Genomic DNA, 70,268 nt, shown 5'->3' with positions numbered 1-70,268 from the left:
GGGGCTCCCCATGGCGACGAGCTTGGTCTGATGAAGCCAATCCTCTGTAGTTCCTCTAGTTTGCTTCTTTAATTCTGTCAATTCAGAGGCTTGCCATCCTATAGGGTCTCTTGGCTATCGGAGATGTTCCGGGGGATAAGGTCTATGACGAACTCTATATCCCTATCTGGCGGCATTACCGGGAAGCTCTTCGGGAACACATCTGGGTATTCGTTTACTACCGGAACTCCTTCTAAAGGTTGGCTTCCGTGCTAAATACCATTGGATCAAACTTACTGTCTCGGGTTCGGCAGATTACTTGTACCCCTTCGTGGTTTGTTAGGTGTACCACTTTGTTGGTGCAGCCTATGAGACCATTGTGTCGGCTTAACCAATCCATCCCAAGGATCACGTCTATTCCCCAGGCTTAAGTACTACCAAATCTGCTTAGAAGTCTACCCCACTTAAGTTGATCCTTACCCGCGAACAACCTAATTGGCAATTGATGTCGCCTCCAGGCGTCCGGGTTAATAGGGGTGTTTTTAGTAGTACTGTAGGTATTTTGTGTTTCTCCACATAGCTCGAGGATATAAACGAGTGCGATGCTCCAGAATCGAATAATACTGTCGCCAGGGCTGAGTTGACTAAGTACTCACCGAGCACTACGCCCTGAGCTTCTTGAGCCTCCTGCGCGTCGATGTGGTTGACGCGGGCTCGTCCAAAGGATTGCTGCTTCAGCTGCTGGCTGCCGTCGTTGTTGCGGACGGGCACTCGGTTAGCACCAGTCAGGGCTGGTCTGGGCCCATTCACCGTGTTGGAGAAGGCCGACGTGGCCGGCTTATTCTTGGCGTAGGGGCAATTGGCGATGAAGTGCCCCGTCTCACGGCAGTTGAAACAGGCCCTGACATTGTTGTTGTCGGTGGTGGTCTGGCTTGCACTGCTTTGTGGGGCCCTCGAGGTATTCTGGCTTCTAGGCGGGGCCTGTGATCCTGTCACCTGGGACTGAGTTCTATACTGCATTGGGGCCTGAGTTCCTGGTGCAGTATAGCTGGAATTTCTCTGCTTCTGGAAACGGTCTTGTTGGCGAGCCTTACTTTCCAAGAACTTGCGTTTGTTGTCCTTTCTCTCTTCGGCCTTGGCCCTTTCCGTGAGGATGGCCTTGTTCATTAGGGTGTTGAAGTCCGGATAGATTTGGGGAGTGAGCAAGGTCCGTAGCTCCGGGCTTAACCCCTTCTTGAACATGTCTTGCTTTTTGTCGTCGTCGTTCACCTCTTCCGGCGCATATCGGGCCCAATTCTATGAACCGGTGGGTGTATTCTTCCACCGTCATATTCCCTTGTTGTAGTGCGCGGAATTCATCCGCCTTGCGCTTCATAGTGGCTGAAGGGATGTGGTAGCGGCGGAACTCCCTTACAAATTCTTCCCAGGTGATGGTGGAGGCATCTTCGGCTGCAGCACAATAGTTTTCCCACCAGGATAATGCCGTTCCGGTGAGCTGGTGGGCTGCCAGAAGGACTTTATCCCGGTCCTGGCATTCAAATGGTTCAAGCTTCCTCTGAATTACTCGCAACCAGTCGTCAGCATCCAACGGGTTGCAGGATCCGGCGAAGGTTGGTGGCTTGGTCCTTAGAAAGGCCGTCAGCTTGTCGTTCATATTCTGCCCTCGCGGCTGCCGGTTAATGAGGGCATTCGCCAGGGTTTCCAGTATGAGAGTTTGGCTATGGATGATCTGCGCCAGGTCTCCGAGGGGTGGGGGTGGCGGTAGTTGTTCTCCTTCTTGGCTTCCCCCTCGGTTCTGGCTTACTTCTTGTTCTCCTTGGGGAAGATCTTGTTCAACGGGATGTGCTCCGACACTAGCGGCTACGGGGTTCCGGCCGCGGGAGGCCCTCGCGACGTTCCGGGGGGTCACCTGTTGATTGGGTAAATCGGGTTACGATTACCTGATGTTTAAGTTGTTTAATTCGTATATAGGGCAGAATCTACCTTCCGCCGATATCTATATAATTAAGCAGCACACAACACATCAGCACACAACATCACAAGCAACAAGCACCAACTATTTTATTAAGCAGGGAGGATACAACTTAGGGGTACGATTAAGTCTCGTGCTACTCGGCCAGGGTCTTGCAAAAGGGCACGTCTTAAACAGGAAGGCTGGGAAGGCATCACTGGGATGGCGTCGGTCACTCTACTTGCGTGGTGTGTCTTCTTCCGGGGCGGACAGGGTGAGAGGTTCTCGTTCGCCGTCTTCTGGGTTCCCATCGGTCAGGGGTTGCATCGCAGCATCCCCTCCATCGGCGGCAGCAGAGCTTTCAGGGTTCTCGGGTGGGGCTCGCGTGCTTCCGAAGAGTGATCCCCACCCTATGACGGGTGTCCCCAGTAAAACGTGGTCCTCCCCTATTGCTGGGACTGGGGTTCCACTCTGGGTCCAATCTTGCATACGCCGGTCTCGGGCCTGCCTGAGGCTCTCTTGGGCGACAGCTTCGCTACTGGCCGCGGCTGCGGCTCTCGCCTCGGCATGGGCGGCTCGGATCTGCTGTATCCTCACCGCGAGCTCTGCTTGCTCGGCTCGGTGAGTCTGCTCCCTCAGAAGGTTGGCTTGCTCGTCAAAGAGTTGGTCCAGGGCGGCTAGGTAGGTAGCCACTTGGTACAGGGGGCCTTCTTCGTGGCGACGTCGCTCCAGGTTTCTCATGCGCGCTTCCCAGACTGGGGTTCTGATGGCCGGTGGGAAGAACTTTGCTGGTGTAGGGGCGAGGTGTTCTTCAAAAATCCGGCACAAGTAGCGGAGTGCTTTTCTGATGGCCAAGGGGTAGGTGTCTTGGTGTCTAAACCCTGTGGCGGTCGCCCGCCAGGGCTGGATGTCGGGGGTAGCGGTTGCTCCTGGCGATGACCAGGATCACCCTGCAGCGGAGGGTACCATGGTGTTCGTACTCTCGGCTGTAGTACCTTGGGCGCTCCGTAACGCCAAGGTCCTCCAGGGTGTTGATCAAGAGGCTGGGGAATCCAGGTGCAGCTTGGCTATCGCCCTGGGTCCATCCTTCCTCAGCCATCTGAAACAGAAGTAGGGTAAACAACATGGTACAGGTGCAAAAGCGAGTAGATGATGTTTATTATTACAACAAGGGTGGTACAGTTTTCATGGATACGTGGTCATTAGGGTAGGGTTTTTGCTAGGGGTGCTAATCCTATCATGGGGATTCTTCCTCAGTCCTGATAGAGCGCTTCTTTATTGGAAGGAACCGATCCATCTCATTTTCGGTCTGAGTACCCTTGTCCCAATGGGTCTCCATGGGTTCTTCTTCTTCTTCTTCGATCCATCCACCTATCCCGTTGCGGCTCTCGTATTCTTGCATCTGGGCTTGGAGGGCGGCTAAGGAATACTCGGCGTTTGCGGCTCTTGTCCGTTGTTCCTCCAGCTCCTGGGTTAACTTTTCAACCCCATGGATTAGCTTCTTCAGTTGTGCCGACTGTTCGCGGCAGAGAGCATCCAAGCCGGTAAGGTAGATGGATAGGTGGGAGACCGCATCTTCTAAATCTTCTTCTTCTCGTCCAAGTCCCCTCATCCGGGCAATCCAAGTGCGTCCACTTCTTTCAGCGGGTGGGAAAAATCCCATAGGAGTCCGCTGAAGGTGGTGCCTATAGAGCACACGCAGTCGGCGTAGAGCTTTACGGGCGGCCTTTCGGTAGGTGTCGGGGAATCGGAAGCCCTTTGTGGAGATGAACCAAGGGTCCACCTCAGGGTAGCGGGGGCTTCTCTCCACAAAAATCATCGTGTCGCACCGAAGGGTGCCACCGGAGATGTATTCTCGGTAGGCGTACTCCGGCGTTTCCATAACCCCGACGCGTTCCAGGCTGAGCAACAATAACTTAGGAAGGCCAGGCTCTGCGTAGCAGACTCCGTTGACCCATCCGTTGTCAGCCATCTGGAACAGGGTAAAAACCAGTGGTGAGTGTTCGTGCAGAAAAATATCGAAGTCAGAACAAGTCCTAGGGTCTAAAAAGGGGTTTCGCTCCTAGGGTCACGTCCTACGGCCAGCCTACGGCTCTGATACCACCTGAAGCGTCCCCCCATCAGGGAAGACTTAAAAGTGTCACTTTATCAGTCCCAGGAGGCTGATAACACTTTTATTACATCAGATGGTACATCACCGTACAACTCTACGCGGTAATGGCAGTGAAGCGCCACTATCGCGAGGATTACAACCAGAACCCACACAACTACACTAGCTACGAACAAAGGATCATCAGAGTCTTGCGCCATGCGGAGCTCCAACGGTGACCTCACCCATAGGCAAGACTGGGTGCAGGACGGGACCCTACTCGTCGTTCTCTGGGATGTAGTCGGGATCCTCCACTGTAAAGTAAGAACGGGGTGAGTACAAACGTACTCAGCAAGTCCAATCACACCCACGGGGGGGGTTATAACAGAATTAGATGCACAGGATAATCCAAGGATAAAGTTACGGTTCTTTTGCGGAAACACAATTATATGCAAGGGTTCGTTTTAAAAGCATTTTTCAAAACAAGTTTTCAAGTATCTAAGATTGCACAATGTCGATCCCCACAGATCCAAGTTTCAAGCCGCTACCGGACTCCCCGTCCGTCGTAGCACACAGCACCATTGCCGGATACTTTTTAAACAACTCACACCAGATCAACCTTTCCCAAGGGAAAACACTAGTTATGTGACCACACCGTAACCTGCCCAATACCGTGGGCACGGCTATTCGAATAGGTTTTAACTCTGCAGAGGTGTGCAACTTTACCCACAGGCGGGGTACCACAACACGAACACCTTAGTGCCGGTGCAGATCCCATCGAAGCCCTTACCCACCGTAGCTAAACCCGATTAGCCATCACGGGATCTATCAAGGGGTCATTCGACCTAACACCGAGGTTTAACCGGGGCATAAGTCACACAGAGCTTATCCCGTCTCCTTGATCACCCGTTGCTCCCAGCTCTCCTGATGGCTATCGGACTAACTAGTGGGGTTAGGCCAAGCCGTTGCCCATACAACGGTCAAGTGGTTCGCACTACAAGAAGCTAGGTGAGATGTCACATCAACTCGGTCCTTAGGGGTGACAAGATGGATATCTCCCATCCACGCTCAACCACACAGGTACGAGCACTCCAACGGCAATTCACACAGAAATGCCATCCATCTCATCTAACTCGCTTTTCAAAACCACATTTTATCCCTTCCCACACACACGCATTTTCTTTATAAATCAGGCAGTCAAAGTATGGTTATTTCACACAAGGGTGGCTATCCTACCGGGTTTCCAGCACGCAAAAACAATGCAATTTTAGAAAACAGGCCATTGGGTCGTGTTTATAAAAACTAGGACAGAAATATGCATCAAAGGGCGGAATTGAACTTGCCATCGTCAAATCCTTGCGGGAAGTCCTGGTCGAAGCACTGTCCTTCGGGTTCGGGGTCGCAGTACTGGTCCTCAGTTACTTGGTCGCGGTCGGGAACCTCGTCGTTCACTCCGTGTCCTATGACGCAAGCAAACAGACACACAATCAAGCGAAAGAACTAAAAGCTTTTACCGATAGGCTTGAATCGGAAATAATTTAGCTACGGTGGTCGGGGCAATATCTCTGGGTGGTTTCTTAATGGCATGGCTAGAACTATACTAGAAGGGGCGTGGTAAAGTTTCGGGTCGATCGGAGGTCGTTTCGCACATAAAATGACGCGCTAAAGGTGGTTTCAGGGCTCAAACGGGGGTCCAGGGGCTTATTCGTAACTATCAGAAAAGAGCAGGGATCTATTTGCGAATCTTAAAAAAATATTCTAGGCATGCTAAAAGGTTGTCAAGTATATCTAGATGTATGCATTGGAGGGTTTAAATTGAAATACAAAACAGGCGAGGTTTCTTTTGTAAAAAGGGAACGGATAGGGGAATGTTCATAGGGGGGGAGGGGGTTTTCGGGAAAAACCAGAAGGGGAGGGGGTTTTTGGGCAAAACTGCCCTTTCTTCCTCCTCCCTCCCGCACAGAACAGAGGAGGGGGAGGCAGGGCGCCGGCGCGGCCAAGTCCGGCCGGCCTAGGGCCCAATGCCGGCTCGGAGGTGGGGGAAAAGGGGAAGGGGAAGGAGGGGATTCGATTCCCCCACTCACCACGGGCTGGGGTGGAGCAGGGAGGTGTGCCCACGGGAGCGGCGGCGGCGGCGGAAGGCGGCCCGGCGCGGCGGCGGTGGAGGCTAGGAGGGGAGGGGCCAAGCGTGCGGTGGCGTTTGTGGGGAGCTAGGGGTGCTCCTCGGCCCCTTTTATAGGCGGCCGGGGTAGCGGAGGGGAGGTGGCCGGTGAGGGGGAGCCGGCGAGCGGTGCGGGGCGCCGTAATGGCGTCTGTCCGCGCGCTCTCGTCGTGGCGTGGCGTGCGGGGTGGGTACAGGAGGCGGCGGTGTGCTGCAGCAGCGGGCGGCGCGTTGGCAGCGGCGGGCGGCGCGGCGGGGCGTGGGCCAGAGCGGGGCGCGGGCACGGCGCGGCGCACGCCGTGGCGCGCGGCCACGCGGGGCACGCGAGCAGGCGGGGCGGGGCGTGCACGCGGCACTGCCAGGGTAGCGCGGGCGCGGCGCACAGGGCCGGCGCGTGGCCGAGCTGTGCTCGGGAGCAGGGGAAAGAGAAAACAGGAAGGAGGAAAGAAGAAGAGGAAAGGGAGGGAAAAGAAAAGAAGGAAAAGGGAAAGGGGAGGGAAAAGAAAAGAAAGGAAGAGAAATAGGGAGAAGAGAGGGAAAAGAGAAAGAGGGAGGGAGAGGTGCCGGCGCCGGTCGCGGCGGCGACCGCGGCCGGTCGGCCACGCGCGGGGAGGCGCGCAGTGCGAGGGGTCGCGTTGGCGTTGAACGCGGAGAGCTGTCGCGCGCGGTTGTCGTGACGCGGTGGCGAGAGTCGAGGCGATGTGCTTGGGGAAAAGCCGGGCGCTGTTCGCGGCGATGACCGCGCGCGGACGGCAGGCTTCCGAGCGGCGCGGGATGGGATGGCGATACGGTCAGGGGTTAGGGCCATGGTCTGGCGACGGGTGGTCTTTAGTCGAAACGTTCTAACGCGTGATTTGCTTTTGGTAAATTTTTAGGGCGTCACAGCTGCGGCCGGTTTCAGCTTGTGCCTCATGTCGCTTGCAGATCTAATGCAACAGAATCAGTTATATTATTACACAAGTCGAGCATAACAGGATGTTCATTATGCAAGAAAAGATGTATACTTACAGCGAAGACTTCTTCATGACAGCTTTCTTTACTCTCAGAGCCCGTGGCATCTTAAGCATGGTACTCATTGCTGGTGGTGGGGTCACACCAGCTGGTGGCACGGTACCCGCCACGGCGATGGTAACTGCTTCTGTCAAAGTAGTCGGTGGGTCTGTTTCCACCTCTTGGCGTTTGGGGTCGGGAGGAGAAGCAGACGGACTGCAAAAGGATAGTGTTAGCATGCAACAATACCGATATTTGACATTTCAACAAGGCAGCAAATTGATACCTAGAGGATTCGACTACATGCACTTTCCATTTGCGCACAACCCGATGACCCTGTGGGACCGAGGGTAGAGTTTCGGTCAACTCCACGGATTGTCCGGGGGAGTTGTTTCTTCTCGCCTCCCCTTCGGCTTCCCTTTCCGTCAGGGGGCTCCCGCTTTCTGTGGTTTCGCTGCCGGGCAGAACCTTGGCTGCTTGAGCTCTCTTCGCTTCGGTTGCGGCGCTGGGGAGAAGGTGGTTCGGTCGAGGGATGTCAGATTGTGGAGGGTAGCTCCGGTACAACGCTGTGTGTCCCTACAGAAGGTTTTCAGTTAGCAGTGGCAGAACAGCAGAACTTGTCTTCAACAAAAAGTAGTCGAATACTTACCAGTTTTGGAGGATTTTGTGCAGAAAACAGCTGCGGGATGTAGGGAACTGCATCCACGTCTAGCAGCACTCGCCTGACCCGGGTGAGTGCGGCATCATCAGTCAGTTCTTCTACGCACATCCGAGAGGGATCTTCAGTGCCTATGTACTCGAAACCTAAAGTGTGGCGTTGTTGGATTAGCTGGATCCGGCGCGTGAAGAAAGAAAATATTACGGATGCTCCGGTCACCCCTATTTCTTTGTGAGCTGCTATGATGGCTAGCAACTCATCGACTTGGTCCAGGTCTGCTCTAGGGAGCTCGGTGTTCCACTCTGGCCTCACGACAGGGGGTTTGCCGGATTTTAACGAAGCTGGGGGGTATGGTTTTCGATGTAGAACCAGTGGTTCTTCCATCCAGGAATGTTGGAGGGGATTTATAGGAAAGGTACCTATCGCCAGCTTGTTGTCTAAGTTGGATGCCGGCGCCTCCTACAACGGATAGATTTTTGGTTGTGGGTTGTGGTTTTACCCGGAAAAGAAAGCGGAAAAGATCTCAATGGGGTTCGATTCCAAGGAAAGCTTCATAGAAATGGATGAAGATGGCAATGTGGCAAATGAAATTCGGGTTGAGGTGATGGAGCTCAAGCCTGTAGAAATAAAGAAGGCCACGGAAAAAAGAGCAAGAGGGGAGGGCCAGACCCCGTTCGGCAAAATGGTAAAATGTGATGATTTGGTCTACATTTTCCATGGGGAAAGGTTCACTAAAAGACGGGCGCCAGTTGACAAGACTCCTGTCTTGGAGCAAACCCTCGGAAACAAGTTTTTTGAGATCGTTGTTGGAGCACTTACTGTGAGTCCACTCCCCAGACGGCGGCTGCGACTCCTTCTTCTTCCCATCCTTCTCAGATCTCTTGGCGTCATTTCTGGATCCGCTCGCCACGAGTTGGTCAGGGGCTGTGGAGAAAGGGGCAGGGAGATCTGGTTGGATTGGGGTTCTCCAAGGGGGTGACAGCGGAGTGCGGCTCTGATTGGGGAATTTGGAAATTTCTTGGCGGATTGCAGATTGGAAGCACAATTTTTACTTGGCGTTACCGCGGGGTTAAATAATCAGTGGCCAGATACAGTATTACTGTTTCAAAGCTGAAGAGTCGTTTCAGGGAATATTAGATGAGGGGTCATTTGGTGGATTGTTTAGATAAAATATTCGATTAATCATTTTTTCAGGGTTAATTGTCCCAAAAAAAGGGGGTTTTCGAATTCTGGATCTAACTTCCATAATTTGTACCATCACACCAGTTATTTATCATGGGGACATTTTTTTCACTGTATGCCACGACTTTTGGATCCTTATTTCCAAACCTGAGAGATTTGGATTCAAGTCTCGGGGCCGCGAGATACGTGGCATCGACTACTTATTTTTTTTAAATTTATTTGAAAAGTAAGTAAGGAAGATTCAAGACTAACATGACCCTCAGCCTGATTCTCCAATTCAACCTAAGGCTCGGAGGCTACTCCATATGGAGTGCGATTTTTCAATCGCACACCATATCAAAGAAGTAACTCGGGGTATGAGCACCTCATAGCTTCGATGCAGCCAAGAAAGTACTCGAAGAAGAACTTCAAGACAGAGCTTCAAAAGAAGCCGAAGACTACTTCAAAAGTACTCGAGAAGCCTGTAGTACTCAGCTACGAAGAGCTGGGGGCTTGTCAGACCCAGGGCTATGGGGCTGTGTACATAACGTAGTTTAAACAGGATTAAGAGATAAAGCCTGTCTTATCTCTTATTTATATTATTTTCTACTCGTTTGAGTAGGAGATAAAACTAGTCGGTACAGAAGAAAACTACTCGAGTTATTCCCGGGTACGATTCCTTGGCTAGTATTGGCTAGGATTCATGTAACCCTGACCTCCCAGATATATAAGGGGGGAGGGACCCATTCAAAACACAACATCAACACCCAAGGGAATACAAACCACCATACAGGACGTAGGGTATTATGCACCTCGCGGCCTGAACCTGTCTAAATCTTGTGTTCCTTGCACTTTCGAATTCTTGATCTCGGCGTCTCCTCACCTAAACTTACCACCTCGAGTATACCCCTCGGTGGGCAGCCGGTAAAACACCGACACTCAAGTAAAATTTGTTTAAGATTATGATTAACAAAACTAGTATGAAACTGTGATTTTTGGTAGAATAGGAAAACAGGGAGCTTCTGTAATGGCCGCTGAGTTACAACATCAATTATGAATGAATCAGACAGTCTTTAAAAAACTAAACACACACAAGCTCAAGTTCCTTTTTTTCTCTGCATATAAAACCACAACGAACAAAATACAAAATTAGGTCATATTCTGATGGAAAAATAAGAGTTTCAATTTTAAATTAATTTGAAGATAAATCATGACCATGATAAAAATTGCGTACAAAAAATGAACATATCTAAATATGCTCATAAAATAATTTAAGACATAACATTGCAGCAGCAACATCAACCCTAACCCGATTATACTAGGTATGAAAGACATAGTTAGGGACAGAAAACCGTATGTTTCTTGTCTGACCGGAATAACCGGGTAAAGAAGACGACGGTGACGATCAGCACCTCCGCGCGCTTGATGACGCCAAGTCGCGCCCCACTAACGAGGAGGAAGACGAGCCATGGCAACGAGGACGTAGAGGACGGCGATGTGGAAGCATTCGAGCAGTCGCGCAGAGCACTTCCCAAAAACCTTATTCGCTCTCTCCCGGTGCAGGATCGCTGAGGACGAGGTTCCGGAGACCTGCTCTCCCCATCGCCGGTGCAAGCCGACGAACGGGACGAAGTAGCGTACGCGGCGGCGCAGCAGGCAGGTTGAGGCATGCGTGTTGTGCGTCTTCTGTATTTTATTTTTCCGGCACCCGCGCGTACTTATAAGAAAGAACCGCTAGGGTTTTGGCATCCCAAAAAACAAGTCAGTTACGAGTCCTAAAATTCTACGCGTGAAATCCGTAACAGATTCGAAGTGGCAAAACAAATCTTCAAAAGGAAGCCGCGTGCCCGCAAGGATTGGACCGGATTTTGGCGGACCATTCACGCGCCCGCGCCCTTCGCCCGAGCCCGGCGAGGCGAGGCAAGCGAGCGCACGCGTGTTCTTCCTTCTTCCTCTCACCCACACTTGCAAGAGAATAGAGAGCATCCAACTATTTAAGTTGGGTTTCCTCCACCTCCGCTCGCAAGGTGGGACTAACTTGTTGCCATGCACCTTTGCACTAATGGGCCTTTGAGATTTTATTGGAATTATTTGGATTTACATGGTGGGTCTTTGCACTAATAGGCCCAAATATTCCAACAATCCCCCACTAGATCTCAAAGTCCCATTATGACTTTGCCTCAACCCACTGTTGTTTGATATACCGGTGTTTTAATGGAGGCTGTTAAGTCCCATTATTCTCCACATAATGGGATTGCCAAAGAGTAATCCCATTCTCTCCCTTGATCAGCCTACTGTTAAGAATAACATCAGCCTCACCAAGATCTTTCATATCAAAGTTTTGACACAAGAATGCCTTGACCTTGTAGATTACATCAAGACTAGTGCTAAAGATCAGTGTGTCATCGACATACAAAAATAATATAACTCCTCGACCCCCACCATAGCAGTAATACACACATCGATCAGCCTCATTGACACTAAAGCCTGCTGATATGAGTGTCAAGTTGAATTTCTCATGCCATTGCTTAGGTGCTTCCTTCAGGCCATACAAAGATTTATACAGCTTGCATACCTTGTCCTCATGACCTTCTACTACAAACCCATCAGGTTGTGTCATGTAGATTTCCTTTTCCAGCTCTTCGTTGAGGAAAGCTGTCTTAACATCCATCTGATGGATGAGAAGACCATGCGAGGCAGCCAGGGCGAGTAGAACACGAATAGTGGTCAATCTCGCAACAGGTAAGTAAGTATCAAAAAAATCTTCACCTTCTTTCTAGGTGTAACCCTTAGCCACAAGTCGAGCCTTGTACTTGTCAATAGTACCATCAGGCTTAAGCTTCTTCTTGAACACCCACTTGCAACCCACAGGTTTGCAACCATACGGTCTTTCGACCAGCTCCCAAGTTCCATTGGAGAGAATGGAGTCCATCTCGCTACGGATAGCTTTTTTCCAATCATCCCCATCAGGATATGAGAATGCCTCAGTGATTATTTTGGGAGAATCATCTATGAGATAAATAGTGAAATCATCACCAAAAGATTTTGCAGTCCTTTGCCTCTTGCTCCTCCTAGGAGCATCACTATGAATCTCCTCATGATTTGATTCAAGTGTGTATTTATCATGCTCAGAAAATTCAACAGATTCAGGAGTTATATTCAGTGTTTCATTCAGAGGTAATGAAGATATAGCATGCGAGTCTTTCATAGGAAAAATATTATCAAAGAAAGTAGCTTCACAAGACTAGAGCAGTGAATTTACATGCATATCAGGCACCTCAGATTTAACTACTAGAAATCTATAAGCAGTGCTATGATGTGCATAACCCAAAAATATACAATCCATAGTTTTAGGTCCCAACTTGCGCTTCTTGTTGATTGGCACATTCACCTTGGCCAAACAACCCCATGTGCGCAAGTAAGAGAGTGAAGGTCTTCTCCCAATCCACTCCTCGTAGGGAGTCTTTTCCTTATTCTTTATGGGAACTCTATTCAGGACATGACATGCGGTCAATATTGCCTCTCCCCACCATGCATTAGATAATCCAGCGGTGTCTAACATGGCGTTAACCAAGTCAGACAACGTGCGATTCTTCCATTTGGCAATCCCGTTTGATTGGGGTGAATAGGGAGGCGTCCTCTCATGAATAATGCCGTGTTCCACAAGGAATAAGTCAAAGTCCTTAGAAAAATATTCACATCCTCGATTGGACCTAAGTCGTTTGATCTTTTTCTCAAGTTGGGTTTCTACTTCAGTCTTATAGATTTTAAAGTAGCTAAGAGCCTCATCTTTCGTTTTCAACAAGTACACATAGCAAAATCTAGTTGCATCGTCAATCAAGGTCATGAAATATCTTTTTCCACCTTCTGTTAACACGCCATTCATCTCACAGATATCTGAATGGACGAGTTCTAGAGGTGCCAAATATCTCTATTCTGCCACCTTGTGAGGTTTTCGAGGTTGCTTAGATTGCACACAACTATGGCACTTAGAACCTTTGACAATGGAAAAATTCGGAATTAAACTCATAGTGGAAAGTCGAAACATAGAGCAAAAATTCAGATGACATAAATGCGAGTGCCAAACAGATGCATCGCTCTCATTTATACCATTAGAAATTAAGATCATGGACTTATTACAATAATCTAAAACTGAAAAACGGAACAAGCCTCCACACTCATAACTTTTACCGATAAATTGTCCACACTTAGACACGATAAATTTATTGAACTCAATCACTACATTAAAACCATCCCTACACAAAAGGGAGCCACTAACTAGATTCTTGCCGATAGTAGGGACATGCTGCACGTTCTTCAGCTGCACGATCTTTCCTGAAGTTAGCTTCAGATGGACCTGCCAACACCATGAACAGTAGCATGCGACCCATTGCCCATCATCACAGTAGAATCCTGAGCGGTCTGGTAAGAAGAAAATAAGATAGTATTAGAACACACATGAACATTTGCACCGGTATCAAGCCACCAACTAGTAGATTGAAATACTGAAAAAACCGAAGGTAAAGAATTATACCCGCTGGTTTTCGCTCCAGCCATGGTGACCGTGTTCGCAGTCTTCTGCTTAGGTGGAGGATTCCTTCCTTTGCGGTGTGGGCACTTCTTTGCCCAATGATTGGTAGATCCACACACAAAATAGCTTGACCTTCCTTGAACTTCTTCTTCTTGAACGTAGTGGTAGTCTGCGGCTTGGTCTTGTTTCCCTTGCCCTTGCCTTTGCCGTGAGACTTCTGCACCATGTTGGCACTAGTCTGGCCCTCAGCAGCCTTAGATCACCCATCCTTGGCCCGAGCTTTCTCCTCAACATCAAGGGATGCTATCAAATTAGACACTTGTATCTCTATCCTTTTGTGTTTGAGAGTAGTGGCGAAATCTCTCCATGAAGGAGGCAACTTGGCAATGATGCCACCAGCCACAAACTTGTCGGGTAGGTTGATCTTGAGGTGCTCAAGCTCCTTGGCCATGCACTGTATCTCATGAGCCTGCTCGACTATAGATTTCCCATCGGTCATCTTATAGTCATGGTACTTCTCCATGATGTACAGCTCAGCGCAGCATCTGTGCCGCCATAGACGGCCTCCAGGGCGTCCCACAACTTTAGCGTCTGTGTGATGGAGGTACACATCCTGTAGACGATCTACAAGTGTACCGATCACAGCACCCACAAAAGGTGTGTTGGCCTCGGTAAAGGCCTTCTCCAGCTCAGGGGTAAGAGTCCCCTCAGGTTTGCCCTTGGACACCCACAGCACGTTCATGGCAGAGAGCCACAGAATCACTCTCGTTTGCCATCTCTTAAAGTGCTCACCAGAGAACTTCTCGGGCCTCAGAGCATCAACAAATCCAGCCATGAAACTAAATCTCCTATGATAAGGTTTTTAGATTGATGGAAAAAAAATAAGAGTTTCAGTTTTAAATTAATCTGAAGATAAATCATGACCATGATGAAAATTGCATATAGAAAACGAACATATCTAAACATGCTCATGAAGTGATTTAAGATATAACTTTGCAGCAGCAAGATCAACCCTAACCAGATCATACTAGGTATGAAAGATATAGTTAGGGATAGAAAACCGTACGTTTCTTGCCTGACCGGAATAACCGGGTAAAGAAGACGACGGTGACGATCAGCACCTCCGCGCGCTTGACGACGCTGAGTCACGCCCCACTAACGAGGAGGAAGACGAGCCGTGGCGACGAGGACGTAGAAGACAGCGATGTGGAAGCATTCGAGCAGTTGCGCAGAGCGCTTCCCAGAAACCTTATTCGCTCTCTCCCGGTGCAGGATCGCTGAGGACGAGGTTCCGGAGACCTGCTCTCCCGATCGCCGGTGCACGCCGACGAACGGGACGAAATAGCGTACGCGGCAGCGCAGCAGGCAGGTTGAGGCGTGTTGTGCGTCTTCTACATTTTTGGGCACCCACGCGTATTTATAAGAAAGAACCGCTAGGGTTTTTGGCGCCCCAAAAACCAAGTTGGTTACGAGTCCCAAAATTCCGCGCATAAAATCCTCAATAGATTTGAAGTGGCAAAACAAATCTGCAAAAACCAAGTTTACGGATTTTATGCGCGGAATTTTAGAACTTGTAACTGACTTGGTTTTTGGGACGCCAAAAACTCTAGCGGTTCTTTCTTATAAATACGCGTGGGTGCCGAAAAAATAGAAGACGCACAACGCGCCTCAACCTGCCTGCTGCGCCGCCGCGTACGCTACTTCGTCCCGTTCATTGGCGTGCACCGGCGATCGGGAGAGCAGGTCCCCGGAACCTCGTCCTCAGCGATCCTGCACCAGGAGAGAGCGAATAAGGTTTTTGGGAAGTGCTCTGCGCGACTGCTCGAACGCTTCCACATCGCCGTCCTCTACGTCCTCGTCGCCACGGCTCGTCTTCCTCCTCGTCAGTGGAGCGCAACTCGGCGTCGTCAAGCGCACGGAGGTGCTGATCGTCGCCGTCGTCTTTTTTACATAGTTATTCCGGTCAGACAAGAAACGTACGGTTTTCTGTTCCAAACTATGTCTTTCATATCCAGTATGATCTGGTTAAAGTTGATCTTGCTGCTACAATATTATATCTTAAATCACTTGATGAGCATGTTTAGATATGTTCGTTTTCTGTACGCAATTTTTATCATATTATAATTTATCTTCAGATTAATTTAAAACTGAAACTCTTATTTTTTCCATCATGAACTATATATGTTTCTAAATGTCAAAATGTTACGTCTCTTGCGCAGCCAGTGGAATCGAAGGTACAGATCAACGCCTGGGTGGCCGAGGTGACCAGAGGCCTCATCAAAGAGATGGTGAACCCAAACCAGCAAAGCAAAGAAACTTTGAACGTCGTCATCAATGCCATCTACTTGAAGGGCAAGTGGCGCAATCCCTTCAGCAAGGGACACCATTGACCACGAGTTCAATCGCCTAGATGGAAGCACCATTGATGTGCCATTCATGCAGATCTGGTGCGACCAGCAAATCGCCTGCTACGACGGATTCAAGGTGCTCAAGCTGCCGTACAAGACGATGGACGTCGACAGGTCCTCACCGGATTTCGACTGGATGCAGCTGAAGAGTATCCCCAGGTTCTCCATGTGCGTCTTCCTCCCTGACGCCCACGACGGCCTGCAGAGCCTAATTGAGAAGATGACCTCATCGCCGAAGTTCCTGCACAACCACCTATCTTCGATGTTCGTCCCTGTCAATGAGTTTCGGCTGCCACGGTTCAAGCTGACCTTTGGCGGTAGCATCGCTGAAGACCTCAAGAGCTTGGGCCTCATTCTACCGTTCGACCCATTAACGGCGAGTGTGTCAGAAATCACGGAGGTTGATGACACGATTGATGGGCAAATTTACGTGAGTGATAGGGCTGTGAGGCAGCCGCCGCCACCGAGTCGGTTGACAACATGGGGTTCTCGTTGGACTATGAGAAGCCCAAGCAAGTGGACTTCATCGCCGACCACCCATCTGCATTCTTCATCATCGAGGAGACATCAGGCAGCGTCATATTTGCAGGGCATGTCCTCGACCCATCTAGGGAGTAAAGATGAGAAACTGCCAGCAGCAGTTAAGATGTCTTACAAATTCAAATAGAACGACAGATGCATATCTGAGATTTTAGTGGTAGTCTTTATAAATTGTCTCTGCCCCTTCTTAGCTTGATATTGAAGTTCGCCATAACCGTTTTGAGGTTCAGTGCTTGATATATATTTAATAATTGTAAAAGCATACCTTCTTCACATCCCAATTCACCAAATGCTTCTATGGACAGACTCATGAGATCCATACAAGCATTCTACTCCCCTTACAGCAATTGGATTGTCAGAAAGTAATAGTCGATGTTCTTAATTAAGATATGCTAAGTTTGCTCATAATTAAAATTTAAATATATTATTGTGTTCCGGGCCTCCATTATTGGCAGTATGGCACGCGCCTATCGAATGTCGACCGCCGAACCACCGAGATCTCAGGGGCCTGTATGCGACTCCACGCGAAAACTCGTGTCTCATGTCTCGCATTACGTTACCTCGCCCGAGCGCCGCCGCCAGCCGATAGCAATATCTCCCGCAGCCAAGAAGAGAGCGGCAGCCGCCGGCCATGGCGACGGGGAAGGGCGCGAGCGCCTGCCAGTCCACGCCACGACGGGGAAGGGCGCTTCGCGGAGCGGGGAGCCGCCGCGGCCGGTGGCGGCCGCAACCTCATCTTCTCGCCGCGCTCGCGCTGATGTCGGCCGGCGCCTCGGCGACACGCTCGGCTAGGTCCTCGCCGTGGCCGGCGCGCCGTCGCGGGAGGAGCCCACGGCGTTCGTCGCGCGCGCCGTGGTGGGGCGCGTCCTCGCCGACCGCTCGGGCGTCGGCGGGCCGCACGTCGCGTTCGCGTGCGGCGCGTGGACGGACCGCCGGCGCCCGCTGAAGCCTGCGGCTTACCGGGACACCGTCGTCGAGACCTTCAAGGGGAGCGCGTCAGCCGTCAACTTTGTTGATCAGGTCAGTATGTATGGCTCGTCCTGCTTTCATCTCAGCTCTGTGTTGAAAAAATTGCATAGATGGATAGCTGCAAGTTTTTTATCTCTGTCACTACAAACACCCGCGAGATTCACCTCCTATGTTGCTCCATCTCTGATGAGATCAGCTTCTCTAACTGGTCAGCATTAGGGATAGAGAATTTTGGGGCTTAGGATTAGGATCTGGGGAATTTGAGGCTTTAGAGAAAATGACATGGAGTAACGTAAGTCAAGAAATTTTCTTGGTGTTGATTAGAAATTTTATAGAGTTGTAAGTATAAGGCATAGAAAAATCTATTTTTGATGAGATATCAAAGTATCTACCTTTGTTCTATTAGCATCATTGCAAAAAATAAATCAGTTGCATAATGAGTTTGGGGGAAATTCAGGTAAAATAAAAAAAAGGCTAAAACATTAGCAGGGATAATAAAACGATGAGTTGTGTCGGATTGTTGCGTTATATTGATCTTCATTTATCTATTGATTTATTGTAAAATTTGTTTGTGTTTAATTTGGGCCCAAGTGGCACCGATGCAAAAACATTTATGGGTCAAACCAATTGGAGGTTTTGGTCTTGGGATACTGCTAACAACATGCATGGGAGCCATAAACTTAATGCGTCACAAACACAAGGATACATCCCTATAAAGAGTGATTTGGACAATCCATTCTTAACTCAATCATCACCTAAGTTACTTAAGCATAATCTTTATTAACTCCATATGCATAATTAGCTATGTGTTGGCTCTAATCAAACTTACTAGTCAATGTGGATTTTTACCTTTTTTACTGCCAAGATATATCCATTTGACATGTACAATTTCTGAAACTCCTGTGAGGAAATGGATCGGCATATTGTCCTATGGATTTCTATTTTTCAAATTCTCAAGCATGCAACCCGTTAGATTGGTTTGTCAGTTGAATCTTAATTTTCATCTTCATTTATAAGCTTGAGCTAAGAACTTAACATCTCAGCTTGAACAACATGCCGTTAACTAAGATATATCTATCAATTCCCTGAATCCATACTATGATTCTAAACATCAATATTTCTTCTTATGCACAGAAGTGGAATCAAGGAAGCAGATCAATGCGTGGGTAGCTGAGGCAACCAGGGGCCTCATCACTGAGATTGTCAACCCATACGAGCAATGCTCAATGATCACTGTGAACGTCGTTGTCAATGCCATCTACTTCAAGGGAGAGTGGAGCGACCCCTTCAAGAAGGAGAACACCATCGACGGTGAGTTCCGCCGCCTTGACTGTAGCTCAATCGATGTGTCCTTCATGCGGAGCTGGAGCCACCAGCAGATCGCCTGCCATGAAGGGTTCAAGGTGCTCAAGCTACCATACAAGGTGATGGACGAGGCCTTGCGGCCAGGGTTGAGCTGGAAGAAGTGGGATAAGATCCCCAAGTTCTGCATGTGCGTCTTCCTCCCCGATGCCAATGACGGCCCGTGGAGCCTTGTTGAGAGGATGGCATCCTCCCCAGAGTTCCTACATGTCCACCTACCTATGAAGTCTGTCCCAGTCGGCAAGTTCTGGCTTCCAAGGTTCAAGCTGTCCTTTGGGGGCAGCATCATCGACGACCTTAAGAGCTTGGACCTCATCCTGCCATTTGACCCATTCATGGCGAGCATGACCGAGATGGTTAAGGACGAAGCGACAGAAGGGGGAATGTACATCGACAATGTCATCCACACGGCAGTGATTGAGGTGAACGAGGAGGGCAGCGTGGCGGCAGCTAGCACGGAGTCAGATGACGACATGGGGTTCTCGTAATATGACGACTGTGTGCTGCCCAAGCCAGTGGATTTTGTTGCCGACCACCCATTTGCGTTTTTCATCATCGAGGATACGTCGGGTGCGATAGTATTCGCAGGGCATGTCCTTGATCCATCAACTGAGTAAGGATTTATTAGAAGATGTTTGGCAGAATACAACGAGATTCACAATGTCAGATCAAATGGATGCATGGTTTTATGTGGCCTATGAGATTCTAGTTGTAGTCTTCTGAGATTGTCTCTATCTCAGCACTCTATTGAAGTTGGTTCTTATGAAAACAAATTACCAAGGTTTACTGGCCAAACATGTTAGTATTAGAATTTGTAGCGTTTGTCAGGACCTTATAATGCAATCTATTTTTTAAAGAAACAAGTATTAGTATCCAGGAGTCTTAGCGATAAATCCAGGAGTCTTAGCGGTCACTGCTGCTGGAGGCACCTAGGAACCAGTGATACACTGCATAGTAAATTAGTAATCAAATCCTTGCGTTTGTTACTTACCATTCTAAACACTTGCGGGTTCAGGCAAGTGTCGGTTAATGCCAAACATGGCAAGAATTCCTGAAATTGTACCTATGTGAACCGTTTCTCTGTGAGGGTTTTACAAGGATGATGGAACTCTCAGGATGTATTTGAAAAGTCAAAGTTGTCTGGGATTTCATCAAGTAGTGATGCATGTTAGACTGCCATTTCAGTTTCCGAAAGTAGTTTATCTACCAATAGCCAGAACTTTTTTTTTTCAAAAAGGGAAATTTTATAATTTCAAGAACGTTACATCAAGGTGATCCAAGCCAGAACTTGTGAGGTAGTCACTCAGTAGTTTACAAGGCATGATCATTGACACTTCTTTACCTTTCTGAATGTTATCCATGCATGTCCATTGCAGTCTCTGAAGCTCCTACACAAATTAATGAGACAAGCTAGATAAATACGGAGTGCTTCTATTTGTATGTAATTGTGGTTAAAAGGTTCCACATGATACCTGAGTCTCATTATGAAGGTGAAACATTTAACATGTGATTGCTTTGTTACCATTTCATGCATAAAGGAAGCCTTGGAAAGATTATACCTGGTAGGGCGATGGTGCACAATCAAAATTAGTTACCATTTCAATATTTTCTGCAAAAGTGATTATTTTCAATTTAGAAAAAAGAAGTGTGGTTTACATGTTGGGAACTGACTTCTAGGGGAATCCGGTGAGCATGACTGGCGCAATTGTAGCAGAACAACAAGTAAGATCGGCTGGGGTTTGCATTGCTTTCAATGGAGAAGCACTCCACTCCTGTTATTCATTTGAATTGGAAGCCCAGCAACATATTCATGGATGATCATTTCTGCAAAACAAAAACAGAATTTGGTCTTTCAAGGCTCTTTGGTGGAGAACAAAACGTAGTTTCCACCACCAATGTAGTTGGGTCAATATAAGCTCAATGCTTTTACAGAATTATTTGCTATAATTTATGTTCTCTGCAGCTGATTGGTTTTCATTTTTGCATCCTCGATAAAAATCTTGTTTTGCACTTTTGCACACATTCTCAGAGCCAAGAAATTATTTCTCTAATACGCTTCTGCAGAGGATACATGGAACCTGAATACTACCTTACAGGTGAAATATGGGTCAAGATGGACCCATTCAGTTTGGGTGTTCTAATTTTAGAGATTGTGGCAGGTTTTTCTTGGAGAACCACCCAACTTAACAAGTAAGTTATCAGGGAGCGACTTCGTTGAGAATATAAGAAAATTTCTAATGAGATGAGGGAATGCCCTTTCTAGACATCCCTTCTGAAGAAATTTATGAACAGACCTCGAGTCATTCATGCCTTCTATACGGTGTCTGCCATGTCTTACATGGAGTTAGATAATAAACATATCTTACAGAGTTACCTAAGGCCCCAATGCTAGTTCAGTTCAAGACAACTTGGGTATGGACGAAGCATATATATTTGTAATACAAGAAAATCTTATGTGACACAGTAGTAATAACATAAGAATCCAGTGAAAACAAGTTAATGCTCTTAAATGAACTGATGCCTAAGATAACTAGAAAAAGGAACACCCATACTTGTAAATCTAGATTGCATCCTAAAAGCACCGATTGAAAACCATGTTCCAGAAATTACTATTTCAGAAATAACATCTGACAAATGATCCAGATTGAAAAATGCAGCTATCCCAATGTCTAACTGCAAACTCTGGATTTTGGAACGTACACAGTTGCATCCAGGCCTGCTTTTACCACTGAAACAGAAGGAACATTTGACAAACACAAAGAAAGCTTCTGCTACAAGACCCGTATCTCCGGAACATGCTGTAGATACTTCTGCATTCCATCCATGTCCCATTGAGCCTTGAAGTTCCTGTGGAGACCCAGCAGCCAGAGCTTTTTCAAGGAGCCAAGGGATCTGATGCCTTGAGGAACTGTCTGCAATTGTGGCAGCGATGTGATATATAGACATTCTATGCCAGGAAGTGCGCCATCTGTAATTGTCAGAAGGCTGACATCATTCATGTCCTTTAAAACTAGCGTGTTCAGGTGTGGGAAGGATCCTGCCGAAAGTACCAATGTATGTGGACTATGTATATTGTTAAGTCTCAAGTATGTGAGGTTCGGCACACAAGATGCTAGAACCACCAGTGGATCTTCTACAAAATGGCACCTGCTTAGGGCCAGATACTTGAGATATTTGCCATGGTTCTGAAGTATCGGGCAATGTTTTGTCCCTAGGGCCCAACATCCTCTGACAATTAGCTTGTGGAGCTTTGTGCAAATCGGATTGAAATCTTTCAAGGAAAGTGTCTCATTCTCATCACCCGCAGATAGAAGCAAACTGGAAAGAAGTGGCATAGTCGACAAGGTAGCAAAAAGCTCACCACAATGGGAGGCAGAGATGTTATCTATCCACAGGCTTCTTAGTTGCAAAAGCTTATCAAGTTGCTCTATCAGGTCCTTGCTTGCTTGCACGGTCTCAAGAGTCTGCAAATCTTCAAGGTTGGAAAGCCCTTCAGGAGCTTCCACTCCAACAAAGTACCGAAATTCTGACTGGTTCTTATCAGCAAGTTTGTCAGCAATAAGGTGCCTTAGCTTAGTGAGATGCACTATCCCAGGTGGCAGAGCTTTTATACTTGTTGATTTGACATCAAGAGTTTGAAGATTGGAGAGATTCTTAATGGAGTTCGGCAGTGATGTTATTCTTGTATTTCTTAGGCCAATGTATTTCAGGTTAAACAGGTTCCCTATAGATGTAGGCAGTTCCTGGAAATCGGAGTTCTGCAGTTCAAGGACAGTAAGGTACTTGGATTCAGATAGTATTGATGGTACATAGTCTACAATGGTATCACTTGCCATCAGGGTTCGGAGGTGTGGAAATTTCATATTGGATTTATTCTTTTTCATCTTCTTCCATCCATATGAAGATATGCGACGAACACCTGTGTCCATCTGCACCATTGCACCAAAATCATTCACTGTGCCAAACATTTCCGCTTTAGAGATTGAAAGGGCTAATTCCCTTAAAATGTCATGCATTTTGCATGTCTTCACCCTTCCAAGCTCATCATTTTCCACTAGTTGCAGCATATTCCGATGGATAAGCTCTGTAAGATAGCCCTCTGCCACCTCCTCAGGAGTGCTGTCCCCTTTCCTTTCTACAAATCCTTCAGCAACCCAAAGTCGCACAAGGTCCTCCTTTGAAAAATGGTAATCTTCAGGAAACAAGCTGCAGTACAAGAAGCAGTTTCGGAGATCACTAGGCAAGTCATAGTAGCTAAGATTCAGAATTCCTCGAGCCTGATCATCCTTTTCCAGTTCACAAGGAAGCTCATTGTACATCTGTCTCCAAACTGGCTCTATCTGCTTCCTTGAAGACAACAAACTGCCTACTGATACAATAGCCAGCGGCAACCCCCTACATTTCTTTACAATATCAGTAGCAATCTCCTGAAGCTCTGATGGACACTTCACCAGAGGTAAATCCTCACATCGTTTTACAATAACAGTAGCTAGATCCTGAAGCTCTGATGGGCACACTGACAGTGACAAGCTCTTAATTTTCTTTACAGTATCAGTAGCAAGCTCCTGAAGTTTAGATGGACACATTACCAGTGTGGAGTCCTCACATTTCGTTACAATATGAGTAGCCAGCTCTTCAAGCTCACGTGGGCACTTTTCCAATGGAAGACCCTCAGACCTCTTTATAATGTCATTAGCATGCTCAAGAAGCTCTGATGTCCAATCGAAGTGGTTTTTGTTAGGAAAAGCCTTCGTACAGAAGAGCTGGAGTGCATCCTTGATGTCTAATGGGTTTAGCTTGAGCAGATAACCTGGTGTGGCAAGAGCAGCTACATCATGTTTCCTTGTTGTGATGACAATACGACTTTGCTTCCCAGAATCCTCAAACACATCGCTTATTCCATCGTAAACTCGACGATCCCAAACATCATCCAATACAACAATATATTTTTTATGTTTCAGTACCGTCTTTAAATTTCTCTTCAATTCTAAGACGTCCATCTTGTTGATGTCATCTGGTTTCAGCCTCTTCTTGTCTCCTATCTCAATATCAACTGGTACAGTCACTTCCTTCTGATGGACATTGTTAGCATCAGCTGTTGCTGTATGCTCAGAGGCACTGACAATGTTTAGCAGCTCCTTCAGCAGAGCATCCGCACCTCTGTATGTCTGTGAGATAGTGAGCCAAGCATGGATGTCGAAGAGATCTTTCAGTTGTTCATACACACTAGTGAGCAGTGTGGTCTTTCCCATCCCACCCATACCCAACAAAGATACCACCTCGAGAGCTGGTATATTTACCACGTGGACAGGTGCATTGGGAGTCAACAATTTCTGTAACAGCTCTGTGTCCTCCTTGAACCCCACCAGGTTTTCATCCTTTATAAGTTGGGGTGAACTGTATCGAGGGAATTGCTGTTCAGAACTGGTGACTTGAGTGGGAAGAAGCTCATGGACTGAATTCACCCACATATTCTTCAACTTCGAAACATGCTCAATTTCCTTTTCAATCTGAGCTAGATCACCAGCAATTCCACTAAACACTAAACCATAGCTTAATCCGTTGGCCAACTTTTTCCCTTTTGGGTCTTGCTTGAATTGAAGAGAATGATAGGAAAAGTTGTCCATTATGTCCTCAACACGGTAGGCCAGCATTCTCACTTCTGTGATCCAAGCCTTGAGGAGCTCATCACTGAGATATGATGCACCTGTCTTCCGTATAAAGATGTTCATCATTAGAAGTTCCCTCCGAATACGCTGCACGGTGTTTGGTAGATCAATCAAATTAGAAAACTTGGTTGCAATGAAGGTGGCGGCTTCTCCTGCTAAATAGAACCCAATCTTTGACAGTGCGAGAAGTGCTGCTTCTGCCATCTCTGTCGAAAGGGAAAACACACAAAGATGTTACATATTGCAGAACAATTTATTCTTGTGGAATCTCAATTGAAAATGAGCATGGGATTGCTTCAAGTGTAACATTGGTTATTAGTTTTCCTTTGTTTGGAAAAAGACAAGCCATTTTTTAGAAACAGTAACCTTTCATAGTCTGGTTTAGAGAATTTATCATAAGTATCGATCTTATTCATCGTGCTCGCTCCCAGTATATTTGTGTTTTAATTTTTAAATTTCACACACTGATGTGGAATAAAGAAGTTTCAACACATTGACAATCAAAAGTTAGCTAGAACCTCTTTTTTTTTCGTGACCGTGCCTGAGCACGTTTTTCATTAAGAGGAAAAGAAGTTTGTTACAACGGCCTCAAATGGTTTCGGAGGAACGAAACCTGGCCCAAAGAACCCAAAAAAGGAGAAACGATTATACGGTGTTCATGGCGCGACCGAAAGCAGGCGCGACGCTTTCAAGCTGCGAGTGTCCTGCGCGGCACCACAGGATGATCTCGTCCTCAACTAAAGCTAGGGGCTCATCGAGGCTTCTGGAGCGATGATCGAAAGTCCTCCTGTTACGTTCTTTCCAAATCAGCCACGAGATGAGAACTACCAAGGTGTCGAAGCACTTCCTGTCTCTGTGGAACCTCACCAAATAGAATAACTAGAAGGTCCACTGTGATACTGTGGCCCTGGCATATTTGCCACTGTGATACTGCATATCCGAAGCTTTTGGGGAGAAAATCCTATTTTCTTCAGAAATGAGAAGAATCACATTCTCTTACTTGGTTGGTCATTCAACAACCAGCACCAGCAGGGAACATTGCGACTGACTTGGAGCTTCGCGATTCTCATAACTTCATGGGATCCCTTCCTATGATATGTGGGACTGCGTCATGGATCTAGGCCGTGAGAGGATAAAAATACGCCAGAGGCGCTCGGCGGCGCGGCAATTGGTCGAGCAGGTCGCGTGCGCAGGTTCGGCATCACACGCAGCGTGCGGATCGGAGCACGGGGATGCGCGATGAAGCGGCCGAAGGAGGCGGCGAGGTCCCTGCGGCAGGCCGCGCCGGCGCGCGCAGGCAGGGATGGTACGGCGGCATGCCGGCGGGATCTTGCGCAGCGACATGGGAGAACGGGGAAAGTGTGGTTTTTTCTCTCGCGCGTTTGCGATTTTAACTTCCTTAACCCACGATTTATCAGAACAAACAGCATCATCACTAAACAAAACCCCACAACTCCGTCCATCCAGCGCAAGGTAGGTAGTCAGCACCAGCAACACAGCGGACTTGAACAAAACCATGCGTGGAGAGCCTACCTGACGGTGTCGCCTGTCGCGGCGAGCCGAGAGCTCCTGCAATGGTGGTGTGTGGCGTCCCTTCCGGTCCCAGGTCAGTCACTCCGGCCTGGTGCTACGAAGCTCTGCGCTGCGAAGAGCTTGCAAGCTTGGAAGAGGAAGGCGGCCGAGAGGGCGAGAGATACAAGGATCAAACAATTTCATTGCAGAAAAAAAAATCCAAGATTGACGACATTGGGTTGACTTGACTTGTTCCCGCGTCCTGGTCAAGCTCAAAGGCACTGCTGTTAGCCTGCTAACTGCTAAGCCTAAACAGGATGGCTACTGTTGCTTAGCCAATGTTAGGTAAACGGTATACGGATTACTGAAGGTGCTGGCCTCTGGTATACATGTTGGCCTGTTCAATGAGTGCACATATTTTTTTTTTGCCCTTTTGCTTCTCATAAAGTTTGATTTCCATGCAGCTCGAGGCACATCAAAGTGCTCCATCAGTGATTTTTTTTTTTTGTCTTTCTCGTCTCTGTACTCTACATCCCAACGAATTAAAATATTGAGCTCTGTCGGAATGGTTTATGTCCTGCTTATTTCTGCAAAATCCGTGTTCAAGATCAGCGTTTCCCCTCCGTCCGTTGGCGTCCAGGGTCTTTTTATCCGGATGACTAAATTCAGTCCTAAATATTTGGATACCAATTAGAAATATTAAATATAAATTAATTATAAAACTAATTGTATAAATGGAGACTAATTTACGAAATAAATTTATTAAGCCTAATTAATCAATTATTAGCATATGTTTACTGTAGCGTAACATTAACAAATTATGAACGGCTTAGTAGATTGGTCTCGCGAATTACAATCCATTTATAATTAACTTATATTTAATACTACTAATTAGTATCGAAACATCCGATATGACGGGGATTAAAGTTTAATCCGGAGAATCCAAACACCCTAAAGCTTGGGAACTTTGACTCAAGTGGAGTCAAAGTCAACACCTCGGCTTCGTCCCTAACATCAGCTGGCTGTTGCTCTAAATCCTGCGTGTGTTCCAGGTCAGTCTGTTCCGAGCCTTTCTCGTTTTCTCAATGTTTTTCAGACACTGCTCTTTTTCCTCGGAAAACAAATTTTGCCAGTAGAAATTGTGCTGGTCTAGGATCAATTACTTGTTAAGGGCATTTGGGTTGAGCGTATGCCAGTTGAAAGCTTAGTTCCAGTTCAAATTTGAACAAAATACTGTATATTCCGACAAAATATCGCACATGCAAATAGCTGTGCTGTTCCACGCCGCTTTGCTAGAGGAACTTATATAGAGAACATGTGAACACATACAAGGGCTTCCCGGCCAATCCCCACCTTTCCAGAAGCTTAAAGGAACAAGTTTTTGGAAGACAAAATCTGTTTAACAAAGGCTGAGGGAGCTATTGGCAGCTTCCGTGGATGCTATTTCATATGAGTAGTGCTACATATACTATATAATCTATCCATTTTAAGGGGCTGTTTGGATGTTTGATCCAGGGACTAATTTTCGGTTCCAGTCATATCGGATGTTTGGATTTCAATTAGAGGACTAAACATGCTCTAACTATAAAACTAATTATATAATTATATAAATAGAGACTAATTCACGAGATAAATTTATTAAGTCTAATTAATCCATCATTAGCATATGTTTACTGTAGCACACCATTATCAAATTATGGAGTAATTAGATTTAATGGATTCATCTCGCGAATTAGTCTCTATTTATGCAATTTGTTTTATAATTAGCCTATATTTAATACTTCTTATTAGTGTCCAAACATCCGATATGACAGGACTAAACTTTAGACCCGAAAAAACAAACGGGCCCTAAATCTAATCCACGGAGGCAGCTTTTGGAGTGGTAAAAAGCCCACCATATTTATAAGCAGCTAGAAAAACCAGATTTTGAAAAGTCAAACAAATAGGAGAAAATATTCGGTGAGAACCACCTTCTGTGTAGAAACGTAAAAATCCATAATGTGTCCAAAAAGTTGAAACAATGCACGTCCATAGTACAGATGTAGTCTGTGTCAAACATTGGGTTGCAAAGTCATTTTGCAAAAATTCATACAAAAATGACAAAATTCAAGTGCACGTTCATGAATTTTTCCTTCTTTGTGCACATGCACATAAAACTTGTCATTTCCTTACTTTTTTTTCCTAGATTGAGTTCGCATCCCAACTTTAACCAAAAAGTATATCTATAGATGCACTATAGATATGCATTGTTTCAAACAAATGAACCAATGAGAGTTGAGAGGGGAGGGGGGAGGGGAGCAGGCTAAAAAGATTCATAGATTAGCTGAATAGCAGGCGACGTGTTGTATTTAGGTGCAATCTTGCGAAAAAAACACACATTTTGGATGGCAAATGTGAGGAGCAAGTTGGACGGGAAAGATCCATTTTTCTCTTTTAAGTATATCTATTTGTTTAGGCGTTAAAATGGCTGGAAACGATTAAGAGTTTCATTACCATTTCCTAATCATAGTATTTTGCTTGGAAACCAAAAAAATGTAAACTATAACACTAACATGTAACACTAATGCACATTATTTTTCCAAAGCTTCTCAATGCGTTATTTACGCTAAGAAACTCACGGTGATACAATCAATTTACCTTAAAGACATAGCACACTTGAAAATTAATATACCATAGCATGATCCTACGCGTATTTCATTCCTCCAAGTCAAGTCAAGTCGTCTCCCTCGCCGCTCACTCTGCCAGCGGCGTCCTCCTCCTGAGGGCGCTCTCGTTTCCTCATCCCCGCCCCCCGCGCGTCCTAGCCAGTGGAGTCCACGACGACGAAGTTCCTGCTGTCCCACCCCACCGACGATGGCATCGTTTCCCACCCTATGTCCGAGCTCAGTCAAGGTCCGTTGCTGCAGTCCTGCTCCCGCTTTCTTTACCACCGATTTCGGGTTGAGATGCTCAAGGATCGGGATTATGGCTCATACATCTCCTCGGGTGATTTAACCATCGGATCCTTGTTTTCTTTGGTGTCCGTGCCCCCTACCAGTTCTTGCAAAACAGACCACTGTCGATGTCAATAACAAAGCCAATTTAGCCTGTGCAGAGTGCATTAGTGGAATTTGCTAATTCGAGTTGCTGTTCAGTATTAGAGCAATTCGGATTTTAGCTTCTCGCGAAGCTTGCGTTCGTCCAGAGCATTTTGAAAGTGGTTTGGTTTGATTTCCCCTAACCTTCCAGTTTGGCATGTGCGAAATGGCCCCTGAACTCGAGCCCCAACCGTTGCTGCATTTGCAGATTGCCATTCGGGTGGCTGCCACAGCAGCTCCTGAAGGGCTCTAGCATGTCCTCTTCCCCCTCCTCTTCGACGCGTGGCAGCCAATCGCGTGCTGGAGGCGGCCAATCGCGTGCCGTCAGGGAAGCAGTAGATGCACGGTAGCTGCTCGACGTAATTTCCCAGTGCTTTGCTTGTTTTCTCGCGCGCCTGCTTGCTTGCGCCTGCCATCCCGATGCTGCCGTCCCAGATGAGGCATCGGCACCTTCCTGCATAGTTGACCGGTACCCCCGCAAGTACACTGCCGGCACTACTCCTCCTGCACTGTCTGCTCCCAGCCTCCCCTGCGATTGGTTTTATTGCTTCATCCTCAATTAAGAATTAAATATGACCAAAATCTTGATTTGGCGCATAATTTTTTGGGCAGGTAGTCAAGTGCCTTCTGTTTACGGCAGTCTTGTTAAATCATTAAGCTAAACTGCTTGCTAAATCAATGACTCCCTCAGTATCAAACCAGGCATATGAGTGTTACGGCTTAGCCCAATTCACAGTCACACTCTATATCCATGTCTGTTTGTAGATATGCAGATAATTTACCGTTGGTTTTTGTAACTAAATGAACGTGAGCCTTCAGAGTTATCCATGTAAATTGTACATGGGCATGTTACATCTACATGTCTCAGAAATTCAGACCTTGGTGTTTATGCCAATTTTGGTACCCCTATAATTAACTTCTTTATCAGTTGGTTGAGTAAATTGAAATCAAAAGAAAAGGCAATTGAGCATAGGGTGCAAATTGAATGTCAACACATTTAATTATGTGTAGATATGGTCTTGGCCATCTCATTCATGGCTGGCCAACAGCAATAAATTAATACAATATGGCTTTTCACTTTGTTTAAGTACTGCGACGTGCAATGAACTACTCCAAGTTATATTGACTTTAGAAACATATTGTTGTGTTGGTGTTTCCTGGGTTGTACTAACTGTGTTGTTCTAAAGCAATAGTTTTGGCCCCAATGGGGCAACATGTCAATCAGTTTGTCGCAACTTGAACTTAATTTTTCTTTTGAAACAGGTTTACTTGATTAGGGTATCAGGGTAGGTGCAGAACCCTTACCAGCTTTCACACTCTTGGTTGACTTGATGGTTCATGTGCTGATACAAAACTTGTGAGGTGCAGCTCATGTCACAAGAATTTGCAATGTTGTCTAACTATGTCCATAGCTGATCATGCCTTTAATGTCCATCCCTAGGCACCAAAATGATGCACAGGTCTGACATTAGCATCAATACTTGGTAGCTGCTACCACACAACAAAGACAAAAGGTGAGACAGAGAGGACATCAATGGCAGAACTAGTGCTTGGGGTAGCCAAGTCGCTGGTGGAGGGGACCCTGACCAAGGCCCAGTTGGCCATTGACGAGGAGTCAAAGCTGCGGCAGAGCGCACAGCGTGACCTGGTGTTCATCGCTGGGGAGTTTCAGATGATGCAGTCCTTCCTCAGGGTCACCACTGAAGAGCAAGTCAGGAACAATGTTGTGAGCATCACATGGGTGATTCAGGTCCGTGACCTTGCCTACGATGTAGAAGACTGCATCGAGTTCGTCATCCACCTGGACACAAAGTCTGACTGGTGGCGCCGCTTGATCCCATCATTCATGCGGCGGGCGCTGCCCCTTGATGTAGCCGTTAACATGATAGATCAGTTGAAGGCAAGAGTCCATGATGTGAGTCAGAGGAACGAGCGCTACAAACTTATCAGTGACCCTGGTCCCAAGCCTGTCATGGAAGCAAGACAATTGGGTATCTCTGGTGCCTCTGGCGTGCTCGTCACAGCAAGGGACACTGCATGGAAGCAACGAGAATGGGAAAACTTCGTCAAGCTGATCACCAAGAAGGACAGCAAGCTACAGGTGATCTCTCTTTGGGCGTCAGAGGACTATCTTGGGAATGCGTCCGTCATCCGGAAAGCCTACAACCACCCAGAAATCCACAGAAAATTCAAATGCCGTGCTTGGGTAAAGGTGCTACATCCTTTCCAACCAAATGAGTTCATCAGGACCTTGCTGGGTCAATTCTATACAAACTCACGTGAAGAACAGCAAGGAGCAATCCTTGGTAATGGTGTACTGACACCAGGGCTGGATGACCATCTGGTTCAGGAGTTCTCAGAGCATGTGGAAAACCAGACATATCTCATTGTCTTGGATGGTGTGTCCACCATCGAAGAGTGGAACACCATTCGACGGTACCTTCCAGACCGTAGCAAAGGGAGTCGTATTGTTGTGGCCACGCAGAATTTTTCGGTCGCAAGCCTCTGCACAGAATATCCATACTTCCAGCAGTTCTCAGCTGATCAGTCATTTTGTGTTTTCTTCAGGGAGAAGGAGGTATTGCCCAGAACATAATAATCAGCCACTTCTGCAAAAAGTTTGCTCTTTAAATTTTATTTTCCTGCTTTGTTTAAGTCATACGGGAGAAACACACCACTTTCTGTTAATAAGGAGGTGAACGCCTCGGATTCGAGGCCGGGCAAGTGCTCTCTTCAGTGGGAGGCACTACCAACCAAGCTAAACTAGGTTGCATTTTCCTGTTGTTTTGGTGTTATTACAGTCTCTATAACAGGCCATTATGCACTGATCTCCCAATCATATGTCAGCCAACAAATATTTTTCTGAAACTACAGATGAAAGAGAACTTTTATGGCGCACAATACGACCATGTACTACTGTCTGAAAAGGACTCGTATGTGAACATCGGACGGTTGAGATTTTTCTATACCACTAAAACATTGATTAGTAGTATGAGGTAGTATAGGTAGTATAAGGGTAATATAGAAAAAATCATTTGACCCCTAATGCAACGGCCTAAAAGTGTTGCAATATGCCAAAAATGGTTGCATTAGACAAAATTCAAAAAATTATAAAAATTATCCTTAATTTATATTAAGTTACTAATGACAATCTTACCCCTTCTAATGGACGGTTGGATCTTTTCTATACTACATACTACCAAGTGGTAGTATTGTGCGCCGTAAAAGAGGCCAGATGAAAAATCTGTCGATTATTTTAACACAAAGTTAAATCTGCTTGGTAGCAAAACTTTTTGTGTACATTACTGCTGTCAATAACATTAAAAGAGTAAATTTGTATGTCCTATGTCCAGGGCTTAAACCTTTTATTTGCAATAGCTAATGTAAATCCTGTTCTGTTTTAAATGTCTCTTGTACAATATGAGGTAAACAGAATACTCAATATCTCCAAACTCTGCAATTGTCTAATTCTTAAATTTGGTAGAAAAATTTTAAAACTTCAATTTATTTGCCAACGCATCTCCTAACTTTGTCTTTTTAATTCCAGGATCCCCTTGTTGGGCGCATGTCCGAAGTAAATCAACTTTCTGCATATATAGCTAAAGCACGTGTGAACGCTTTGCAAGTGATGTCTGTGTGGGGGATAGCTGGTGCTGGGAAATCTGCTCTTGTTAGAACTTTGTACCACAACAAGATGAGTCAGAAAAGCGAATATATAAAGTATATCTGGGTGGATGTATACTACCCATTCAATTTATTGGACTTCTGTAAGAGCCTACTTATGCAATTCCATTCACATTCTCTTGAGACATATGAAGACCCTGTCAAACAGTGTCACGGCCTTCTAAAAGATCACCGATGCCTTCTGGTTATTGATAATCTGCAGTCCACAGAAGAATGGGACTTGATACATGATGCATTGGCATTTAGAACTTCTGGAAGTGCTATTGTTGTTATTACAAATGAAGAAAGAATTGCGTTACATTGTGCAGATAGAAAAGATCTCGTGTTTAACGTCAAGGCTCTGGAAATTGGGGCAGCCATTGATCTCTTCAAGGAGGAGGTGAGTTTACACAAAGACACTGTTGACTACAATAGTTTCTTTACTCCATTGCATCATACAAACTTAAAAGTTACTCATTGGTGCATGATCACTGCTATCCTCTTTACTCTTTACTCCATGAAATTAAGAAATCACATGACTGCGCCCTTGTTCAATTGGAATTAGTGCTTATATTTTTTTATGATACAAGGAGTAAGTCTGTCAGAAATGTCTAGCTTTCAGGAAATATCTGATATTTGGCACTGGGTTGATCCCCAATGTCAGACTGGCAACAACGACAAAAACAACAAAGCAATTTAGTCCCAAGCAAGTTGGGGTAGGCTAGAGATGAAACCAAAAGATCCAACTAAAGGGGATGAAAAGTGTAGAAAAGAGAAAGAAAAATAGTTGGAAGATGAAAGAAAAAGTAAGTTAATGAGATCACTAGCCTAAGTGTAGTAGAGAAAGAAAAATAGTCGGAAGATGAAAGAAAAAGTAAGTTAATGGAGATCACTAGCCTAAGTTATGGTTCTGGTATGTGGATAAAATGAAAATATTGCCATTGATATCTTCTAGTCGGATCCTTCTGCAGCTACATTGTATATATTTGTTAGGCAAGGTTTGTATTCCTGTTAATCTGCCCTGTTAGTCGCACGGTAGGGTTGCGATTCTAATAGAGAATATGCAGTTAGACCTTATTAGTGCTACAGCATAAGGTAGCACAAGAATTTGACATCGCACATAAATAATTGATGGAAACTAACTATTGTCAGTAAATTGCGATTTCTTTTTCCAGCTGATGCGCATCAACAACTAGCAAGTGTCCATTCCGAACATAATAGGCATGCAACAAATCTGTACACTACATATTTCAATTTATCAATTTATATAAAAAGGTGACAAAAGTATGGTTTTCTTTTATGATGATGAAGCAGAAGATTAACTTTAGTCAGGTAGTCACAGTTAGGTTTCACAACTTGTTGCATCAGGTCGTATGACATTTCAATCATCTCAACCCCATTTTGAGGTTAAATTTAAACAGCACTAGGCGCTGTTTGGTCCGGCTGCTGCAATGCGTTTAAGTGAGACACGGAGCACGACACCTGCGCTTCTTGCTGACGCACTTCAGTGTGACATGATTTTTCAACGTCCAGACGCGATCATGAGAGACGTGTTAAGCGACCAAAGCGGCGCTTCCCTGGCATAATGGTAGATTCTCTCTACTTGTGGACAGGAGATCCTGGGTTCAAACCAGCTTACTTGCAGAATTTTATAAGAATTTTGCAAGGGTAAGGCTGTCTAGAAATACCCTTCCCCAATCCCCATCTTTTGTCGGAGCTTTCAGCACTGGGACACCCTTTTTTTTTTTGGAGTGGTTGGATTCCAGCAGAGGGTTCAGCTAAACAGAATATGAGTTTTAGCTATCAGCTGCTTGACACCATATATAGCACTCTGCTGTAGCCCTGCATGTCAATCGAGTTTTTCAGCAATGGCTATGTTTATCTCATGATCTGGCCTCCGGTTTAAGCGTTTATTCTGAAACACTGAATAGGATAAAGTTACTATTAATGGCCTTGTGAATGCAAGAACTTGCATATGACCACTTAGCGTGTCATGTTTGACATAGGCATTTTAATTTTGTTCTTGAATACGTAGCAGGGCTGCACATCATTTCCTCAAGGAGAAGAAGGTTTTAGAAGTCCCACCCCACAAAGAAAAGTTTAAAGAACAGCATTCATCTCCATAAGTTTCTAAAAAATTGCATAAGAAAATTGACGTATCATCATTTTGGCATTTTGACGAATGACTTGATAATTGTATTGGTCAATTAAAATGGTTATGTAAATTCCTATGAAACAATATATATAAGAATTGGTGGTAACTGCTTCCAAAGCAGTGCAGTTTCCACAACATCAAGCATACAAAGTTTCTCATTCTTGTTGCTTTATGGGGCCTACACGAGCTAAAGAAACAACAATTTTGTTCCAAATTATCACCACTGCCAGTAATGTCCTGCTAGCTAATTTCAATTATTTCCCAATATTATGCTGAATTGTAGAGCATGTCCCGTTTTATGTTGAAGACTTTATGTTTCTCAACTTGAAGTAACATCTGAATCTAACGTTATTGCTATTTTCTTTTCATAGATAGAAGGGAGTCAATATCTGCATGCAGGAGATATTGAAAAGGATTTGGTGCTCCAACAACTTATTTCAAAGAGTGGTGGGCTTCCAAAAGTAATCGTTGCTATAGCTGACTACTTGGCCCACATGTTTGACTGGATAAAAAGAGCCAACGCTTTGAATGATCAATTTATAACTACCATGGAGACTAGGCAAGATTTTGCTCGTTTACAAGATCTGTTTGGCTGGATACATTCCTACTTTCGTTCTTGCCCAGATTTCCTGAAGCCTTGTATCTTTTATCTATCCATCTTCCCTAAGTCCAAGATCATTCGGCGGCGGCGTTTGATGATGAGATGGGTTGCAGAGGGTTACTCCAAGGACAAGGAGAGTGATAGCGCGGAGGAGAATGCAGAGGAACTCTTCGCGAAGATCATGGATCTGAGCATGATCCAACCACCAGAGCGGACAATGAGCACAAACGGGAGAATGGTTTGGTGCCAAGTCAGTTCTTTTTTCCACGAGTATATCATCTCAAGACCAAAAGAAGAGAACGTTACCTTTGCGCTGGAGGTCTTTGCACTGAAGGGATGTTGCCGACAAACCACCGGGCGCACAGGACGACACCTTATCATAGAGGAAAGCTGGGAGCGAGACAGGATTGTGTTTGAGAGCATCGACTTGTCTCGGCTACGCTCCCTCACCGTGTTTGGTGACTGGGCATCGTTCTTCATCTCTGAAAGTATGAAAGTGCTTCGGGTGCTGGATCTGGAGAATGCATCAGGTGTGACAGACAAAGACCTCCGGAAGATGCTGAAACTGCTGCGACGCCTCAAGTTCCTTTCACTCAGAGGATGCAGTAAGATCAGCAATCTGCCAAGTTCAGTGGATAACCTAAGGCAGCTTCAAATTCTTGATGTCAGATACACCTCCATAGTCACCATGCCAGCATCCATTACCAAGCTAAAGAAGTTACAGTACATCCGTGCAGGCACTATAATTCCACCAGAGGATCGCAGTTGTCTTCAGCTAGTTGGCGTCAAGGTGCCATCAGGAGTTAAAAAGCTGACTCTATTGCATACACTTGGAATTGTTAGTGTTGGTTCTGCTAGGGGGGAAGACATCCTAAAAGAACTCAGGAATCTCTCCCAATTGCGCAAGCTTGGTGTGTCTGGGATCAGTAAGAAGAATGGCAAGGAGTTCTGTTCTGCCATCTCAGGTCACTCCCATCTAGAATCCTTGTCAGTGTCCCTTAACAAGGATAACCAATATTGTTTGGATGGCATGTCCGCTGGGACCACCAATGAAACTTTTAGGCCTCCAAGGAAACTTCAGAGCCTTAAGCTATATGGGCCAGCAAAACAATTGCCTATGTGGGTCAATCAGCTTTCTAATCTCAGAAAGCTAAATCTGGAGATGGATGTATTATCGAAAGATGACATAGCAGTCCTTGGGGGTCTACAAGAATTATGTGTTCTACGCCTTCGTGTGAACCCAGATCATGATGGTGAGGTCAAATTCTGTGTCATGAAGGCTGGGGTAGAGGAGCGCTGTTATAAGGAGATAAAAGTCCTTGAGATTGCTAGCAGATCGAAGTTAAATTTAATTATTGGAGCAGAAGCAATGGAAAATCTCGAGCTGCTCAAGGCTGGCTGTTGCAGTACTGAATCGCCGCCACAGTTTGGTGCGCTAAAGCATCTCAAGAAACTGAAAGAAGTCCAGGTTATTGGCTACCATGATGAAGAACAGAAGAAAAATTTGGAGAACCAATTTGCGGACCATCCAAGCAAACCTGCTTTGACATTAAGGGAAGTCAATCCATTGTCGCAGGCTTCAACTGCAGGAAACAACGAGCGATGTTCATTTCCCTTTAGCCCTACATCATCATCCAGTCCGGCAATACGACCATGATGCCCATGAGTACTGAAACATGAGCCTCCTTTTCCTGTCATATATTATTTGAGTACTTAAAAATGGTGCTTGTAATAATTCTGTCAGGTTTGAGAACCCGCATGTTCTGGATGTTTTTGGCGACTAGTAATCAGTCGGTTTTGAGAGTTGAGATGCATGTAATTTCCAGCCACATTCTTATTTATCATGGTATTTTTAATGGAAAAATAGCAAAATGAAACCTCAAGAGTTGGAGGGTTCTAAAACCATCTGCAACTTTATGTGGTTTTATTATTTATCTTGTTCATCACGGCAGCCTGGACATCGGACTAAACATGTTGCTGCCCGTTCTCTGCTTTACTACATCGAGCATGGCCTGTCGCCAACTGATCCCCTTGTTTCTTAGACTGAGGGACTAGCCTACTTAGTTACGAGTAAAACAGATAACACAGTGCCTCCAAGGAATTTAGTTTACAGATTACACAAACTGATACAGTTTAAAGAATGCAGAGAGCTTACGGACTCCAACCTGACAGGCATATGCTCATATCTTGGTCATGACTTATGAGGAAAACAGAGGGTCATGTATCTGAAGGCGGCCGCAATTTCGATGAAACTTCACCTGTAATTCACAATGCAAAATGCTGCATGAGTAATTTCTCTCTATCATCTCAATAGCCTACATTCTAATGGAAAAAATTCTCGAGCTGTGAAAAGAAAATTCCTGATGGCAACACGTTTGGGCATTGACTTGTCAGATTGACCCGCGTCCTACCTACCTCAGCTCGACCCAGGCTGGGCCGCGTTGAAGAGACGCGTTTCCCCACGATTCATTGAGAGACTTGAAGTCAAGTCAACCTCAGCTTCAGCCTATCAGCTATATACACCCAAGATTTGTTCGTCTCTCCCAGCCGACCCTGCTTCCTCCAGCTGTTACTTTCAGGTCAGTCTGCTCGGAGCATTACTCCATTTCTCATTTTCCCTAATCAATGAGACCTAGTTTAGCTAGGTTGTTGAGGAAAAGCCAGATTTTCTTAATTAACCAAGCGATGTAGGATTTTATTTCGTTTTCCCTAAAAACGAGGTCTTTGATCTATGGTTTGCCACACCTTATCAATATAATTCCAGTGGGAATGCTCTCCCCCAGTGACCGTTAAAAAAAACTCCATTTCTCATTGTTTTTCCAATACTTTTTGGTAGAAATGGTGCTGCTTTCCCAACTTTTCATACAAGGAAAAACTAGTATAGATTGATGCCTTAAAGGATATTATCATTGGCGGTGTATGTCAGCGGAAAGCTTGGGATCTTGTTCAAATTTTAACTAAATACTATACAGTCCAACTAAATATTGCACGGTCCAATATTCTTTCTTGTATAAGTTGTTTAAGTATTGTGTCATATTTCCATGAATTAGGTGTTTTTACTGCTCATAAGTTGTGACTTGCTGTAGCTCACCTCGCCACTATCTAAATTGTCAGAGATGACCACCGACACCAGCACTCTTCTAAGTACATTGCCGAAAAATATACCAGCAAGCTTTCTCAAGCAAATCACAGATGGTTTCTCTCCTGAGCGAGAACTTGGTAAAGGTGCATTTGGAACAGTCTACAAGGTATATATGGTTATGCCTGAATCTTTGTGTGCCTTCTCAAAACTTGATTTAAGCGTGCAAATATGTACTATATGAATAATTCATGAGACTTGGCACAGGGAATTCTGGAGGATGGGGAAGTGATTGCTGTCAAGAAGCTTGAGGAAAACCCTCCTATGGGACATGAGAAAACATTTAGCAATGAGGTCGGAAATCTTATGGCAGTCCAGCATGGAAATATAGTGAAGTTGGTTGGCTTCTGCCATGAATCACAGAAGAAGTTGGTGCCGCACAATGGAAGATACATAATTGTAGATATAACTGAAGTTTTACTCTGCTATGAGTATCTACCTAAGGGAAGCCTTGACAAGTATCTATTTGGTACGTGATGCAATATTGGACGACAATGGGCACTATTTAATTCCTTTATTGTTTGCATTCTATTGAGTTTTGAGCTAAAACTAGCTATAAGATGCTATTTTGAGACAAGATGAGTTATTACGGATCATATTATCAACTGAAAAGATTCAAAATGAGTTAGTATAATGGGAAGTTTGTTTCTGCTAATTAGAATACTTATTCGTTTTTTTTTTACTTCTTCAGCTGAATCTAATAGAATTGACTGGGACACACGGTTTAAAATAGTTAAAGGAATCTGCAAAGGTTTACATTTCCTACATAAGGAAATGGATGGCCCTGTTGTTCATATGGATCTTAAGCCTGAAAATATTTTGTTGGATGATAACATGGTCCCCAAAATTGCGGACTTTGGACTTTCAAGGCTATTCGGTCAAGAGCAGACCCGGATGCACACTCAAAATGTTGTGGGATCATTGTAAGTGAAAATAAGTTGTGAAATACTATTTTCTTGATTTGTAAGTTACATTTTCACCATTAGTCAATCTAATGTTTTAATGAACTCCATGCAGAGGATACATGGCTCCAGAGTATTTATATAGAGGTGAAATCTCTGCCCAGTCAGACATATATAGTTTAGGTCTCCTAATCATTCAGATCAGCACCGGAGAAAAGAATATACCCGATGCTGAAGACAACTGTGGAAAGAAATTTATTGAGAAAGTAAGATCATGTTACTTGCTATTTTTTGAAGATCCAACAGACTAGGTTAGACTTACTTTGTATGCAAAATATAACAGGATGAGCACACTAATTCTGTAGGTACGCAAAAACTGGACAGATCGCCACATAACATCCATGTATGCATCGTTCGATGCAGATCGCCTTCAGCAAATTGAAATGTGTGTTGAAATTGGGCTACAATGTGTGGAACATGAACGCGAGAAGAGACCACCAATAGTGGATATTGTAGACAAGCTCAATGGAAGCACTCAGTCTAAATGGTGCATGCATGAGAGGTATGCACACTTGGAATAGAAAATCCCTTTTGATCAGATTCTTGCACACAAGAAAGTCTGCCCACTTTTGGAAAGCTAAGGCCAAAATGGTTTGCATTTTCTCTGGGGACCTGGTATTTTAAATAGAATTTGCTGGTCGGCTTTCTTAGTTGTTATAACTGGAAATTTGGTGATGCTTTGCGCAATCACCTTCTAACTTTCGGGTCCAATTAGTAGATATCATAAAAACAGAGGAACACATCATTTGCATTATTAATTGTTTAAGTAATCTAAGTTCTGTATGTTTACAAAGGATTGGGTTTTTCTTCTCATGTGTTGCAAAAAAATTACAATTAAGATATTTGTTTTAGTAAGTCCTATTTTTCTTGCCTTCGATTCATCATTTCTGTCCGTACTAACGCACCCTATGAAAATTTCAGGTCTCTCAATCCCAACAAGTTTTCAATAATTTGGTCTCCAGAGGACCACAGATCTGCATCAAAGATGGATAAAGCATGTTCGATTATTAATAGAGGACCTGAAATGTATTCAGGAATAAGATAATTTCTGATATCATGTCGTTATGAGAACTATCAAATTTTATTCTTTCCATTGACAGGACAACTTCTTCTCTAAATATCTTTTCTTTGAACAATTCTTAACTTTTAGAGAAAGAAAATGTTTCCGACCTCTGCAATCCTACACAGCCAATTTTTACAATAGTCTCAGCTTGAAAGCTGATAAATAATAATAAGAAAAAGTCTTCACAAACAAAGGAAATAATCAAAAAGTAAAATCTATTGTTGCTTCTTCATCCTTTTTTGACAAAAATATCCAAAACAATGACCTCCAACGGTTTGTTTGCCGAACGGACAGTTACCCTTGATTCCTCATATTGCAATAGGAACCAGAACCACAACCAATATTCTCTCTTGAAAATAGCCAGCATAAAAGAGGTAATTTGTTTTTTTCAAAAATATTCATAATGTGTACACCAATAGCCCACGTAAGAACAGCAACCCCTATGAAAATCAAGTCTTTCTTTTCTTCTTATACTATTAACCAGTTACCAAGCATATGAGCTATTGACCTAGATGGAGTTAACCCAGAAACAGTCTTAGCTTGGTGGTTGTCACAGCCGGTTTCAAGGACAAAATCAAATGCAAAACTATATAACTATATGTATATCAGGATCAAGTTTCATACATACATTGACTTCGTCAGTGAATAATCAGTAACAGTATCACAAAAAGAGAACTAAAAGACTATAAAGATTATCAGAGTTATATAAATTATCCTGAAAACAAAGGCTTCAAACTTCACAGACAGTCGACCGGTGGTTGCGTAGGCGTAGAACTCAGCATCATCTTCAAGAGATTTCACATCAATTTTCTATTCTGAGCAGCAATTATAACAAGCGTGAGTACACTTATGGTTGGTACTCAGCAAATGTTGGGAATTATATGATATGAAGACAAAAATAAGAAAAAGTAGACTGGCTTACTGCGATAAGCAATTTTAGTTGGTTATATTTTATTAACATGGAGGTATAAGTACATACCAAACCCACATTAAAAGAAACAGAAAAGATATAACAGAAGCATAACCACGACCATAGACATGGTCCATGATTTATTTCATCTTCAAGTTTATTAATCGTATGAGGGTCCAAGTCGCTCCTAACCGTGAGCACGACTGATATATCAGTTTTTACTCTCCAGATGTTGTACACTTTACCCACAGTTCATGTCTCCCAACATGCCCGAGGTAGCTAGTCTCTTAAACACTTCCAAGGTGAGTGGTAAGGGATTCACTGTCGGTGTTTAACCTCCAAACCCACCGAGGGATACCCCCGAGGTGGTAGATTGTAGGTGGAGTGTTGCCGAGATCAGGAACTTGAAGGTGCAAGGAACACAAAATTTTAGACAGGTTCGGGCGCAGTATGTGTAATATCCTACGTCCTGTGTGGTAATTTTTATTGCCTTAGATGTTGATATGCATGAGGCACGAGTTGTGTGTAACATCCCAGATTTTTCCAAAATGTTATAAGATGCAAAAATTATGAATTTCAAAAACTTTTTGTGCAAGTGTTAAAATATAGGGATAATATACAGATACCTTTCTTGTATCCCAAATTCCTAGCAAAATAAAACCTAATATAAGTAAAAGACTAATTTGTTAGTGTGAATTAATTTGGAGTTATTCGAGTTTCTCCGAATCTGCTTGTTTGAATTTGTTTGGTTTGGATTGGATTTTGTTTTTGGACTGATTGAAATTGGTTGGAATTCAATTCAAAGTGTGCCCTTCGAATTCGAATTCAAAAGTTAACCTAACCCTAACCCGAAATCAGCGCGACCCGCTACCCTAGGTCCTAACCCAAAACCTGAACCAAACCCTAACCCACCGAACCTAAACTCTGTCAGCCCAATTGGCCGAGCTCGGCCTGCTAACCCACCAGCGAGCTAGCCACCCGGGCTGAGCCAGCACAACCCACGAACTGGCCCATCTCGCGCGGCTCAACACCGCCTCCGCCTCACATCCCCTTCGTCGCCCTCACCGAGCCACTGACGAGTGGACCCCCGCTCGTCCGCCCGCTCTATTCCCCTTTCCCCTTCCTCCCGATGCCGCGCTGCCCCGCTCCACCCCGCGCCAGCGCTATTCCACGCTCGGCCGACGTGCCCACGCATGTCAGGCCTTATCGGCCTCTCCTGTCCGCGCCGCGCTGCCCCGCTCCTGCGCCGCACGTGCTAGCTGCCAAAGCAGCAAGACCGCCTGGCCGCACCCCAATGCCCCGCCAGCCGCCACGTGTCCTTACGGCTAACCACTCGCCGGATTGTCAAGTCTGCATGGCTTCCCTTCGCAACGCGGAGGACGACCAGCTAGACCCCCAGTACGACAACAAGCAACTCGCGGACATCTCAGCCGATGAGCCCACAGCTGATGCTCCCCAGGATGAAGATGAGAAGCACCGAAGGATCTGGCAGGTAAAGAACGCCAAGCGTGCCCAACGCAGGCACAACGCGCAGAATCGTGCATGCGAACCAAGGGATCTAAACAATGCTTTTGCAGTAGTCGCGAATCGAGAGTACCATACACCGATTGGCGCCATCGCAGAAGCAGCCCTCTTAGCTCAACAACTCCCACCCAATCCTCAGATACAAAGGCTGCAGTATCTGACCCAGCGCGCGCTCGTGCAACTCGATGGTCAACATCCAGCGTCTTCCACTCGGATTCCACCCTCGAGGTCTGAGCGCCATGGCGAAACCGCGCCGGTCAGTCGCACCCTCGGAGGAGGTCCTGGAAGCTGAGGAACAATAACCGCCAGCGTAACAACGGCCACCCGTCCACGTGTGGCAACAATGAACAAGAGGTGCAACAACCCACTCACAACCAGCGTGGTGCAAGGCATCAAGGCCAAGATCTACTTGAGGCCAACCTTCACGATGCCCCCACGATCGACCTCAGGCGGAAGATCAATGAAGGCCGCGACGCGCGGTGTGTTATTGAAGCAAGGCGAAGGGAACCCATCGGCGGGCACCACGACGATGACAACAGCGACCGCTTCCCCGCCTTCACCTCAAACATCACCAACAAGTCCTACCCAAACGACTTCAAACCAGTCAGAATCCCCAAGTACGACAGTAAGCAGGACTCGTGCCAGTGGATTCGATGCTATTCCGTTGCGATTGAAGTTTCAGGGGGATCCAACTCCACAAAAGCTATCTACTTCCCGGTGGCTCTAGAGTCCGCACCCCTCACGTGGCTAGAAAGCGTCAAGCCAAACTCCATCAACTCGTGGGAGGACATCAAATGGTCCTTCGTCAACAACTTCCAAGGATCCATGATCAGAGCGGGTACTCGCCACGATCTATCCCAGGTGAAGCAAGAGATGAACGAGACCCTGAGGTCCTACACCCGGTGTTTCTTCGAGACACACCCCACCATCACCAACATCATCGACGAAGACGTCATCCGCTGCTTTCAGAACGGGCTCTTCTCGTAGCACACGTACCACGACATCGGGCGCAACCGCCCGACTACTGCCATGGAGCTGTGTGACATGATGGCACGGTGGGCTGACCAGGAGGACGAGAAGAACGACCGCTTCACCAAGTGCAACCACGACAAGCACGGCAACGGCAACGGCCACTTTGACAAAAGCCAGCGGAACCACTTGAGAAAAACCCGAAAGTGCAAGCCAGACCAAGAAGTCTCGGCCGTTGAGTGCAATCCGTGCAGCAAGAGTCGGGGAACAACCACTCGCCATACGAGCAAGTCATGCACAAACAGTGCTCGATACGCTCGAAGTCACGACACACGCTCTTCGAGTGCGTCACCATCCATAAGACACTCAATGCACCACCCCTCCCTTAAGGAGGAAAGAGAAAGGACCAGGAGGATGACGAAGGAGGTGACAAGTCGGGGGCTCAAGACTTCCAGGGTCCGAAGAACGTCATTAATGTCATATTTGGCGGAGATGGTGGATTCCCCTCCAAGCCCGCGTAGAAGTTGGCCCTGTGCGAAATACTCTCTATGGAGCCGGCTACGACAAGGCCTCTGAGATACAGCGAGGTCCCGATCTTATTTTCCAGGGATGATGAATGGACCAACTTCTCCGAGCTGGGAAAATTCTCGCTCGTCCTAGACCTTGTTGTGGCAGGCTCACAGGTAACCCGAGTACTCATCAACGGCGGGAGCGGCCTCAACCTATTTTTCGCGTGTACTTTGAAGAAGATGGGACTGGACATCTCCAAGATGCTCACCCCCAGCAAAGTTCCCTTCTACGGCATTGTCCAGTGTAACGAGGCTACACCACTCGGGTTAGTGGTCCTGCCAGTCACCTTTGGGACGAATAACAACTACCGCACCGAGTACATCAAGTTCGAGGTGGCAGATTTCGACTCGTCATATCACGCCATCCTTAGCTGTGACGTCCCGAAAATTTCGAATTTAAATAACGCGTTAAGGTGCCCTGACCGAAAACTTTATCCGTCGTAAAACCCTGACTCCCTCCGTTTCACCGCCACACGCACGCTGTCACATTCCCTGCCCTGTGCCGCACAGCGCGCGGCTTTCCCACGCGCACCGCCTCGACTCTCGCCACCGCGTCTCGATGACCGCGCGACCGCTTTCCGCGATTAACGCCGACGCTCCTCGTGCCGCGCGCCAATCCCGCGCGCGTGGCCGACCGGCCGCGGTCGCCGCCGCGACCGGCGCCGACGCGTTCCCCCCCTCTCTCTCTCCTTCTCTCCTTTCTCTTTTCCCCCTCTTCCATTTCTTTTCTCCCTTTCTCTCTTTTCTCTTTCTTTTTCTCTCTTTTTCTTTTCTCTTTCTTTTTCTCTCTTTCCTCCCTTCTCTCTTTTCCCTCTCCTTCCCTCTCCCTCTCCCCTTCCCGGTCTCCCCTGCCGTGCGCCCGCACGCCGCCCAGGCCGAGCGCCGCACTGCCCCGGCCGTGCTGCGCACGCACGCCCACCCCGCGTGCTCCGCGTGCCCGCGTGCCGCGCTGACCGCCGCGCCGCGCCATCCGTCGCCGCGCCCTCGCCCTGGCCCGCGCCGTGCCGCGCCACGCGCGCACGCATGCACGGACGACGCGCCGCCCGCCGCTGCTGTGCCGCGCGCGCTGCACAGCGTCGCCCCCACGCGCCCGCACGCGTCCCGTCGCCCCGGCCTCGCCGCCTGCGCCGCCGCTCGGCGACACGGACACCGCGACACGGCCGCCATTAAGGCGCTCCGCGCCGCCCGCCGGCCTCCCCACCGGCCACCGCCACCCGCCGCCCTTGAGGGCCTATAAATAGGCCCTCACCCCGCCCCTCTTTCCCCACGCCCTCCTCTGCTCCCGCCGGCCACCTCCCTCGCCTCCAACGCCGCCGCCGCGCCTCGCACGGCCGCCGCCCGCCGCCCACCGTGGGGGCGCTCCCTCGCTCCACCTCGGCCCGAGGTAGGGACGGGGATGGGATCCCCTCCTTCCCCTCTCCCTCCTCCCCTCGGTCCCGAGCTGCCCCAGGCCCCGGCCGGCCGGATCGGCCGCCGCCGGCGCTCCTCCCCCACCCCTCCCCTGTTCTGTACGAGGGGGAGGAGGAAGAAGGGGCGTTTTGCCCTTAGGCCCCTCTCTTCCCTTCTATTTGTTTAGGGACCCCTCCACCCCTTTACAATATTGCAAAATGAGCCCCCTCTCCTTGCTATTTCCAAAACTAGACCCCCCCATGATATAAGTCAATTTCAAGTAGATCCCTCGCACTTTTTGTTGTACCTCTTATGTTTCTAAGATTTACAAATAGACCCTTCTGTTTTTAGAAAGTTTACGAACAAGCCCCTAGACCCCCGTTTAATCCCTGAAACCGTCTTTGACTCGTCATTTTATGTGCGAAACGACCTCCGATCGACCCGAAACTTTACCACTCCGCTTCTAGCATAGTTTTAGCTATGCCATTAAGAAACCACCCAAAGATATTGCCCCTAACTCCGTAACCAAATTATTTCCGATTCAAGCCTATCGGTAAAAGCTTTTAGTTCTTTCGCTTGATTGTGTGTCTGTTTGTTTGCGTCGTAGGACACGGAGTGAACGACGAGGTTCCCGACCGCGACCAAGCGACTGAGGACCAGTTCTGCGACCCCGAGCCCGAGGGACAGTGCTACGACCAGGACTTCCCGCAAGGGTTTGACGATGGCAAGTTCAATTCCGCCCTTTGATGCATGTTTCTGTCCTAATTTTTATAAACACAACCCAGTGGCCTGTTTTATAAAGTTGCATGGTTTTGCGTGCCGTAACCATGGTAGGATAGCCACCCTTGTTGTGACAACCATACTTTGACTGCCTGATTTATAAAGAAAATGCGTGTGTGTGGGAAGGGATAAAGTGTGGTTTTGAAAAGCGAGTTAGATAAGATGGATGGCATTTCTGTGTGAATTGCCGATGGTGTGCTCGTACCTGTGTGGTTGAGCGTGGATGGGAGATATCCATCTTGTCACCCCTAAGGACCGAGTTGATGTGACATCTCACCTAGCTTCTCGTAGTGCGAACCACTTGACCGTTGTATGGGCAACGGCTTGGCTCAACCCCACTAGTTAGTCTGATAGCCATCAGGAGAGCTGGGAGCAACGGGTGATCAAGGAGACGGGATAAGCTCTGTGTGACTTATGCCCCGGTTAAACCTCGGTGTTAGGTCGAATGACCCCTTGATAGATCCCGTGATGGCTAGTCAGGTCTAGCTACGGTGGGTAAGGGCTTCGATGGGATCTGCACCGGCACTCAGGTGTTCGTGCTGTGGTACCCCACCTGTGGGTAAAGTTGCACACCTCTGCAGAGTTAAAAATCTATTCGAATAGCCGTGCCCACGGTATTGGGCAGGTTACGGTGTGGTCACATAACTAGTGTTTATCTTGGGAATGGATGGGCTAGTGTGAGTTGTTTGGAAAAGTGTCCGGCAGTTGTGCCGTGTGCTACGGCGGACGGGGAGTCCGGTAGCAGTTTAAAACTGGGATCCTGTGTGGATCAACATCGTGTGCTTCTTGGTATTGGAAAAACTTGTTTTGAAAAGTGTTTTCAAAATGAACCCTTGCATATAACTGAGTTTTCCGCAAATAAACCCTAACCGTATCCTTGGATTGCCCTTTGCATTAATTCCTGTATTACCCCCCCCTCCGTGGGTGTGATTGGACTTGCTGAGTACGTTTGTACTCACCCCATTCCTATTTTTACAGTGGAAGACCCAGACTACGTCCCCGAAGACAACGAGTAGGGTTTCGTCCTGCACCCAGTCTTGCCTGTGGTTGAGGCCACCGTTGGATTCCGCATGGCGCAAGACTCTGATGATCCTTTGTTCGTCGCTAGTGTAGTTGTGTGGGTTCTGGTTGTAATCCTCGCGATAGTGGCGCTTCACTGCCCATTACCGCGTAGAGTTGTACGGCGATGTACCATCTGATGTAATAAAAGTGTTATCAGCCTCCTGGGACTGATAATTCAACACTTTTAAGTCTTCCCTGATGGGGGGGACGCTTCAGGTGGTATCAGAGCCGTAGGCTGGCCGTAGGACGTGACCCTAGGAGCGAGACCCTTTTTAAACCCTAGGACTTGTTCTAGCTTAGATATCTTTTTGCACGCACACTTACCCCTGGTTTTTACCCTGTTCCAGATGGCTGACAATGGATGGGTCAACGGAATCTGCTACGCAGAGCCCGGCCTCCCCAAGTTACTATTGCTCAGCCTGGAACGCATTGGGGTCATGGAACCACCGGAGTATGCCTACCGTGAGTACATCGCCGGAGGCACCCTTCGGTGCGACATAATGGTTTTTGTGGAGAAAAGCACCCGCTACTCTGATGTGGACCCTTGGTTCATCTCCACCACTGGCTTTCGCTTCCCCGACACCTATCGAAAAGCCGCCCGCAAAGCCCTGCGACGGCTGCGTGTGCTCTACAGGCACCATCTTCAGCGGACTCCTATGGGATTTTTCCCACCCGCTGAGGGACGAGGACGCACTTGGATTGCCCGAATGAGGGGCCTTGGACGAGAAGAAGAGGATCTCGAAGATACGGTTTCCCACCTGTCCATCTACCTCACTGGCTTGGATGCACTCTACCGCGAACAGGCAGCACAACTGAAGCAGCTAATCCATGGGGTTGAAAAGTTAACCCAGGAGCTGGAGGAACAACGGACAAGAGCCGCAAGCGCCGAGTATTCCTTAGCTGCCCTCCAAGCCCAAATGCAAGAATACGAGAACCGCAACGGGATAGGTGGATGGATCGAAGAAGAAGAAGAAGAACCCATGGAAACCCATTGGGACAAGGGTACTCAGACCGAAAACGAGATGGATCGGTTCCTTCCAATAAAGAAGCGCCCTATCAGGACCGAGGAAGAATCTCCATGATAGGATTAGCACCCCTAGCAAAAACCCTACCCGAATGACCACGTATCCATGAAAGTTGTACCACCCTTGTTGTAATAATAAATATCATCTACTCCCGTTGCACCTATACCAGATTGTTCACCCTGTTTCTGTTTCAGATGGCTGAGGAAGGATGGACCCAGGGCGATTGCCAAGCTGCACCTGGATTCCCCAGCCTCTTGATCAACACCCTCGAAGACCTTGGCGTTACGGAGCGCCCAAGGTACTACAGCCGAGAGTACGAGCACCATGGTACCCTCCGCTGCAGGGTGATCCTGGTCATCGCCAGGAGCAACCGCTACCCCGACATCCAGCCCTGGCGCGCGACCGCCACAGGGTTTAGACACCAAGACACCTACCCCTTGGCCATCAGAAAAGCACTCCGCTACTTGTGCCGGATTTTTGAAGAACACCTCGCCCCTACACCAGCGAAGTTCTTCCCGCCGGCCATCAGAACCCCAGTCTGGGAAGCACGCATGAGAAACCTGGAGCGACGTCGCCATGAAGAAGGCCCCCTGTACCAAGTGGCTACTTACCTAGCCGCCCTGGACCAACTCTTTGATGAGCAAGCCAACCTTCTAAGGGAGCAGACCCATCGGGCCGAGCAAGCGGAGCTCGCAGTGAGATTACAGCAGATCCGAGCCGCCCACGCCGAGGCAAGAGCCGCAGCCGCGGTCAGTTGTGAAGCAGTCGCCCAAGAGAGCCTCAGGCAAGCCCGAGATCGGCGCATGCAAGATTGGACCCAAAGCGGAACACCAGTCCCGGCGATAGGGGAAGACCATGTTTTACTCGGGACACCCGTCATAGGATGGGGGACACTCTTCAGAAACACACAAGTCCCACCCGAGAACCCTGAAAGTTCCGCTGCTGCCGCTAAAGAAAATGCGGCGGCGCAACCCTCGACCGATGGAAATCCAGAGGATGGCGACCAAGGATCACTCACGCTTTCCGTCCCAGAGGAAGGCCTGCCTCGCAAGTAGAATGACCGATGCCACCCTAGCGGTGTACACCCCAGCCCCTTTTGTTTAAATCGTGCCCTCGGGCATGACCCTGGACGAGTAGTGCGAGACCTAGCCCTACCCCAAGCTGTACCCCCTTTCCGCAGTAATAAAGTGTTTGTGCCTGTTGTTTGTGATGATTGTGTGCTGTGTTGTTGTGTGCTGCTTGTTTATATAACTACTGGCAGGAAGTAGATTCCGCCGCATATACGTATTAAACAACTTAAACATCACATAAACGTAACCCCGATTTACCCAATCAACAGATGACCCCCCGGAACGTCGCGAGGGCCTCCCGTGGCCGGAACCCCGTAGCTGCTAGTGTCGGAGCACATCCCGTTGAACAAGATCTTCCCCAAGGAGAACAGGAAGTAAGCCAGAACCAAGGGGGAAGTCAAGAAGGAGAACAACTACCACCACCCCCACCTCTCGGAGACCTGGCGCAAATCATCCATAACCAGACCCTCATACTGGAGACTCTGGCGAACGCCCTCATTAACCGGCAGCCGCGAGGGCAGAATATGAACGACAAGCTGACGGCCTTTCTAAGGACCAAGCCACCAACCTTCGCCGGATCCTGCAACCCGTTGGATGCTGACGACTGGTTGCGAGTAATTCAGAGGAAGCTCGAACCATTCGAATGCCAGGACCGGGATAAAGTCCTTCTGGCGGCCCACCAGCTCACCGGAACGGCATTATCCTGGTGGGAAAACTATTGTGCTGCAGCCGAAGACGCCTCTACCATCACCTGGGGAGAATTTGTAAGGGAGTTCCGCCGCTACCACATCCCTTCGGCCACCATGAAGCGCAAGGCGGATGAATTCCGTGCACTACAACAAGGGAGCATGACGGTGGAAGAATACACCCACCGGTTTATAGAATTGGCCCGATATGCGCCGGAAGAAGTAAACGACGACGACAAAAAGCAAGACATGTTCAAGAAGGGATTAAGCCCAGAGCTCCGAACCTTGCTTACTCCCCAGATCTATCCAGACTTCAACACCCTGATGAACAAGGCCATCCTCACAGAAAGGGCCAAGGCCGAAGAAAGAAAGGACAATAAACGCAAATTCTTGGAAAGTAAGGCTCGCCAGCAGGACCGCTTCCAAAAGCCGAGGAACTCCAACTACACTGCACCAAGATCTCAGGCCCCAATGCAGTATAGAACTCAGTCCCAGGTGACAGGATCACAGGCCCCGCCTAGAAGCCAGAATACCTCGAGGGCCCCGCAAAGCAGTGCAAGTCAGGCCACCCCCGACAACAACAATGTTAGAGCTTGTTTCAACTGCCGAGAGACAGGGCACTTCATCGCCAATTGCCCCTACGCCAAGAATAAGCCGGCAACGTCGACCTTCTCCAACACAGTGAATGGGCCCAGACCAGCCCTGACCGGTGCCAACCGAGTGCCCGTCCGCAACAACGACAGCGGCCAGCAGGTGAAGCAGCAATCGTTTGGACGAGCCCGCGTCAATCACATCGACGCGCAGGAGGCTCAGGAAGCTCAGGGCGTAGTGCTCGGTGAGTACTTAGTCAACTCAGCTCTGGCGACAGTATTATTTGATTCTGGAGCATCGCACTCGTTTATATCCTCGAGCTATGTGGAGAAACACAAAATACCTACAGTACTACTAAAGACACCCCTATTAACCCGGACGCCTGGAGGCGACATCAATTGTCAATTAGGTTGTCCACGGGTAAAGATCAATTTAAGTGGGGTAGACTTTCTAGCAGATTTAGTAGTACTTAAGCCTGGGGGAATAGATGTGATCCTTGGGATGGATTGGTTAAGCCGACACAATGGTCTCATAGGCTGCACTGATAAAGTGGTACACCTAACCAACCCCGAAGGAGTACAAGTGATCTGCCGTACCCGGGATAGTAAATATGACCCAATGGTATTTAGCATGGAAGCCAAGCCCTTAGAAGGAGTCCCGGTAGTAAACGAATACCCAGATGTATTTCCTGAAGAGCTTCCCGGTATGCCGCCGGACAGGGATATAGAATTCGTCATAGACCTTAATCCCGGAACCTCTCCGATAGCCAAGAGGCCCTATAGGATGGCGGCCTCGGAATTGACGGAATTAAAGAAGCAACTAGAAGAACTGCAACGGATTGGTTTCATCAGACCAAGCTCGTCGCCTTGGGGAGCCCCAGTCCTGTTTGTCAAAAAGAAAGATGGGAGTATGAGGATGTGTGTAGATTACCGGGCACTGAATGAAGTCACCATTAAGAATAAGTACCCCCTCCCTAGGATTGATGACCTTTTCGATCAGCTAAAAGGAGCTAAGTACTTTTCCAAGATCGATCTAAGGTCAGGATATTTTCAGCTCAAGATTAGGGAAAGTGACATCCCTAAGACAGCTTTTGTCACCCGCTATGGGCAGTTTGAGTTCACCGTAATGTCCTTCGGACTAACCAATGCCCCTGCCTATTTTATGAACCTCATGAACAAAGTGTTTATGGACGAGCTGGATAAGTTTGTCGTAGTCTTTATCGACGACATACTTATCTACTCTAAGAGTATTCAGGAACATGAGCAACATCTGCGGGTAGTATTGGAAAAGCTGAGGGCACATAGGTTATATGCCAAGTTCAGCAAGTGCGACTTCTGGCTGGAGGGAGTAGCTTTTCTTGGTCACATTCTGACTGCGGAAGGCGTAGCAGTGGACCCAGAGAAGGTCGAAGCCGTATCCAATTGGCAGCAGCCAACTAACGTTAGTGAGATCAGAAGTTTTCTCGGGTTAGCCGGATACTATCGGAGATTTATCGAGGGATTCTCTAAGATAGCTCGACCCATGACAGAACTCCTTAAAAAGGAGAAGAAGTTCGCTTGGACGGAATCTTGTGAGAGAAGCTTTCAGGAACTAAAGCAAAAGTTGACAACCGCCCCAGTGTTAACCCTACCGGACATTCATCGGGATTTTGTCATTTATTGTGACGCATCCCGACAAGGATTAGGGTGTGTTCTGATGCAAGATGGGAAAGTCGTTGCGTATGCTTCCCGCCAACTCAGGACTCATGAGCAGAATTACCCGACCCATGACTTGGAATTAGCGGCCGTAGTACATGCTCTCAAGATTTGGAGGCATTACTTGATTGGGAATAAGTGTGAGATTTACACTGACCATAAGAGTTTGAAATACATCTTCACCCAGCCAGATTTGAACTTAAGACAAAGGAGGTGGTTAGAGTTAGTCAAGGACTATAATTTGGAAATCCATTATCACCCCGGGAAAGCAAATGTGGTAGCCGACGCCTTAAGCCGGAAATCCTATGGACCCAAGGATGACAACCTGCGCGAGGAAATGGCACGATTAAATGTGCACATTGTTCCTCGAGGTTCCAGCCATGTGTTAAGCGTCCAATCAACCCTAGAGGATAGAATTAGAGAGGCTCAAAGCTCGGATCAGGAGTTAGTAAAGATCTGCAAGCAAACTGGAGAAAACAAAGCGCCAGGTTTTAGAGTGGACGATAAGGGAACATTATGGTACGAGGATAGAATGTGTGTGCCCCAGAATGGAGACTTCCGGCAGATGATCATGGACGAAGCCCACAACTCGGCCTACTCCATCCACCCAGGATCCACCAAAATGTATATGGACTTAAGGCAAAAATATTGGTGGAATGGGATGAAAGCAGACATTGCACGATTTGTGGCACATTGTGATACTTGTCAAAGGATCAAGGCCGAACATCAAAAGCCAGCAGGGTTATTGCAACCCCTACCCATTCCGGTTTGGAAATGGGATGAAATAGGAATGGACTTTGTAGTGGGTCTACCCAGAACACAGAAGGGACACGATTCCATATGGGTAATCGTGGATCGACTCACTAAATCGGCACATTTCATACCCGTAAGAACCACTTATGGTGGAGAAAAGCTGGCAAAACTCTACGTGGAAAATATAGTAAAGTTACATGGAGTGCCTAGCAGAATTGTCTCGGATAGAGGGACCCAATTTACATCTAGGTTTTGGAAAAGCCTGCACAAAGCCATGGGCACGAAGTTAGATTTTAGCTCCGCATACCACCCACAGACGGATGGTCAAACCGAAAGTGAATCAGATCATGGAAGATATGCTGAGAGCATGTGTACTAACCTATGGGAATGATTGGGAACAGAGTCTGCCCTATGCGGAATTCTCGTACAATAATGGCTACCAAGCCAGCCTGGGTATGTCGCCATTCGAAGCTCTCTATGGAAGAAAGTGCAAAACTCCATTGATGTGGTCGGAAGTTGGGGAACGTGCCCTAGTAGGACCCGCACTTATAAAAGAAGCAGAGGAAAAAGTAGCGGAAATCCGCGAGAAATTAAAAGCGGCTCAGTCCCGACAAAAGAGCTACGCAGACAAGAAGAGACGGGAAATAAGTTTCAATCCGGGAGATTTTGTCTATCTCAAAGTCTCACCCATTCGAGGGACACGAAGATTTCAGGTACAAGGAAAATTAGCCCCTCGATACATTGGGCCGTATCGAGTTCTAAAGAAAGTTGGAGCCGTGGCGTACCGACTGGAGCTACCAGAAGAAATGTCGGATATACACCCAGTATTTCATGTCTCGCAATTAAGAAGGTGTCTGAGAGTACCCGAGGGAGAACACGTGCCGGTGGAAACAATAGACCTGCAACCGGATCTGCGGTACCAGGAAGTGCCGGTCAAAATTCTGGACACTGTCACTAGGAGGACAAGAAACTCTGAGGTGCGGATATGCAGGGTTCAATGGAGCAGACGCGGAATAGAAGAAGCAACCTGGGAACGCGAGGAAGCGCTAAAGAAGGAGTTTCCCCATCTATTCAAGAATCAGCCGAATCTCGAGGACGAGATTCATTTAAGTGGGGTAGGTTTGTGACGTCCCGAAAATTTCGAATTTAAATAACGCGTTAAGGTGCCCTGACCGAAAACTTTATCCGTCGTAAAACCCTGACTCCCTCCGTTTCACCGCCACACGCACGCTGTCACATTCCCTGCCCTGTGCCGCACAGCGCGCGGCTTTCCCACGCGCACCGCCTCGACTCTCGCCACCGCGTCTCGATGACCGCGCGACCGCTTTCCGCGATTAACGCCGACGCTCCTCGTGCCGCGCGCCAATCCCGCGCGCGTGGCCGACCGGCCGCGGTCGCCGCCGCGACCGGCGCCGACGCGTTCCCCCCCTCTCTCTCTCCTTCTCTCCTTTCTCTTTTCCCCCTCTTCCATTTCTTTTCTCCCTTTCTCTCTTTTCTCTTTCTTTTTCTCTCTTTTTCTTTTCTCTTTCTTTTTCTCTCTTTCCTCCCTTCTCTCTTTTCCCTCTCCTTCCCTCTCCCTCTCCCCTTCCCGGTCTCCCCTGCCGTGCGCCCGCACGCCGCCCAGGCCGAGCGCCGCACTGCCCCGGCCGTGCTGCGCACGCACGCCCACCCCGCGTGCTCCGCGTGCCCGCGTGCCGCGCTGACCGCCGCGCCGCGCCGTCCGTCGCCGCGCCCTCGCCCTGGCCCGCGCCGTGCCGCGCCACGCGCGCACGCATGCACGGACGACGCGCCGCCCGCCGCTGCTGTGCCGCGCGCGCTGCACAGCGTCGCCCCCACGCGCCCGCACGCGTCCCGTCGCCCCGGCCTCGCCGCCTGCGCCGCCGCTCGGCGACACGGACACCGCGACACGGCTGCCATTAAGGCGCTCCGCGCCGCCCGCCGGCCTCCCCACCGGCCACCGCCACCCGCCGCCCTTGAGGGCCTATAAATAGGCCCTCACCCCGCCCCTCTTTCCCCACGCCCTCCTCTGCTCCCGCCGGCCACCTCCCTCGCCTCCAACGCCGCCGCCGCGCCTCGCACGGCCGCCGCCCGCCGCCCACCGTGGGGGCGCTCCCTCGCTCCACCTCGGCCCGAGGTAGGGACGGGGATGGGATCCCCTCCTTCCCCTCTCCCTCCTCCCCTCGGTCCCGAGCTGCCCCAGGCCCCGGCCGGCCGGATCGGCCGCCGCCGGCGCTCCTCCCCCACCCCTCCCCTGTTCTGTACGAGGGGGAGGAGGAAGAAGGGGCGTTTTGCCCTTAGGCCCCTCTCTTCCCTTCTATTTGTTTAGGGACCCCTCCACCCCTTTACAATATTGCAAAATGAGCCCCCTCTCCTTGCTATTTCCAAAACTAGACCCCCCCATGATATAAGTCAATTTCAAGTAGATCCCTCGCACTTTTTGTTGTACCTCTTATGTTTCTAAGATTTACAAATAGACCCTTCTGTTTTTAGAAAGTTTACGAACAAGCCCCTAGACCCCCGTTTAATCCCTGAAACCGTCTTTGACTCGTCATTTTATGTGCGAAACGACCTCCGATCGACCCGAAACTTTACCACTCCGCTTCTAGCATAGTTTTAGCTATGCCATTAAGAAACCACCCAAAGATATTGCCCCTAACTCCGTAACCAAATTATTTCCGATTCAAGCCTATCGGTAAAAGCTTTTAGTTCTTTCGCTTGATTGTGTGTCTGTTTGTTTGCGTCGTAGGACACGGAGTGAACGACGAGGTTCCCGACCGCGACCAAGCGACTGAGGACCAGTTCTGCGACCCCGAGCCCGAGGGACAGTGCTACGACCAGGACTTCCCGCAAGGGTTTGACGATGGCAAGTTCAATTCCGCCCTTTGATGCATGTTTCTGTCCTAATTTTTATAAACACAACCCAGTGGCCTGTTTTATAAAGTTGCATGGTTTTGCGTGCCGTAACCATGGTAGGATAGCCACCCTTGTTGTGACAACCATACTTTGACTGCCTGATTTATAAAGAAAATGCGTGTGTGTGGGAAGGGATAAAGTGTGGTTTTGAAAAGCGAGTTAGATAAGATGGATGGCATTTCTGTGTGAATTGCCGATGGTGTGCTCGTACCTGTGTGGTTGAGCGTGGATGGGAGATATCCATCTTGTCACCCCTAAGGACCGAGTTGATGTGACATCTCACCTAGCTTCTCGTAGTGCGAACCACTTGACCGTTGTATGGGCAACGGCTTGGCTCAACCCCACTAGTTAGTCTGATAGCCATCAGGAGAGCTGGGAGCAATGGGTGATCAAGGAGACGGGATAAGCTCTGTGTGACTTATGCCCCGGTTAAACCTCGGTGTTAGGTCGAATGACCCCTTGATAGATCCCGTGATGGCTAGTCAGGTCTAGCTACGGTGGGTAAGGGCTTCGATGGGATCTGCACCGGCACTCAGGTGTTCGTGCTGTGGTACCCCACCTGTGGGTAAAGTTGCACACCTCTGCAGAGTTAAAAATCTATTCGAATAGCCGTGCCCACGGTATTGGGCAGGTTACGGTGTGGTCACATAACTAGTGTTTATCTTGGGAATGGATGGGCTAGTGTGAGTTGTTTGGAAAAGTGTCCGGCAGTTGTGCCGTGTGCTACGGCGGACGGGGAGTCCGGTAGCAGTTTAAAACTGGGATCCTGTGTGGATCAACATCGTGTGCTTCTTGGTATTGGAAAAACTTGTTTTGAAAAGTGTTTTCAAAATGAACCCTTGCATATAACTGAGTTTTCCGCAAATAAACCCTAACCGTATCCTTGGATTGCCCTTTGCATTAATTCCTGTATTACCCCCCCCTCCGTGGGTGTGATTGGACTTGCTGAGTACGTTTGTACTCACCCCATTCCTATTTTTACAGTGGAAGACCCAGACTACGTCCCCGAAGACAACGAGTAGGGTTTCGTCCTGCACCCAGTCTTGCCTGTGGTTGAGGCCACCGTTGGATTCCGCATGGCGCAAGACTCTGATGATCCTTTGTTCGTCGCTAGTGTAGTTGTGTGGGTTCTGGTTGTAATCCTCGCGATAGTGGCGCTTCACTGCCCATTACCGCGTAGAGTTGTACGGCGATGTACCATCTGATGTAATAAAAGTGTTATCAGCCTCCTGGGACTGATAATTCAACACTTTTAAGTCTTCCCTGATGGGGGGGACGCTTCATTAGCAGACCGGCACTAGCCAAATTCATGGCCGTGCCCCACTATATCTATCTTCTACTTAAAATACCAGGCAAGACAGGCATACTCACACTACGTGGCGACTTGAAGAAGTCGTACGACTGCGACTAGGAGGCGATCGAGTACGCCATGACATCACGCGTGCTAGAGCCCTCTGCAGAAGTACTCACGGCCACGCAAAAGCTGACCAATTTAGAGATGGAGATCTCCAACCAGCAGCCTAGCCAGTCGAGGGTTAAACCCAACCCCAGCGATATCGGCATCAAGGCCATCCAGCTGCAAGAAGGCGACCCGTCCAAGACTACTATGATCGGGGGCGGCTTAGCCGACAAGTACGAAAGCGCGCTCGTCAGCTTCCTTAGGGCCAACGGTGACATATTCACGTGGAAACCAGCGGATATGCCAGGGGTGCCCAAGGAGTTGATTGAAGATTGCCTAAAAGTCAACCCAAAAGCCACTTCGAAGAAGAAACGACTGCAACGCTACGCCCTCGACAAGAGGGAGGCCATCAAGAAAGAGCTAGCAAAACTACTCACGGCTGGTTTTATTAAAGAAGTGTACCACCCCGAGTGGTTAACTAACCCTGTACTAGTCTTGAAAAAGAATAATAATGAATGGAGAATGTGTGTGAATTATACAGATCTCAATAAACACTGCCCGAAGGACCCTTCGCGCTTCCATGCATCGACCAAGTCATCGACTCTACGGCTGGCTGCGTCTTGCTCTTCTTCCTCGACTGCTACTCGGGCTACCATCAGATAGCTCTCAAAAAGGAAGATCAGATCAAAACAACGTTCATCACCCCTTTTGGAGCATACACATACACTACAATGTCATTCGGGTTGAAGAACGCAGGAGCCACCTACCAACGGACCATCCAACTGTGCCTTGCGGACCAGCTACACCGCAACGTTGAAGCTTACATGGATGACGTGGTCATCAAGACCAGATCCCATGATGAGTTCATCACTAATCTTGAGGAGACATTCAACAGCTTGCGACGGTTTCGATGGAAGCTTAACCCGATGAAGTGCGTCTTTGGCGTGCCACAAGTAAAACTACTTGGGTTCATTGTTAGTCACCGAGGAATTGAAGCAAACCTGGAGAAGATCAACACCATCACAGCCATGGATGCTCCAAGGACGATCAAGGACGTCCAGAAGCTCACAGGCTGCATGGCAGCTTTGAATAAATTCATCTCCCGACTTGGAGAAATGGAACTTCCCTTCTTCAAATTGCTCAAGCTCCACGACAAGTTTAAGTGGACCGAGGAGGCAAACCAGGTGCTGCAAGATCTCAAGCATCATTTGCAGTTGCCACCCATCCTGACGGCTCCCCAACCAGGCGAGGATCTGCTACTCTAGATCACCGCGACTACTCATGTCGTCAGCACGACAATCATGGTGGAACGCTAGGAGGAAGGCCACGCCTTCGGGGTGCAGCGACCAGTCTACTTCATCAGCGAAGTTCTCTCTGAATCTAAGGTTCATTACCCAATGATTTAGAAAATACTTTACGGTATACTCATCACTTCCAGGAAAGCTTCGCCACTATTTCAACGCATACAATATCTTGGTGGTCTCCGACTTCCCATTAGCGGATATCCTCCATAATCGGGACACCACCGGGAGCATCTCCAAGTGGGCCATGGAGTTGGGGGCCCTCACACTCCACTTCAAGCCCCACACAGCTATCAAGTCATAGGCACTAGTCGATTTCATGGTGGAGTGGCAAGAAAACCAAGTGGAAGCCCCAATCAACTAGCTAGAGCATTGGGTCATGTACTTTGATGGCTCATTCAAGCTCGGTGGCGGTGGTGCGGGATTACTTTTCATCAGCCTGAGAGGAGAACAACTCAAGTACGTGTTTCAAATACTATTCGAGGTCTCTAACAATAAAGCCGAGTACGAGGCATTATTGCACGGGCTACGCCTGGCAGTCTCCCTGGGCATCAAGCGACTACTCGTCTACGGCGACTCCTTACTGGTGGTTCAACAAGTCAACAAGGAGTGGAACATCAACAAGGACACCATGGACGCCTACGTTACAGAAATACACAAGCTCGAGAACAAGTTCTCGGGGTTGGAAATTCACCATGTGATTCGCAACAACAATGTGGGCGTGGATGTGCTCTCCAAACTGGGTTCTGATCGAGCTAATGTCCCACCGAGAGTTTTCATTCACGAGTTGCATCACCCTTCCATCAGGGCACCAGACTCAAGTTCCATTGCTCAGGGTCCCAAGGAACCCGACCGAGAAGTCTTGATGATCGAGGTCGACTGGAGGGTGGCCCTCATCGACTACATCCAGGAGCACAAACTACCCCCCGGCGTCGACCCAAAAAGTGCTGAAGCTACTCGCATCCTACGGCATAGCAAAGTGTATGTTCTAGTCGAGGGTAACCTATACAAGCGTGGATCAGCATCAGGCATACTCATGAAGTGTGTCAGCACGGAGGAGGGCAAAGAGATACTCCAAGAGATTCACGAAGGCGTGTGCGGGAACCACGCGGCTTCTCGCACACTAGTCGGCTAGGCGTTTCGATCTGGTTTCTACTCACCGACTGCTTTGGCAGATGCTGAAGCAGTCATTAGCCGGTGTACCAATTGCCAATTCTTTGGCAAACAGCCTCATGTTCTGGCTCATAACCTCATCTCTATACCACCCTCATGGCCATTTCCATGCTGGGGCCTGGACATGATAGGGACCTTAACAACTGCACCAGGAGGTTTCACACATATGTTGGAGGCCATCGACAAGTTTACCAAGTGGATCAAATACAAGCCAATCACAACGCTCATGGCGGATCGAGTGGTTACTTTCATCTGCGATATCTTACATTATTTTGGCTTTTCCAACACCATCATTACAGATTTGGGATCCAATTTCCACTCGCATCAGTTTTGGGATTTTTGTGAACGCAGTTCTATTGAAGTCAAATATGTTTCGGTGGCTCACCCACAGGCCAATGGCCAGGTTGAACGCGCAAACGGTTTGATTCTTGATGGATTGAAGAAAAGACTCTATAACAAGAATAGCACAAAGGGCGTCAAGTGGATCAATGAGATCTCATTAGTAGTCTGGGGGCTTCGCACACAACCAAACAAAGCCACAAGACCATCACCTTTCTTTCTTGTATACGGGTCTGAAGCTATATTACCAGCTGACGTGATGTGGAAGTCTCCACGACTGGAGATGTTTGAAGAAGGCAAGGCTAACACTGCAAGACATCTTGAGCTTGATTCAGCTAAGGAAATCCGATGCAATGTATTGTTCCAGTCGGCCTGCTACTTACAAGGAGTTCGTCGTTACAACGACAGGAATGTTCAACGATGCTCTTTCAACGTTGGAGATATGGTTCTTCGATGAATCCAGGATGATACTGGGCTACTCAAGCTTAACTCAAGATGGGAAGGACCTTTCATTGTGCACAAGGTTACAGACTCTGGATCTTATCGCTTACAGTACTCAGCCGGCCGGAAAGTACCAAATTCTTGGAATATTGAGCATCTACGTCATTTTCATCCTTGATCAGCTGGGGACATCTTCTATTGGTTCCTGGAGATTGATACTTCTAGTACAATTCTATTTTACTAGTTTACGACTGGTATTATGCGCAAGTTTACTGAAGGGGCCTTACTCCCATACTTCCAATAACTAAGTACTAGTTTCCGACTAGTACCTTGGGTTACTGGAGAGGCCTTGCGCTCATATTTCTAGTACAATGCTGTTCTACTGGTTTACGACTAGTACTTCACGCAAGTTTGCTGAAGAGGCATCGCTCCCTTATTTCCAGTAACATATTACTAGTTTTCGACTTGTACACTATGTTATTGAAGGGGCCTCGCTCCCATGGCATGAAGTTTACTAGTATACGACTAGTTCTACACCTATTCGACTACTTCGACTACTTGTCTTGACTACAATCCTAGTCGGGACCGACTTCGACTAGATGGCTTCATCGTCTATTCAAGACTTAGTAGTTACTTGCCCAATGCCTAGGCTCGGGGGCTTGCGCCACCGTTCTGCTATGACTACTTTATGCTTATCATCCGGCTCTTGGCTCGGGGGCTTGATGGGACAAGGCACTCAGCGTGCCTCAAGGGATAGCTCTCATGCTTACATGCTGGATGCTGTACAACTACTCTACAATACCGGATCCAAGAGGCTTTTTAAGATTTATCTTGGGTAGATGTTTGTTAACCATTATTTCAGGGATTTTTATTCTGAAATAAGGGTTTTGTGCAAATTATTACCTAGAGGTCTTATTTAGACATTGGCTCAGGGCACAAAAATTGATTTGAGAGGTAATTTTGGGTGTTTGTTGGGGATGTTATTTGTTTCACCATTTTTTCAGGGAATTCATCCTGAAAAAAGAGGTTTTTAAATTTACTAACCAATTTGCTCATGTTCACCATCAAATCTTTACCGTCATATATTGCATGCCATGATTCTTTGGATCCTTTATTCCAAAACTTGATGATTTAGATTCAAGGCTCCGGGGCTGCGGGACATGTGTCGTCAGACTTATTTTTCAAATCTGCTGGAAGATAAGGATAGAAGACTCAAGATTAAATTAACCCTCAGCCTGATTCTACGAGTCAACCTAAGGCTCGGGAGCTACTCCATATGGAGTGCAAGTTTAATCACACCCCATATAAAGAAGACTGGATAACTACTCGGGGCATGAGCACATCACAGCCTCGACGCAGGCAAGGAAGTACTCGAAGGACACCTTCAAGATGAAGTTCAGGAGAACTCAAAGATGCCTTCAGAAGTACTCGGACGCCTGCAGTACTCGGCTACGAAGAGCTCGGGTGCTTGTCAGACCTAGGCACATGGCACTATCCACGAGGCACACTTTTCAGAGGATACGGGATGGGACATGGCCCACGCCCTACATCTATTGTAACTACTCATAATGCAATAGGATTACTCGTATAGTAGTGAAACTAGTCGGACACGGTAGGAAACTACCCGAGGAGTACTCGGGTAGGACTCCTGGGCTTGTACCCGACTAGGACTTCCATATAAATCTGTCCCCCCAGACTATAAAAGGGCGGACAGGGACCCCCTCGGGGTCAATCACTACCAAAGGCAATACAAACCACACAGGACATAGGGTATTATGCTCTCGGTGCCCGAACCTATCTAAACCTTGTGTTCCTTTGCATCTTCGAGTTCTTGATCTCGGCGACACCCTACCTACAAACTCACCACCTCGGGGGTATCCCTCGGTGGGCGTGGCGGTAAAACACCGACACATACCCCATCCCTTATCCTAGAATTTTATCTATGCCACGTAAGCAGTCCTGTGGTCCTATGTCTGACACCCTGTAAGATAAATGTTTGGCTTTCCAAGTACTTAGTTTACGCTTAAATCTTTCCTTGATCACACTCCAATCTGCATTATAGAGTTTATGATAGTACATGCATTGGGATATCTAAATACTACTCCCTCCATTCTCTTTTGATAGACCTATTAAAAAACTCAAATGTTTACAAATCATAGTCCTATTTGCTATTGGCATGAGCTATGGAAATAAATAGCACTAGTAACGAGAAGTTCGTAGTTAAAACATTGGAGGACCAACTAAAAGTTCTATGTTGCATTTATTATATGACAAGTAAGGTTGTTTCTCTTGGTCATTGTGTCAAGGTGAAATAGGACTATCAAAAGAGAATGGAGGGAGTAAAAGGGTATGACCCTTGGTCGCAACCAAAGAATTCAGTATATTGTCACATCCGGTTTTAAGAAGACACCAGCTGCATCTCATAAGTATGCCAGGATCAAGTTCACACACATATGATAGACGATACAAGTGTATATCCGAAATAATATCATAATGAGAGAGAGTATTAAAATACTTTATTACATAATCGAAAGTCTTAATCTTAAGCAGCCAATAAACATCTTAAACTAGCAGCAAAACTTCATCTTAACAGGCATATGACTGGGTGACATAAGCCTAAAACTCCTCGAAGTCTTCAGGGAACTCCGGTCAATTATCTTGTTCTGAGCAGCATTGGTTTTAATAAAGCAAGCGTGAGTACACTTATGGTTGGTACTCAACAAGTGGAGTAAATTATATGACATGCAAGGCCAAAAGTAAGGAAAGGCTAACTGGCTTACTGCGATAATTAATTTTAGTTGGTCATATTTTATTAGCACCTGATTACTAAGGTATAAGTTTATACCAACCCAGATTAAAAGAAAGAGAACAAATATAGCATAAGCATATCCAAAACCATAAACATGGTTCATAATTTAATTCATCTCCAAGTTCATTAATCATGTGAGGAACCAAGCCGCTCTTAACCGCGAGCACAGATGATATATGAGTTTTCACTCTGTAGAGGTTTTACACTTTACCTACAACTCATATTTCCTTGATGCTCGGGTTTGCCAGGCCCTTAAACACTTCCGAGGTGGGTGGTAGGGATTCACTACTACGAGTCCTTTGTAAAGATTCCCTAACTTATGACAATCGGCTAAGATTTCAAGTCAAAGCGGTCATAACTCTCCCTAATGAGAAAGATGCCTTAACAAGGACCATATCATAACCTCGGAGCGGTCATAACTCTCCCTAATGAGAAAGATGCCTTAACCAGGACAATATCATAACCTCAAGAGGATCGAGCTATACCCCGACAATGCAACCCCTCTTACCCTTTCGGTAAGATTATCATAAGCTAAAGTTTCTAATTATTTAGCTAAGACTAGAGACATGTAGTATTGTGGTTGCACTAATCTCCTGGGTGTTTCTCCATTTTTCCAATTAAAGTAATGATCTTATAATTATCACCATAAAGTATTCCAGAACATAAAGTAGAATAAGTGTTGTATTGTTTCCAAGTTAACCAACCATAGTCTAAGTAGATGAGCAACTAGCATAGCTACAACATAAAATAAACAACCCAGGTTTAATCAAGGAAGTACAATAGAAACTAGGCATGTCCTTAGTTTGGGATCCATCATGTTATAGACACATGCATGTATATAAAGTAAATATATGTATATTGAAAATTATTGGGACGGGAATATGATCAAGGACCACTTGCCTTCCTCAAAGCACTGCTACTGCTTAGGGGCGTCTTCAAAGCCTTGGTCTTGCAGATCCTTGAACTACGCATCGTCTATCGCACCACGCAAGTTCATACAAGCAAATAAGTACAATAAATAAGAAACAATAGACCAAACAATGGAAAAAAACAAAACAAGATTATAAAGCTATTGTACACGTCGCAAGGATCGCGTGAGCGTGAGAATTGATAAAAATGGAGCAAAAATAGAGAAGTTATGGTTAAAACATGGTTCCAAGGGCTTATTTGTAAAAGATTTAAAATTAAAAGGGCTCTGAACGAAGAAATAGAGGGCTAAAACATAAATAAATAGAAAATCTAGGGTTTAGATTTGAAAACAGAGAAATTTGGATGGTAGGTTCTATTTGAGAAAAGTTCAGGGGCTAAAATAGAAGAAAAATGATCTATCTGTAAATATTTTTGAACTAAGGTAGAGCGTAGGTTGATTTTCATAAAACTGAGGGGCTCTTTTGCAAATTGATCTAGGGTTGACCGGTACAAGGGTTGGGCTGACTCGGGGTAGATTGGATCTAGACCACCGGATCTAGATCCGATGGCGGACGGCAAGCGAGATGGCTCGGGCAGCGGTGCATGGTGGCGAGCGGCGGCGGGATCGCAGGACTTGGTCGAAAACGGCAGTCTGGGGCTCATTTGGAGAGCGATTTGCACAGGGAAAATGAGAGGGTGATGGGGAACTTGATGGGGAGGTCGACATGGCGACGCGGCGGCTGGAGAAGGGCGCATGGCGGTGAGGGGCGGACGGGGTGCCCAGGCGAGAAATCCTGGATTCCATACCACACGACAGAGCTTCGACGGCTGCTGGTCGTTGAAAGGGAGCGGCAGCGCGGTGGTGCCCCCGAGCTCGGCTCAGGCGGCGGTGGGCTAGGGCTAGGGTTTTGTGAGGCAGAGGCGGCGCGGGTCGATAGGGGTTAAGGTCTCGGGGCGGTGTATTTATGGGGCGGCCGCAGGGGTCTTAGCGTGCGTGCCAAGGCGGCAAAGGGAGACGGTGCGGCCGGGTCGGACTCAAGCTCGAGTCCGGCTCAATCAGGGGGGGGGGGGGAATGGGAAGGCCCCTACAGGTGGGACTGCCTATCGGCGGCAAAGGGAGAGAGCGGGGAGACGGGGCAGACCGGGAAAGGGAGCTGGGCCGGGAAAACGGGCCGAGCGAGAGAGAAAAGGAGAAAGGAGAGGGTGAACTGGGTTGGACCGTGCAGGGAGGGAGAAAGAGAAAAGAGAGAGAGAAAAGAGAGGGAGATTTAGATTGGGCCCAAAAGAGAAAAGAGGGAGGAAGGAAAAAAGAAAACAAGAAAATTCATTTGAATTTAAATTCAACTGAAGGATAAACAATAAATAGTGCGATGTGGAAAAATGCACAAAATTTTCTTATATTTATTTTTATGGCTAAGTAAATTATTTACAATTCATGGTAAATGTTGTAAAACTAAAATAAATTGGATAGAAACCTTATTCCTAAATTGAAAATTAGGGCGTTACATATATTCTCGCTAATACTGTTTAGCTTGTCCATAAAAATAAATCTCACTCTTGTGGATCTTGTGGAAGTTATTTTTAATGCTGAGAATTGTTCAAAGACACAGAGCAATATCTTCATATTTTTAGCTTGCTCCAAATCATGATTCATGAATAGTATTGTGTCATCAGCATATTGGAAAACAGACAATCCATCTTTCAAAAGATTAGGTACCACCCCTTTAATTCACCCATCATTCTTGGCCTCTTGATTAGAATAGAGAGCATGTCAGCCACAATCACTACTATAGAAAGGCTCACTAATACCGGTTGTGAAATTTCCGTTGTCCCGGTTTTCCAACTGGAACCACCAATCCGGAACTAAAGGCCTAGGCTTTTAATCCCTAGTCTGGCAATCGGGACTAAAGAAGCCCTTTAGTCCCGGTTGGTAACACCAATTGGGACTAAAGAGGCTTCCAGCCTGGCGAGGCAGGGACCCCCTTTAGTCCCGGTTGCTGTTACCAACTGGGACTAAAGTTTTTTTTTATTTTTTCTATGTTCCTTTCCATTTGTTTATTTTTGCATATGAGGTTTACTGCAGTCCTAAAGCTCTGTCCCCTATCCTACCACTAGATCCCCTATTTCAGTTATATTTTCATATTCGGAATTACATAGTAATGTATAGTATTACTATACGTTCCTACACACGCGCTTGTTCGAGCTGGGTATGAAATCCACTAATATATATATACACACACACATATACATTGCAAGTGGGATTCACCACTAAAGTGCAACAAAGTTTTATATGACATCTATGCTATATTTACTACTATCAAGAATGTGTCCATCACAGTAGAATTCACCATCTGGTTTGACGATTTGCTCATAAATAAATCCTACCATGACTTCTTGAATCGCCAAAACTTTTCCTTGTGGAAGGAGCTGATCCTGCATCCTATGGATCTATAAAAAAGTGAAAAATACTAATTATGATAATTTTCAAAATTAGTTGAAGCATTGCAAAATATTGTTTATTACTTACTTCCGCTTCCCAAGAAGTATATGTCTTGTAAGGACCTACAAGAGTGTGGATATTCTGGCAAATATAGTATGCCCATAAATTATTGCCCTGTGCCTGCCTCAAACACTTTAAGAGAAAAGGAGTCATCATGTATCCATATTCATATAATAAAACAAATAAAACATGCAAAGCAGCATCCAGTACGTACCGAAACGTCTTTCTTCAATCTAAGTTCGCCTGTGAAATTATGTGGTTCTTTTTCACTTAACTTTTCCCAAACCCTGCACATGATCGAGAATAAATAAATATATTAATCGCTAAGCGCATTTAAGGAATTCTCACAATTAGTAATTACCTTTTTAACAAGTTGGTCATGTCTTGGTAAAATTCTAGTTTTTTCTTCAATGAGTCCATAACAATCTCTAAGCGCATGTAAGGAATAATGTTAATTAGTATCCAGTGATTTCTGCAGGATTATACAGAGCCACTTTTTGTTAGGGTTAGAAAAATTCAATTATAAAAAATTAAAAGGGTTATACGGCAGAAAATACTCACTGAAAGTTGTAAGGAAACACTATATTCCGCTTGTAATGCTAAATGGATAAGAACTTGTATAAGTTATGAAATGTTTCTTGAGGGTTGTCCTTTAGAGTAACGCAATTCAGAACCAATGGGTCGATGAAGCCAAAGTGAAAGTAGTCATTCTTCGTACAAGTTTGAATCTCCATTCTACATGATACAAAAGAAGCAAGGAATCTATAGATTGAGGGTGTGTAATAAGATTCACTAATTATATAAATGAAAATTAAAGAATACCACTTACGGAAGCCAGGTGCTGACGAATATGATGTCGAAGGCGTTTTGAAGGTATAGTTGGTATAATTCTTCGAAATACAACCACATCATATCCTTGCCACGAAAGTAATCTTCATCTTTAATCCATACACTCATCATGCAGTCCTTACAGCTAGATGCGAGTATGTAGTAATCATGTAGCCTGCGCATTTGCGTTGGAACCACAAGCACGACTTCCGGGAGAACAAGGCTCTTGAGAAACTCATATTTCCATCTTGCAACTCTGGGGTGTGTTTCATTTTCATCACGCCCTGCAACCTGAGCCACCGAGAGACAAGAGGTGCCCAAAAAAGCAATTAGCCCTTGTTGTGCTGTTGGTAGCACGACGAGCGGTTCAATTGATTGCTTCTTTTGGGCTCCAAGCTGTGGAACATCAGACGACCCAATAGATTTCTTCTTCTTCTCGTATGACTTGGTAATTGAGCAATCGTAGTCTGATGTGGAACAAATTTCCTCCTATTTGCATCGTTCATTATTAAGAAAAGGTTGAATCTGCTGGATTTATGGGTACCTTCTTCTTTAGCTTCTTCGGTTTGAAGTGCTCGTCAACCGTTTTCTTAGCTTCCTCACAGCATTCCTCATAAGTTTTCTCCCACGGTAGCTTAGCAGGCTCCTTAGCTTTCTTCTTTATCTGCTCCTTCTTCTTCGGAGGCTCTTTAACTAATGATTGCTTCTTCAGCGGTTGCTTTTGCTTCTTTGCCAGCGGAGGAGGTGAAAGAGGAGAGTGCTGCCTAGGAGGAGGTGACTAAGGAGAAGCTGGCTGCCCAGGAGATGAAGCAGGTGAACGTGGACTCATGGTAGGTGCCCTTGAAGGAGAATGTTGTGGTGCAGGTGGCGGAGATGGTGGACTCGTGCTACGTGCCCTTGGAGGAGGTTGCAGAGATGCTGGCCTTGATGCCTGATCAATAAGCTTGAGGAGGATGTTGCGCTTCTCCCACAGGATCCAACCATGAATGGCCTATGCTAGTGTCATCTCCCCATCACCTCCAGGAATGTCGAGCTCGAGCGTCTCATAATCCTAGCACACCTCCTCCACACCTACTTTAGCGTAGCGTATCCAACAGGAATTGGTTGGGTTGGCGCAACAGTACTGTAGCCAACTATGAAGATTATGCCCTTGTGTTTACTTTGCAGCGCACAAGGTGTCCATTGAGTGATATCATCCATAGGATAGCGCTGCTGGCCGGTATCAACTGCGTTATCGACAGGGAGCTCCGTGGAAGCGCAACTACTTCTTCATTGAGACACATTAGCTTCATTGACATTAGGCACCGAAGCCGGTTGTGATTGCTGCTGCTGACTCATTGCTATGGCAACTTGTCATTTCACTTCATCCACTATTCTGGCATTGTTAGATAATAACTGTTCTTCGAGCCTTCTCAAGCGCGCTTGCTCCTCATTCTTCCTTCTTTGTTGGCTTCTATAAGAGTCGATGTACTGGCTGAACCCATATTTCCACGGAATCATGCTTTTGCCTCGTGTTCAACCGACCCGAATATTCTGGATTCTCAAGGGCATAAGTTAGCTCATCATTTTCTCTATCAGGCTGGAATATTCCCTAGGCAACTGCTTCTATGGCCTCCTGTAGTCTAATGGCTGCTCGTTGATTTGTTTCGCCAAAAATGCACTTGCCATTCTCTAGGTTCAAGGTTCCGCCATGACCATAAAACCAGTTCCTTGAACGTTCAGGCTAGTTGATGGTCGCAGGTGTGACACCTCTAGCAAGCAAATCTTGCTCCATCATCTCCCATTTTGGGATTGTGACCTTGTATCCACCTTGCCCTAGAGTGTGGTGATATTTTTTCTTCTATGCATTTTCTTTGTTCCTTTGCACCCACTGAATACCAAACTCCGAACACTTATATGCCACAAATGCATCCCAGTGGTCCTTCTGTTTTTCAAGTGCTCCTGTAAATGTTGGCGTTTTCCCTTGCTTGATATAATCCTTAACCAAGTTCTTC

The 70,268-nt window shown here is 46.9% G+C and overlaps 5 protein-coding genes across 8 annotated transcripts; 4 read left to right on the top strand and 1 right to left on the bottom strand.

The window, feature by feature from the left end:
- Positions 1-15,719: 15,719 nt before the first annotated feature.
- Positions 15,720-16,546, top strand: LOC112903597 (putative serpin-Z5). The gene is made up of 3 exons (XM_025972844.1): positions 15,720-15,754; positions 15,872-16,328; positions 16,370-16,546. Exons 1-3 carry the CDS (start codon positions 15,720-15,722, stop codon positions 16,544-16,546), a joined length of 669 nt encoding a protein of 222 aa, XP_025828629.1.
- A 604-nt stretch (positions 16,547-17,150) lies between these two features.
- LOC112903064 (putative serpin-Z5) lies at positions 17,151-19,978 on the top strand. Its single transcript, XM_025972271.1, has 2 exons — positions 17,151-17,488; positions 18,572-19,978. The coding sequence occupies exon 2, from the start codon at positions 18,664-18,666 to the stop codon at positions 19,285-19,287; it is 624 nt and encodes a 207-aa protein (XP_025828056.1). The 5' UTR covers positions 17,151-17,488; positions 18,572-18,663; the 3' UTR covers positions 19,288-19,978.
- Positions 19,979-21,214: 1,236 nt separating this feature from the next.
- LOC112903063 (disease resistance protein RPM1-like) lies at positions 21,215-26,292 on the bottom strand. The gene is made up of 2 exons (XM_025972270.1): positions 26,002-26,292; positions 21,215-24,674 (listed from the first exon to the last, which is right to left on the bottom strand). Exon 2 carries the CDS (start codon positions 24,670-24,672, stop codon positions 21,571-21,573), a length of 3,102 nt encoding a protein of 1,033 aa, XP_025828055.1. The 5' UTR covers positions 24,673-24,674; positions 26,002-26,292; the 3' UTR covers positions 21,215-21,570.
- Positions 26,293-28,677: 2,385 nt separating this feature from the next.
- On the top strand, positions 28,678-37,372 carry LOC112902065 (disease resistance RPP13-like protein 4). Of its 2 annotated transcripts, XM_025970966.1 has the most exons (5): positions 28,678-28,872; positions 30,321-30,419; positions 30,499-31,635; positions 32,605-33,120; positions 35,247-37,372. In XM_025970966.1, exons 3-5 carry the CDS (start codon positions 30,592-30,594, stop codon positions 37,131-37,133), a joined length of 3,447 nt encoding a protein of 1,148 aa, XP_025826751.1. In that variant the 5' UTR covers positions 28,678-28,872; positions 30,321-30,419; positions 30,499-30,591; the 3' UTR covers positions 37,134-37,372. The 2 variants fall into 2 exon arrangements, with proteins under 2 accessions (XP_025826751.1, XP_025826752.1); XM_025970967.1 differs by lacking the exon at positions 30,321-30,419.
- Positions 37,373-37,508: 136 nt separating this feature from the next.
- On the top strand, positions 37,509-40,728 carry LOC112902067 (cysteine-rich receptor-like protein kinase 26). 3 transcript variants are annotated; one of them, XR_003230474.1, is made up of 7 exons: positions 37,509-38,055; positions 38,591-38,724; positions 38,823-39,084; positions 39,307-39,538; positions 39,633-39,783; positions 39,941-40,079; positions 40,499-40,660. XR_003230474.1 is itself a non-coding variant. In XM_025970973.1 (7 exons), exons 2-7 carry the CDS (start codon positions 38,593-38,595, stop codon positions 40,620-40,622), a joined length of 1,098 nt encoding a protein of 365 aa, XP_025826758.1. In that variant the 5' UTR covers positions 37,509-38,055; positions 38,591-38,592; the 3' UTR covers positions 40,623-40,728. The 3 variants fall into 3 exon arrangements, 2 of the variants coding, with proteins under 2 accessions (XP_025826758.1, XP_025826760.1); XM_025970973.1 differs by having other exon boundaries at positions 39,883-40,079; positions 40,499-40,728; XM_025970975.1 differs by having other exon boundaries at positions 38,563-38,724; positions 39,883-40,079; positions 40,499-40,728.
- Positions 40,729-70,268: the final 29,540 nt, after the last annotated feature.

Source organism: Panicum hallii, chromosome 8 (genome assembly GCF_002211085.1).
Source record: "Panicum hallii strain FIL2 chromosome 8, PHallii_v3.1, whole genome shotgun sequence".
Taxonomy (NCBI): Eukaryota; Viridiplantae; Streptophyta; class Magnoliopsida; order Poales; family Poaceae; genus Panicum; species Panicum hallii.
Note: the sequence above shows the minus strand (reverse complement) of the source record. Positions and strands in the feature narration are given on the sequence as shown.

What these genes read in the sequence shown, in the direction of transcription:
- LOC112903597 (XM_025972844.1), top strand. Translation starts at nt 15,720, where the DNA reads ATGTTACGTCTCTTGCGCAGCCAGTGGAATCGAAG. An exon ending in CGCAGCCAGTGGAATCGAAG is followed by an intron (nt 15,755 to 15,871) that starts GTACAGATCAAC and finishes ATCTACTTGAAG; the next exon opens with GGCAAGTGGCGCAATCCCTT. An exon ending in GTGTGTCAGAAATCACGGAG is followed by an intron (nt 16,329 to 16,369) that starts GTTGATGACACG and finishes CGTGAGTGATAG; the next exon opens with GGCTGTGAGGCAGCCGCCGC.
- LOC112903064 (XM_025972271.1), top strand. Translation starts at nt 18,664, where the DNA reads ATGATCACTGTGAACGTCGTTGTCAATGCCATCTACTTCAAGGGAGAG.
- LOC112903063 (XM_025972270.1), bottom strand. Translation starts at nt 24,672, where the DNA reads ATGGCAGAAGCAGCACTTCTCGCACTGTCAAAGATTGGGTTCTATTTA.
- LOC112902065 (XM_025970967.1), top strand. Translation starts at nt 30,592, where the DNA reads ATGGCAGAACTAGTGCTTGGGGTAGCCAAGTCGCTGGTGGAGGGGACC. An exon ending in TTTTCTTCAGGGAGAAGGAG is followed by an intron (nt 31,636 to 32,604) that starts GTATTGCCCAGA and finishes TTTTAATTCCAG; the next exon opens with GATCCCCTTGTTGGGCGCAT. An exon ending in TTGATCTCTTCAAGGAGGAG is followed by an intron (nt 33,121 to 35,246) that starts GTGAGTTTACAC and finishes TTCTTTTCATAG; the next exon opens with ATAGAAGGGAGTCAATATCT.
- LOC112902067 (XM_025970973.1), top strand. Translation starts at nt 38,593, where the DNA reads ATGACCACCGACACCAGCACTCTTCTAAGTACATTGCCGAAAAATATA. An exon ending in CCTTGACAAGTATCTATTTG is followed by an intron (nt 39,085 to 39,306) that starts GTACGTGATGCA and finishes TTACTTCTTCAG; the next exon opens with CTGAATCTAATAGAATTGAC. An exon ending in AAATGGTGCATGCATGAGAG is followed by an intron (nt 40,080 to 40,498) that starts GTATGCACACTT and finishes TGAAAATTTCAG; the next exon opens with GTCTCTCAATCCCAACAAGT.